Source organism: Henckelia pumila, chromosome 1 (genome assembly GCF_033568475.1).
Source record: "Henckelia pumila isolate YLH828 chromosome 1, ASM3356847v2, whole genome shotgun sequence".
Classification (NCBI taxonomy): domain Eukaryota; kingdom Viridiplantae; phylum Streptophyta; class Magnoliopsida; order Lamiales; family Gesneriaceae; genus Henckelia; species Henckelia pumila.
The window spans coordinates 103,370,039-103,442,127 of NC_133120.1; the positions used below are offsets into that span (position 1 = coordinate 103,370,039).

A 72,089-nucleotide genomic window follows, 5' to 3' on the forward strand; every position below is an offset into this window, starting at 1 on the left:
CAGGTACTAAAAGTCCAAACGGGCGAGAAAACCACTTCTATCAAGGACACTACCTGGTATTTAGATAGCGGTTGCTCACGACACATGACAGGGAATCCAGAACTTCTAACAGAAGTGGTGTTGTGCAAAGGACCAAAGATCAGCTTTGGAGACAACTCCAAAGGTAAAACCGTGGGTAAGGGTAAGATTATCCATGGTAACATCATTATTAAAGATGTGTTACTTGTTGACAAACTATGCTATAATTTGATAAGTATTAGTCAATTATGTGACAATGATCATTCGGTCGAGTTTCACAAACACACTTGCCTCATAAAAAATGACAAAGGTGAGACTCTTATGACCGGTGTACGAGACCTAAACACCTACAAGGTAAACTGGTCTTGCTCACATATTTCTTCACCTACTTGTCTTACTGCTCATCATGATAAACATTGGTTGTGGCATAAGCGGTTAAATCATCTAAATTTTAAGTCCATTTTTAACTTGAGGAAGCATGATTTGGTTTCTGGTCTGCCCGAAGGAGATTTTATAAAAGACAAAGTTTGTCCTGCTTGTCAACTAGGAAAGCAGGTGAGAGCAACCTTTAAAAATAAAGGGTGTATGTCTTCTTCCAAATGTTTAGACTTACTTCACATGGACCTATTTGGTCCTATACCAGTAAGAAGCATAGGGGGAATGAGATATGCTCTTGTTGTTATTGATGACTTTTCTCGATTTACTTGGGTCATCTTTCTCTCTTCAAAAGATCAAACTGCACCTCACCTGATTAAGCTTTTTAAACGCTTGCAAAATGAACAATCTACTGTGATAGATAGAATCAGGAGTGATAGAGGGACTGAATTTTTAAACACCACTCTTATGACTTATCTAGATGATCAGGGAATCAAGCATGAGTTGTCAGCTGCTAGATCCCCACAGCAAAATGGGGTGGCTGAAAGAAGGAACCGTACTTTAAAAGAAGCAGCCAGAACTATGATTGCTGATTCAAATGTTTCTCAAAGGCTTTGGGCAGAAGCAGTTAACACAGCTTGCTATACTCAAAACAGATCTATGATTAATAAACGATTTAACAAAACTCCATATGAGATCTGGAATGGCACAAAACCTGATATTTCATACTTCAAAATTTTTGGGTGCAAATGCTTTATCCACAACAATGGCAAAAACCATTTGACAGCCTTCGATGCCAAAGCAGACGAAGGAACTTTTATTGGTTACTCAGCCGTTAGCAGAGCTTATCGAGTGTTCAATCAAAGATCACTAACGGTCGAGGAAACCATTCATGTTGTTTTTGATGAATCTACTCTTTGTACAGAACAAACTCAAGGGAGCATAAATGATCTGAGTCATAGACTGGAAAACACAAATCTACAGGAAGAGAGTGACAGTGATCTATATCCTCCAAAGAAGGATGATCCAGTTCCCTCTACCGGGTGTGATCAAACAAGGCCAGAAGTGGATCCACCGGTTGATAACAATCCTCCAGCCAATGATGATCCAGTAAACGAGGACGTTCATCAACCAATTGATGACAACCCTTTAGGGAATTATTTTAGGTGGAACAAAGATCATCCACCTGGGTTGGTCATAGGTGACCCTTCTGCTCCTCGAAAAACACGTGGTCAAATGATTAATGAATTCTTGCATGCAGCTTTCATATCTCAGGTAGAGCCCAAGAAAATAGATGAAGCTCTATCAGATGCCAGCTGGATTGAAGCTATGCAAGAAGAGTTGAATCAATTCACCCGCAACAATGTTTGGCATCTAGTTCCTCGACCGAAAAATCAAAATGTGATTGGAACTAGATGGGTGTTTCGTAACAAGCTCGATGAACATGGCACTGTTGTGCGTAACAAAGCTCGACTTGTTGCTCAAGGATTCAGACAAGAAGAAGGCATAGACTTTGAGGAATCCTTCGCGCCAGTTGCAAGACTAGAAGCAATCCGCATCTTTCTTGCTTATGCAGCCTTCAAGAATTTTAAAGTTTATCAAATGGATGTGAAGTCTGCATTCCTCAATGGTCTACTTCAAGAAGAGGTGTACGTTGAACAACCACCAGGTTTTGTCAATCCTACTCATCCTCAATATATCTATAAACTTGACAAAGCTCTCTATGGATTAAAACAAGCACCGCGTGCTTGGTATGACACATTACTAAAATTTTTACTGGAACATGATTTCCAAATTGGAACGGTCGATAAGACCCTGTTTAAATTTGTAAAAGGTGATCATGTGTTACTAGTACAAATTTATGTTGATGACATTATATTTGGGTCAACTAACCCCAAGTTGTGCTCAAAGTTCTCTAAACTGATGAAGGAGAAGTTTGAAATGAGCATGATGGGCGAGCTAAACTTCTTTCTTGGACTTCAAGTGAAGCAACTTGAAACTGGAATATTCATCAATCAGTCCAAGTATGCCAAGGAATTGGTAAAGAAGTTTGGAATGGAACAATGCTCAACTGTATCTACCCCCATGAGTACATCAATTAAGCTTGATAAAGATGAAGGGGGAATTCCGGTCGAGGTAACCATGTATCGAGGCCTTATTGGTTCACTGCTCTATTTGACTGCCAGTCGACCGGATATCATGTATTCAGTTTGTTTATGTGCTAGATTTCAAGCTGCACCTAAGCAATCTCATTTCATTGCTACCAAACGAATACTTAAATATATTAAAGGAACTACTAATGTGGGTCTTTGGTATCCCAAAGATTCAAATCTCAATCTTATTGGCTATTCAGATGCAGATTATGCAGGTTGTAGAATTGATCGCAAAAGTACAAGTGGCACATGTCAATTCCTTGGAGATAGACTAATTTCGTGGTCAAGTAAGAAGCAGACATCAATTGCTACCTCGACCGCCGAAGCAGAATACCTTGCTGCTGGCAGCTGTTGTGCTCAAATACTCTGGATTCAACAGCAGCTTAAAGATTATGGGATTCGGTCGAGTGAAGCTCCAATCTACTGTGACAATACAAGTGCCATAGCCATCACTCACAACCCAGTGATGCACTCTAGGACAAAGCACATTGATGTCAGGCATCACTTTATCCGAGATCATGTCTTAAAGAAGGAAATCAGGCTGGAATACATCTCTACCGATCAGCAAGCAGCAGACATATTCACCAAGCCTCTACCGGACGCTAAGTTTTCATATTTTCGAAATATTCTTGGCTTAGTAGATTTAAGTTAGTATGCATGTGTTTAGGGGGAATGATTGTCAATATGACATTAATAGATTAGCTGTTACGTTGCCATAAATATTGGCATATCATCCGCCTTTAACTAGTCTCTGACAGGCTTCGTACTAGCAGCTTGGTGCTTTGAACCAAATGACATTAATTGGGCGCCGTGATTATGCTCTTCAAAACTTTTTGAATTTCAAAAATACTTTTCATGACGTCACCCTATGGCCCATAGGTTCCTATATATACTTCTTTACACTCGTATATCAATCTTTCACCTTTGCTAAAAGCTTTCATATTGTATTAAACGCATCATCGAATTACTCTCTAGATTTTGCTTACTCTCTGCTCGAGTTCTTATCTACAGCTATCATGTCGATCCAGAAGACTTGCCTCGCAATCAACTTTGATTCCGTTGTTAAGGCAAACAACGCAGGAATATCTGAGGTCTTCACCATGCTTGAAGCCTCTGGACTGAAGAAATTTCTGGAATGCAGCGCCATATGCGATTTGCCTGTTTTGAAGGAGTTCTTCGCAACCGCTCAAATCGAGCATGGGACTATCAAATGCTTGATCAAGACAGAGGTCTACTCCTTCAATCAGAAGTTCTTCGCCAGCACATTTGATCTGCCCTCCAGGGGTTTGACAAAATGCACGGATCTTCCAGATGGTAACTGCTCTTATTGGTTGAAGGAGTTCTCAACTACTGATGCTCCGATCAAACTGCCGGCCCAGAAGACATCTCTCAAAGCTCCATTCAGGCTACTGACTAAATCGTGGCCAAGAATCTTCTGGCCAAGGCTGGATCTTACGACAAGGTGACGCTGGAGAAATTTCAATACATGGCTTGTATTGCCTCCAAGATCAACATAAACTGGTCAGACATTCTGTTCAATATTCTATGTGAAATGATCAAGGGCAAAGGGCAATCCGAGGGATTTGCTTTGCAAATCTGCCACATCTTGGGCGTCCTTGGAGTGGACTTTTCCAAGACTGAGCCTCTGCATCCCACCAAATGGCTCAACAAGTCTACGATTCTCAAATTCCTGAACAAGAAAGAGACTGCGGTCGACACCTTGCCCTCAACCGCAAAGGTTATTGCTATCCCTCAACCGCTTTCAACGGTTCCGGTCGTGGCCAAACCAGTCCATACCAAAAAGTCTGCCAAGCGTCAACTGATCATCGAATCTGACTCTGAAGATGAATCACGTGAGAATGTTCCACTGATTCAAGCTTTCAGCAAGTCATCCCCTTCGGTCTCCAAAGCAGCTGTGTCATCCACGTCTGCAGGCGAGAAGAAGAGGCAGCACAAGAAGCTAAAGTCTCTTTCTGGACTTGCTCCTACCCTGCCAACGGTCGAGACTACTACCGTTGTTGCTTCTACTGCTCCTCGTCCTTCAAAGGGTGTGATAATCCGGGAAGGTGCCTCATCAGCTCCTGAGGTCACTCTAGCTGATCCCAAAGACAAAGGGAAAGGTGTGATGATCTACACACCCAAGGCTCAACCAGCAGCTACGATAGAACTCAATGTGATCATCTCTCACGTGCTCCGTACTGTCAAGCGTCATCTACAACGTTTTGACAGATGGCATCACTCCCGCACTCACTTGACACTCGCTCAAATATTTCCTAAATGGAAATCTCTAAACGTCATTGAGCAGAAGATGCTTCTATTTGCTGATACTGAAGACATCGTGGAGGCTCTGGGAAGAAGACATCTCATAGACTTGAAGCTTCGAGGAAGCCTGCTATCTCTGCTAATTAATGAGCGTGTCAAGAATTTCAAATCCAAGAGTCCTACCGCTGCCGATGACTTTGTGATTTTGACTGGACTACAGGATAGTCTACGTCAAATCACTCAACTACTTCAGCACTTCCAAGCTCTCAACAATGTCAAAACACCAGCTTCAGCAGCCTGTTTACAAGCTTATGTGCTGGAAGCACAAGTGATGATGAAAACCTTTCTCACTCAAGATCAGGGTGAAGAAGACGTCTATGCTCTCCCTTCTTCAGATGGGATTCTGACCGATCTCATCACTGCTGACCTCTTTCAATCATCTGCTCTAAGATCAAGTGTGGCAGCATCTTCATCGGTCGACCCCTCCTCAACCGCAGTCCAAGCAGTTACTCAACCGGAAGCAGTTGTGATTGCTCACTCCTCTTCAGTGACGACCGCTCACACTTCTCCCGGTCATTCACAAGATGTTTTAGAAGTGGTTGCACAAGAGATACCTGTCACCTCTGTGACAGAGGCTCCTTGCAGTAGTGAAGCAACAGTGCCCCCAACGGAGATATCAAGCACTATTGTATCACCTGCATCTCCAGAACAGCAAGTGACTGATGCTGATACAGCACTTCAACCGTCTCCATCTACTGAAAAGTTTATGGAAGTTCTCATTATGGATGAACCAAGTGCTGATCCTGGTACTCCACCAACCATATTGGCTGCAGTCGAAACTATTATATCTCCAACTGTACCATTATTGGAAGGTCCATCGGGTAGCTCTCCAGCCAGTTCACCCGCACCACATCATCGTGAGTCTAGCCCGGTTTCACCAAGAAATGACCCAGAAGGGCAAATGCTTCAGACTGATGATTCCTTAATTGAAGCCATGGCCGCAGCTCTAGATCATACCTTGATAAATCGGCTTCATGAGCTCATGCAAACGGTTAGGTCCTTCTCTCAAGATATAACAAACTCATCCTTATCGGTCGATAATTCACGCCAGACGATGATTCGGCATTTCGAGATCGTGTCTCGAGACCTTGCTCGTCTGTCCACAGAGATCACTAATCATCATCGCACTCAAATCAACACGCTCTCTACCGTCTCCGAACAAGTTATCCGATCCGAAAACCGCCTTCATAAGCAGTTGAATGATCGGATGGACACTATGCAAGCCACTCTACTTGCTCAAATCGATGCAAAAATAGACACTATGCAAGCCTGCCTTGGCACTCAACTCACTGAGGTCATCCTTCGACTCAACCAAGGTGATGCCAAAAAGGGGGAAGAAGAGCAACGTAGAGCAGCAGAGGCAAGAAGACGTGAAGAAGAGTCCAGAAGAAAAGAAGGCCGACAGAAGAAGAAGAGAAGGCGATAGGTCAGGAGGAGCCAGTTGATTCAAAAGATGAACAACTTATCTCTTCTTTACTTATCGCAGCTGCATCTTATTTTTTTTCTGTAGGTGTAATAAAAATGCTTATTGTACTTAATGAAATTCATTCTCTCAATGAAGTTCATTTTAATGCTTTCATATTGTTCTTGGAGCACTTAAGTTTTGTCATCACCAAAAAGGGGGAAATTGTTGAATCCGATATTTTGGTGATAACAAACAACAACTCATTGTATAGGAATGTGCTGCCAACCATTGTATTTCAGGAATCTACTACAACTTCTACCGGAAGCTTGTCAACCGCCTTTGCTCTCGACCGGCTGAAGTCACAAGCCTATCGACTGGCTATCAAAACCAGCAGAGGATAAATCTATCTACCGGAAGCTTGTCAACCGCCTTTGCTCTCGACCGGCTGAAGTCACAAGCCTATCGACTGGCTATCAAAACCAGCAGAGGATAAATCTATCTACCGGAAGCTTGTCAACCGCCTTTGTCTCTCGACCGGTTGAAGTCACAAGCTTATCGACTGGTTATTCAAACCAGCAGAGGACAAATATCTCTACAGGTAGAATGCCAACTGCTTATCAGGATATCTCAAGACAAGTACCTGTGACAAGATGTTCTTTGCAAGATCTTTTATTAAAAGCAGAACCGGCGTGTCAGAAGATATGTTGACTCCTGCAATCGAGACAACAGGTTGCACCAAAATGGCAAAAACACAGAATGACTACAGATAAAGCATTCGACCGTTTATTCCAGTTTTGGACCCTGGAAGTTGTCTGCAGTGTACGATCTTCATGTAGAATCATCAATGCATTTATGAGCATTAAATGTGCATTCAATGCAGCATCAGAACGTTCAAAATAAAGACGTTGATGATTGACCTATATAAAGGGAAGATTGCTCAAGAAGAAAAAAAAAAAAAGGGGGGTAGACAACAAAGAAAGACAAGCAATTCAGAAAAATCTCAATCAACTCAATCACTTGAATAATATCAGAAGTCCTCATCTGATATACTTGAGCACACTTACAAGATCATTCATTTGCTGCTCAAATAAACCCTCGCCTACAGTTCACATATCTGATCGTCAAGGATCATCCTAGGGTTTTCAAGCCTCTCGACCGCTCTGCAGTTTGAGAAGCTCAACTCAACTATACTCATTGTTGAAGAGAATTGAAGCTACTCTGAAAGCTTCCACCAGTCTGATAAGAACTGAGAATCTTATCTGTGTAAATCTAGGAGTTTCGGATTAGGCATTGGATAAGTCCTAAGTCTGAAGTGGGTGTATTACAAGACGTTGTAATAACCAAAGTCTTCTAGTGAATTCCTTCCTAAGTGGAAGAAGGGGAGACGTAGAAGGATTAAGCCTTCGAACTTCCATAAATCGTGCCTTAGTCTTTACTGCTATTTATCTTACATTCTGCTCATACATTGCATTATAAACTTTGCATCACTAAAACCTCTGAACTATTTCCGCACTATTTAAGTTGTTCAAACCGTTTTAGAAGTTGAGAAAACAGATTAAGTGAACTAAACCTCACTTGATCATTTTGAAGAAGAAGAAGAAAAGTTTCAGAGTGTATTCACCCCCCCTCTACCCTCTGAACCGATCCCAACAGATGGTAAAGCCTGGATCTACAATGTCAGAACGAATAAGAGAAAGCACACGATTTTACCCTTACTTCAAAGTAACAACATTTTTCAATTATTGTTGTTTTAGTATTATTTTTGTTGTTGATGTTACAAATATTAATATATTTGATATTATTATTTTATTACAGGATTGCATTGAAGCTATTGATGGTACTCATATCCCCGCGACAGTGTCTTGGCGTGATGCTAACAGTTACCGCAATCGTCATGGAATAATTTCTCAAAATGTTTTAGCAGCGTGTAACTTCGATTTAGAATTCATATATGTACTCAGTGGGTGGGAGGGATCTGCACATGATTCACACGTGTTGACAGATGCTTTATCAAGAAATAATGGACTTAAAGTGCCACAAGGTATCTTTTTTTTTTGTAATATATATTACTAAATTATTTATGTTTTTGTACTTTTCAAAATTTTATATATGTTATTCATTGATGTACAAATATGATTTGATAGGTAAATTTTTTTTAGTGGATGGCGGATATCCAAATCGACGTCAATTTTTAGCTCCTTTTCGAGGTGTACGTTATCATCTTCAAGAATTCACAGGACAAGGTCGCCACCCTGATGATGCAAAAGAGTTGTTCAATCTTCGCCACGCTTCAAGTGGTAGTCGTGGTGGAAGTTCAGTTGGATCGTCTGGGAGAGTGTACTGTGACAGATGTGGTGGTAATCATTTGAGTGCACATTGTACAGGATTTCCAGGAACTTGTTATACTTGTGGGCAGGCTGGACATTCGTCTCGAGTATGTCCAAATGCTGGAAGACAGCAATTTCAGCCACAACAGTTTGGCCAGTTTCCTGGACGACCATCATTCAGACCATATGCTCCTGTACCACAGTTTGCTCCTACACAGCCTTATATTCCAATACAGTCCACTCAGCAGCCTAGGTATCCATCTCCTCAGAGTCAGCAGCGTTTTCCAGGTCCACAGCAGGCTCAAGTCCATGCTATGACTTAGGATCAGGCACAAGATGCACCTGGGGGAGTTATTGCAGGTATTTGTTATATTTTTGAGTATCCTGCACGTATCTTGATAGACACAGGAGCATCTCATTCATTTTTATCTGTTACATTTGCTGATGAGCATGAGATTGCTTTTACCCCGTTATTGGATACTGTGTCTGTTGCTACTCCTGCTGGTGTTTTCTTGATGTCTAATGAGATAGTTTTGAATTGTGTGATTAGATTTGAGGATAAGATAATGATAATCAATCTAATCAAACTAGCTATGTCTGATTTTGACTGTATCTTGGGTATGGATACACTGATGAATTATAGAGCTACTGTTGATTGTTTTCATGGCATTGTGAGATTTAGACCGTATTATGGCAATAAGTGGAATTTTTATGGTAGTGATTCACAATCTCGCATTCCATTAGTATCGGCAATGGAAATGTTTAGATTATTGTCGATAGGAAATGAAGGATTTATGATTTATGCTCTAGATGCGACGAAGGAAGAGAAATTGAAAGTTTCAGATATTCCTGTCGTTAAGGATTTTCCTGATGTATTTCCTGATGAGATTCCTGGTTTTCCGCCTCAAAGGAAAATAGATCTTAGCATTGAATTAATGCCAGGGACAAGTCCTATTTTTCGAGCCCCATATCGATTAGCTCCAGCAGAATTGAAAGAACTCAAGACGCAATTGCAAGATTTGCTGGAAAAAGGTTATATTAGACCAAGTGTATCACCTTGGGGTGCTCCAGTCTTGTTTGTGAAGAAGAAAGACGGAACGATGAGAATGTGCATCGATTATCGGCAATTGAATCAGGCTACTGTGAAGAATAAGTATTCTTTTCCACGAATTGATGACTTGTTTGATCAGTTGCAGGGTACATCTGTATATTCTAAAATTGATCTTCGTTCCGGATAACATCAACTTCGAGTTCGAGAGGAAGATGTTTCCAAGACAGTATTTCGAACGCGTTACGGACATTATGAATTCTTAGTTGTGCCTTTCGGGTTGACTAATGCTCCAGCGGTTTTTATGGATTTAATGAATCGTGTGTTTCAGGAATTCATAGATCGATTTGTTATCGTTTTCATTGATGACATTTTGATTTATTCTAAGTCAAGAAAGGAGCATAAAAAACATTTGACATTAGTACTTCAGAAACTCAGAACATCACAATTATATGCTAAGTTTTCGAAGTGTGAATTTTGGCTGGACAGAGTATTATTTCTAGGACATGTGATATCAGCACAAGGAGTATCTGTCGATCCTAGTAAAATTGAAGCTGTTCTTAATTGGTCCAGACCAACCAATGTCTCTGAGATTCGTAGTTTTTTGGGTTTGGCTGGATATTATAGGCGTTTCATCAAGGGATTTTCTGAAATAGCTAGGCCTATGACTATATTAACGCAAAAAGATCGACGTTTTGTGTGGACTGAGGAATGTGAAGCTAGTTTTCAGACATTGAAAGAGAAATTGACTACGGCTCCAGTACTAGCATTACCTTCAGGCTCAGGTGGATTTGTTGTCTGTACAGATGCTTCTTTGAATGGACTGGGTTGTGTTTTGATGCAAAATGGACGCGTGATTGCGTATGCATCTCGTTAATTGTAACCACATGAGACTCGTTATCCAGTTCATGATTTAGAATTGGCTGCCATTGTGCATGCATTGAAAATATGGTGTCATTATCTGTACGGTGAGCAGTTTGTGATTTATTCCGATCATAAGAGTCTGAAATATTTATTCACACAGTCTGATTTGAATATGAGACAACGTCGATGGTTGGAACTGCTTAAGGATTTTGACTATGATATTCAATACCAGCCAGGAAACGTGAATCAAGTTGCAGATGCTTTGAGCAGAAAAGTTCATACTAAGATGTTGGCATCTTTAACTATTTCTAAAGTTCATGAGCATTTGAGAACTTCAGGATGGACTTATCGAGCTAAAGGTAATCATTTCATAGTTTCATCTATTCAAGTTGAACCACGAATAATTTCAAAAATCAAAGCAGCACAAAAGACTGATCCATATATTCATCACTTGAAAGAATTAACTCCAGCTGGTCAGTGAGGGAAATTTCTTGTTGCTTCTGATGGATGTTTGCGTTATAATGGTAGACTTGTGGTTCCGAATTTGATAGATTTGAAAGACGATATACTAAGAGAAGCTCATTGTAGTCGACATAGTGTACATCCTGGAATTAGAAAGATGTATCATATCTTGAAAGCCCATTACTGGTGGGAAGGTATGAAGAATGATATTTCTGATTTTGTGGCTAAGTGTTTGACGTGTCAACAAGTTAAGGCTGAAAGAATGAAACCAGGTGGTATGTTACTTAGTCTTGAAGTACCACAGTGGAATTGGGAACACATTACTATGGATTTCGTGACACACCTACCTCGATCTAATCGTGGTTGTGATGCCATTTGGGTTATTGTGGATAGATTGTCTAAATCTGCCCATTTTATTCCATATGATCGTACGTGGACATATACGAAAATGGAAAAAATGTACATTGATCAAATAGTACGATTACATGGTGTGCCAGTTACTATAGTATCAGACCGTGATCCCAGATTTACTTCTAAGTTTTGATCTAGTTTGCAATTAGCTTTGGGTTCTAAATTGGCCATGAGTACTGCCTATCATCCACAGACAGATGGTCAATCTGAAAGGACTATTCAGACACTTGAAGATTTATTACGAGTTGTTGTGATGGATTTTAGTGGTGGTTGGCAAGAATCTTTAGCTTTGGTGGAATTCTCTTACAATAATAGTTATCAAGTATCTATCGGGATGACACCATTTGAAGCCTTGTATGACAGAAAATGTAGATCTCCGATATGTTGGGAAGAAGTAGGAGAACGACAATTGTCGGGACCAAAGTTTATTCAAGAGATGAAAGAAAAAGTTGAACTGATCAGGAAAAGAATGAAAGCAGCCCAGGATCGTCAAGGCAGCTATGCTAATAACAGGCGTAGACCTTTAGAATTTCAAGTTGGCGATTTTGTTTTCTTGAAAGTATCACCATTTCGTGGTACTATGAGATTTGGGCGTAAAGGGAAATTAGCTCCTCGTTATATCGGTCCATACGAGATTGTTGAGAAGATTGGTGTTTTAGCGTATCGTTTGAACTTGCCGCAGAGTTTGTCTGCGATACATGATGTATTTCACGTATCTATGCTGCGGAAGTATGAACCAGATCCTTCTCATATCTTGAGGGCTGTTGATGTGGAGTTGGATAGTTCCCTTAGCTATGTTGAATATCCAGTGCAGATTCTTGATCGTAAAGAAAAGCAACTGAGGAACAAGGCGATTCCTTTGGTTATGGTGGAATGGAGTAGACATGGGAGAGAAGAAGCTACATGGGAATTGGAGTCTCGAATGCGTCAAGAATGGCCTCATTTGTTTGACAATGTCATGAATTATGCCATGTACTCTAATTTTCCTATGTACTATCAGTGGTAGATGTTTAACCACTTTGTATATAAGTTTGATGTGTGTTTAATTTCGAGGACGAAATCTTCTTTTTAAAGGGGGAGAAATGTAAGGACCCGATTTTACTCTATTAATTAATTTGTGTGTTAAAAATATGTATTTATAAATATCAGTTTATAGACGATATTAAATTTCATATTTGATTTATAAATCACACAGGAGTTGAAATAACTCAAACCGGGTCAAGTTTTAACCCCGAATGAATAAATTAAGACACACATTAAACCAATACATATCTAATTACTATATACGGATATATATTCTATTTCTCTCTCCTCGGTATTCATCATCGTCATCTTCTAAGCTTTCCCGATTCCTTGTTCTTTTCTTTTCCAAAATTTTCCTATCGCTTCAAATCGCCGTAACTTTTCCGTCGATTATCGATTTTCGAAAGTAAATATAGTTCCGGAATCCTCGCGACGAGAGCTATCTTTCGGTACCCATATTTCATATTTTTATTGAAATTTCCGAAAACCCGTCGCACCAGCCGCCGTCGTTCGCCGCCGCCGATCGTCGCCGGAGTTTAGGGGTAGGTTGTGTTAGTTGTTTAACCCTTTAATTCCAAGCTTTGAGGTATAATTTTGAATTTAGGGTTTCGAATTTTGGGTATTTCGATTCAATTGACATCCGATAATTGATATTTGATTTATTATTGTTTGTAGGTATTATATCGAAGTCGATTGAAGGTATTCGATATTTTTCAGAATTTATTTGGGATTTATTTCGAATTTCCAGATTTTTTATATTGGGGATTTTCGAATTTAAGTGTTGATTATTCATTAATTGAGTGTTTAGATGCTCTAGAAAATATAAATGCGAATTTTCGAAATTTCGAAATTTGTAGGAATTTTCGAAAAATTCAGATTGTTCTACTTGGGGTATTTTGACTTTTAGAGTCGTATATTTGATATTTGGTTATTGATAGGATGTTTTAATATTAAATATGAATTTTAGGATTTATGAGCAATTTTTCTGGAATTACAGATTCTGAAAATTTGGGATTGGAATATCCGAGAAATACTTGAGATATTTCTGTGGTAATTAAGTGTCGGTTGAGGTACGTATGAGCTGTTTATATTACGATGCCTATAATGGCATGTAATGATATTAAGTATTTTGTAATGAGTGATAATGTGTTTTATGTGCTTACGTGGATTATATGATTTCATTCACTCATTTACAAGTTTACATAGCACGTTGAGCCTTGACTCCTTTGATTGCTATTGATATTGATCTCTTGAGATGTATTGAGTCATCATGGAGCGAGTGACATTGTTTTAGTGCACTCCTGAGATAGCATGAGGCACGGACAGGTAGCTCCTGTTGCCCTCCGATGCTACGTACAACACTCCTGATGATAACATGAGGCTGGACGGGTCGCTCCTGTCACCCTCCGATGCTACGTGTATGGATTAGCAGTGATGATTCGAGGTCTGCTGCGTTCCTGGAACGGGTGGCCACTGAGTTTATTGTGATACGATTATTTGGACTCCTTTTGGTATCCCTTATTTCATTGATACCTGTCACGCATTACATTCCATTTCATTGCATTGTACTTGATTTTATTCATGTCAGTTATATTTGTCGTAATTTTTATAGTTCGTCGTACTGGGGTCCGACCCCTGTTTTCTTTTTATGTTGTGGTTGTTTGTGATTCTATAGCAGGTTATCCAGGGGGATTTGACGCATCTGGTGGAGCGTCATCTAGTGGTACCCAGTGAGGCGAGTGTGGAGTCGAGTTCCCAGATATATGTATATATATCAGTTTAGCGAGTTTTATATTTGCCGGGGTGATGCCCTGTGTATCTGTATAAATAGTTTTGGACCTTGTTTTGAATTGTTATTTGTGTGATCGAGCCTTGCCGGCTCTGCATGTGTTTAGTCCTGGCCAGTGCGGCTATAGGTTTGTAAATTGGAGTTGTGACTCTATTTTCGAGTATATATTGCTGGTTGTGTTGTACAGGTTTTTGGGATGTCCTATTTACGAATAGGTCATGCCGAAATTTCTGTAGGCCCAAACGCAAATTTTTAACTCGTTTTCGTTGTTTACATTAATTAATCCTGGTTGTTTGATCATTAAATATTAAATCAGGACACGGGCCCTTTCATTTGGTATCAGAGCGTATACTGGGATATGCTCGAATTAGAGTCTAGGACACTCGAGTTTAGACACTACCAAAATGGTTGCGTATGTGTGTGACTACTTGTTCTTACGTGACTTACTTGTGGTGTTTATTTTTGAACGTATTTGTTAGAACCAGTAGTTCTTGGATTTAAAATTAGTTTATGAATTCATATTAGAACTCTGAGTTCCTATCATAGTTTTCTGTTTGTTAAGTTATTTTTGCTTGTATTTAAATCCTTGTGTCTTGTAGAATGGCACCAGGAGGAAGAGGTAGAAAAGGGAAGGAAGTTGTAGAAGAGTCTGCAGCGGAAAATGTTAGAAATCTTGATGATATTGTCAGGGAAAGACGTGGTCGACCAGCTGTTCAGCCTCCGAAAGATGTGGAATTAGAGATGGAACAAAAACCACGGGTGAATCCTGACAAAGGAAAAGAGATTCAGGCTGAGGCTGATCCAGTAGCCCAATTGACTGAGAAAATGGGAGGAATACGATTAATAATTTCTCAATTTCAGGAGTTGCGTCCGCAAAAGTTCTTTGGCAATGAAGGAAGTGAGAAAGCTGCTAGTTGGTTGAAAAGTTTCAACAATATGTTTAATGGACTAGAATATCCTGATGACATTCGACTGAAGTTAGTTCCTTTTCAGCTGAAAGACCGAGCGCAACTGTGGTGGGAAACGACAGCAGAAACACTTTCTGATTCTGGTGAAAAGATCACATGGGAAGTATTTTGTAAGCAGTTTGCACAAGAATATGCACCACCATCTTATTATTCTGCTAAAGAAGATGAATTTAATCTGTTGGAGCAAGGCAATAAATCTGTTGCTGAGTATGCTTCTCAATTTTCTGCTCTTTTGCCTTATGTCCCACATGTTGCAAAGAATGATCGATCAAAGCTTTTACATTTTCTGAAGGGGCTTACACGAACGATCCATACGTTGGTAACTACTGGAACTCCATCTACTTATATAAAAGCAGTAGAAAAGGCCAAGAAAATTGAAGCAAGTCTACTCAGGGGTGAACCACAATCAATCCCAGCATCTGTTCCTCAAGGAGCTGGAAGCAGTTCACAGACACCAATGGGTTTACCTTCATATCAGCCTACGCAATTTTCTCAGCAAGCGAAAAGGCCTTGGTTTAAAGCTAGAGGGAAGCCATTTAAAAAGAAACCACAGTCTAGTTCCTCCAGTTCCAGTGGTAGTCGTGGTGGAAGTTCAGTTGGATCGTCTGGGAGAGTGTACTGTGACAGATGTAGTGGTAATCATTTGAGTGCACATTGTACAGGATTTTCAGGAACTTGTTATACTTGTGGGCAGGCTGGACATTCGTCTCGAGTATGTCCAAATGCTGGAAGACAGCAATTTCAGCCACAACAGTTTGGCCAGTTTCCTGGACGACCATCATTCAGACCATATGCTCCTGTACCACAGTTTGCTCCTACACAGCCTTATATTCCAGTACAGTCCACTCAGCAGCCTAGGTATCCATCTCCTCAGAGTCAGCAGCGTTTTCCAGGTCCACAGCAGGCTCAAGTCCATGCTATGACTCAGGATCAGGCACAAGATGCACCTGGGGGAGTTATTGCAGGTATTTGTTATATTTTTGAGTATCCTGCATGTATCTTGATAGACACAGGAGCATCTCATTCATTTTTATCTGTTACATTTGCTGATGAGCATGAGGTTGCTTTTACCCCGTTATTGGATACTGTGTCTGTTGCTACTCCTGCTGGTGTTTTCTTGATGTCTAATGAGATAGTTTTGAATTGTGTGATTAGATTTGAGGATAAGATAATGATAACCAATCTAATCAAACTATCTATGGATGATTTTGACTGTATCTTGGGTATGGATACACTGATGAATTATAGAGCTACTGTTGATTGTTTTCATGGCATTGTGAGATTTAGACCGTATTATGGCAATAAGTGGAATTTTTATGGTAGTGATTCACAATCTCGCATTCCATTAGTATCGGCAATGGAAATGTTTAGATTATTGTCGATAGGAAATGAAGGATTTATGATTTATGCTCTAGATGCGACGAAGGAAGAGAAATTGAAAGTTTCAGATATTCCTGTCGTTAAGGATTTTCCTGATGTATTTCCTGATGAGATTCCGGGTTTTCCGCCTCAAAGGGAAATAGATCTTAGCATTGAATTAATGCCAGGGACAAGTCCTATTTTTCGAGCCCCATATCGATTAGCTCCAGCAGAATTGAAAGAACTCAAGACGCAATTGCAAGATTTGCTGGAAAAAGGTTATATTAGACCAAGTGTATCACCTTGGGGTGCTCCAGTCTTGTTTGTGAAGAAGAAAGACGGAACGATGAGAATGTGCATCGATTATCGGCAATTGAATCAGGCTACTGTGAAGAATAAGTATCCTTTGCCACGAATTGATGACTTGTTTGATCAGTTGCAGGGTACATCTGTATATTCTAAAATTGATCTTCGTTCCGGATATCATCAACTTCGAGTTCGAGAGGAAGATGTTTCCAAGACAGCATTTCGAACGCGTTACGGACATTATGAATTCTTAGTTGTGCCTTTCGGGTTGACTAATGCTCCAGCGGTTTTTATGGATTTAATGAATCGTGTGTTTCGGGAATTCATAGATCGATTTGTTATCGTTTTCATTGATGACATTTTGATTTATTCTAAGTCAAGAAAGGAGCATAAAGAACATTTGACATTAGTACTTCAGAAACTCAGAACATCACAATTATATGCTAAGTTTTCGAAGTGTGAATTTTGGCTGGACAGAGTATTATTTCTAGGACATGTGATATCAGCACAAGGATTATCTGTCGATCCTAGTAAAATTGAAGTTGTTCTTAATTGGTCCAGACCAACCAATGTCTCTGAGATTCGTAGTTTTTTGGGTTTGGCTGGATATTATAGGCATTTCATCAAGGGATTTTCTGAAATAGCTAGGCCTATGACTATATTAACGCAAAAAGATCGACGTTTTGTGTGGACTGAGGAATGTGAAGCTAGTTTTCAGACTTTGAAAGAGAAATTGACTACGGCTCCAGTACTAGCATTACCTTCAGGCTCAGGTGGATTTGTTGTCTGTACAGATGCTTCTTTGAATGGACTGGGTTGTGTTTTGATGCAAAATGGACGCGTGATTGCGTATGCATCTCGTCAATTGAAACCACATGAGACTCGTTATCCAGTTCATGATTTAGAATTGGCTGCCATTGTGCATGCATTGAAAATATGGCGTCATTATCTGTACGGTGAGCAGTTTGTGATTTATTCCAATCATAAGAGTCTGAAATATTTATTCACACAGTCTGATTTGAATATGAGACAACGTCGATGGTTGGAACTGCTTAAGGATTTTGACTGTGATATTCAATACCATCCAGGAAACGTGAATCAAGTTGCAGATGCTTTGAGCAAAAAAGTTCATACTAAGATGTTGGCATCTTTAACTATTTCTAAAGTTCATGAGAATTTGAGAACTTCAGGATGGACTTATCGAGCTAAAGGTAATCATTTCATAGTTTCATCTATTCAAGTTGAACCACGAATAATTTCAAAAATCAAAGCAGCACAAAAGACTGATCCATATATTCATCACTTGAAAGAATTAACTCCAGCTGGTCAGTGAGGGAAATTTCTTGTTGCTTCTGATGGATGTTTGCGTTATAATGGTAGACTTGTGGTTCCGAATTTGATAGATTTGAAAGACGATATACTACGAGAAGCTCATTGTAGTCGACATAGTGTACATCCTGGAATTAGAAAGATGTATCATATCTTGAAAGCCCATTACTGGTAGGAAGGTATGAAGAATGATATTTCTGATTTTGTGGCTAAGTGTTTGGCGTGTCAACAAGTTAAGGCTGAAAGAATGAGACCAGGTGGTATGTTACTTAGTCTTGAAGTACCACAGTGGAATTGGGAACACATTACTATGGATTTCGTGACACACCTACCTCGATCTAATCGTGGTTGTGATGCCATTTGGGTTATTGTGGATAGATTGTCTAAATCTGCCCATTTTATTCCATATGATCGTACGTGGACATATACGAAAATGTCAAAAATGTACATTGATCAAATAGTACGATTACATGGTGTGCCAGTTACTATAGTATCAGACCGTGATCCCAGATTTACTTCTAAGTTTTGGTCTAGTTTGCAATCAGCTTTGGGTTCTAAATTGGCCATGAGTACTGCCTATCATCCACAGACAGATGGTCAATCTGAAAGGACTATTCAGACACTTGAAGATTTATTACGAGCTGTTGTAATGGATTTTAGTGGTGGTTGGCAAGAATCTTTAGCTTTGGTGGAATTCTCTTACAATAACAGTTACCAAGTATCTATCGGGATGGCACCATTTGAAGCCTTGTATGGCAGAAAATGTAGATCTCCGATATGTTGGGAAGAAGTAGGAGAACGACAATTGTCAGGACCAGAGTTTATTCAAGAGATGAAAGAAAAAGTTGACCTGATCAGGAAAAGAATGAAAGTAGCCCAGGATCGTCAAGCCAGCTATGCTAATAATAGACGTAGACCTTTAGAATTTCAGGTTGGCGATTTTGTTTTCTTGAAAGTATCACCATTTCGTGGTACTATGAGATTTGGGCGTAAAGGGAAATTAGCTCCTCGTTATATCGGTCCATACGAGATTGTTGAGAAGATTGGTATTTTAGCGTATCGTTTGAACTTGCCGCAGAGTTTGTCTGCGATACATGATGTATTTCACGTATCTATGCTGCGGAAGTATGAACCAGATCCTTCTCATATCTTGAGGGCTGTTGATGTGGAGTTGGATAGTTCCCTTAGCTATGTTGAATATCCAGTGCAGATTCTTGATCGTAAAGAAAAGCAACTGAGGAACAAGACGATTCCTTTGGTTATGGTGGAATGGAGTAGACATGGGAGAGAAGAAGCTACATGGGAATTGGAGTCTCGAATGCGTCAAGAATGGCCTCATTTGTTTGACAATGTCATGAATTATGCCATGTACTCTAATTTTCCTATGTACTATCAGTGGTAGATGTTTAACTACTTTGTATATAAGTTTGATGTGTGTTTAATTTCGAGGACGAAATCTTCTTTTTAGAGGGGGAGAAATGTAAGGACCCGATTTTACTCTATTAATTAATTTGTGTGTTAAAAATATGTATTTATAAATATCGGTTTATAGACGATATTAAATTTCATATTTGATTTATAAATCACACAGGAGTTGAAATAACTCAAATCGGGTCAAGTTTTAACCCCGAATGAATAAAATAAGACACACATTAAACCAATACATATCTAATTACTATATACGGATATATATTCTATTTCTCTCTCCTCGGTATTCATCATCGTCATCTTCTCAGCTTTCCCGATTCCTTGTTCTTTTCTTTTCCAAAATTTTCCTATCGCTTCAAATCGCCGTAACTTTTCCGTCGGTTATCGATTTTCGAAAGTAAATATAGTTCCGGAATCCTCGCGACGAGAGCTATCTTTCGGTACCCATATTTCATATTTTTATTGAAATTTCCGAAAACCCGTCGCACCAGCCGCCGTCGTTCGCCGCCGTTCGCCGCCGCCGATCGTCTCCGGAGTTTAGGGGTAGGTTGTGTTAGTTGTTTAACCCTTTAATTCCAAGCTTTGAGGTATAATTTTGAATTTAGGGTTTCGAATTTTGGGTATTTCGATTCAATTGACATCCGATAATTGATATTTGATTTATTATTGTTTGTAGGTATTATATCGAAGTCGATTGAAGGTATTCGATATTTTTCAGAATTTATTTGGGATTTATTTCGAATTTCCAGATTTTTTATATTGGGGATTTTCGAATTTAAGTGTTGATTATTCATTAATTGAGTGTTTAGATGCTCTAGAAAATATAAATGCGAATTTTCAAAATTTGTAGGAATTTTCGAAAAATTCAGATTGTTCTACTTGGGGTATTTTGACTTTTAGAGTCGTATATTTGATATTTGGTCATTGATATGATGTTTTAATATTAAATATGAATTTTAGGATTTATGAGCAATTTTTCTGGAATTACAGATTCTGAAAATTTGGGATTGGAATATCCGAGAAATACTTGAGATATTTCTGTGGTAATTAAGTGTCGGTTGAGGTACGTATGAGCTGTTTATATTACGACGCCTATAATGGCATGTAATGATATTAAGTATTTTGTAATGAGTGATAATGTGTTTTATGTGCTTACGTGGATTATATGATTTCATTCACTCATTTACAAGTTTACATAGCACGTTGAGCCTTGACTCCTTTGATTGCTATTGATATTGATCTCTTGAGATGTATTGAGTCATCATGGAGCGAGTGACATTGTTTTAGTGCACTCCTGAGATAGCATGAGGCACGGACAGGTAGCTCCTGTTGCCCTCCGATGCTACGTACGACACTCCTGATGATAACATGAGGCTGGACGGGTCGCTCCTGTCACCCTCCGATGCTACGTGTATGGATTAGCAGTGATGATTCGAGGTCTGCTGCGTTCCTGGCATGGGTGGCCACTGAGTTTATTGTGATACGATTATTTGGACTCCTTTTGGTATCCCTTATTTCATTGATACCTGTCACGCATTACATTGCATTTCATTGCATTGTACTTGATTTTATTCATGTCAGTTATATTTGTCGTAATTTTTATAGTTCGTCGTACTGGGGTCCGACCCCTGTTTTCTTTTTATGTTGTGGTTGTTTGTGATTCTATAGCAGGTTATCCAGGGGGATTTGACGCATCTGGTGGAGCGTCATCTAGTGGTACCCAGTGAGGCGAGCGTGGAGTCGAGTTCCCAGATATATGTATATATATCAGTTTAGCGAGTTTTATATTTGTCGGGGTGATGCCCTGTGTATCTGTATAAATAGTTTTGGACCTTGTTTTGAATTGTTATTTGTGTGATCGAGCCTTGCCGGCTCTGCATGTGTTTAGTCCTGGCCAGTGCGGCTATAGGTTTGTAAATTGGAGTTGTGACTCTATTTTCGAGTATATATTGCTGGTTGTGTTGTACAGGTTTTTGGGATGTCCTATTTACGAATAGGTCATGCCGAAATTTCTGTAGGCCCAAACGCAAATTTTTAACTCGTTTTCGCTGTTTACATTAATTAATCCTGGTTTTTTGATCATTAAATATTAAATCAGGACACGGGCCCTTTCAATTTGTTTACACTTGATTTCAGTATCGATTGTGTTTCACCGGTGGATTTTAGTTGTATCATTTTAGTTTTCACTTTTTATTGATTATTATGTTTAAGATATTATTTCATGCTAAAATTTTGATTAGTTGTTGATTTCGGAACAGGTCACTGCAGTACACAAACTAATTATAAATCGATACAAAATGTAGGATCTCACGTAATAGTTATTTGATGGGAACCCTCGGGATCTTTTCCCGTAATTTGCGGATCTCTGTAAAAACTATAACTCATAAAATTACTCATTTTCTCCTTGTCATTTTTTTGTCAAGCTGAATTGTGATTTGTGAGTTTCCGTCCTTAAAATGGTGAAGTTTCCGTTTTAAAATGGTGATGAGCTTTTCAAAAAGTAAAATGCGAAATAGTCTATTGGGCCGACAAGTACCAAAATGATTTGTTTCATTAATAGATATAAAGTCCACCTTAAATAATCCTCTCTTTTTAGCCCATTCTTCAATGGCCTCAACTCATAATAGGTTTATCTAGGGTCACAAGTCACAACCCACGTACGGTGCATTATTTTATTTTCTATTTTTCATTTAAAAAAAATACTATTTCCCCTCGACAATGGCCTTGAGTTGCAAGAAAATGAACCGCAGAGTTTGTAAGGGGTGTCCAAGTTTGTGGAGTAAGTGAACTTTTGGTCAGAGGTTAGGAGCTCGATTCCCCTTACCAACACCTTCTTGAACTAGCCTGTCACATGACAGGGCTTGCCTAGTGTGGTTTACCTAACTAACGTAGTTTGCAGGCTATTGCGTTAATTTGGGGGTTTATCAAATGCGCACCAAAAATAGCGGCTGCGAGTTCCCACGTCAAAAAAAAAAAAAAAAAAAAAAAAGAGCCGCAGAATTAAACATCCTCGGAAGCAACTTAACCTAATTCACCTGCCCATTTTGTGTGCACAGTCGGAGAATTGGATCGAGTACAAAATCAAAAATAGATTGATAGAGTAAGAAAAACAAAATTGTATGTGACATCAATTATATTCACAATATTTGTTTCCAAAATCCACCTTTGTCAATTAAGACCATCTTCAGCAGCACACTATTTATATTTGTTTCCAAAATCCACCTTTGAACAACTAACTGCAAAATGGTGTTTTTGGAGTTGCACTGTTCACAACGGTAAAATTAATTTTTTTAAATATTTTATTTTATTTCTTTTTTGTTTTGTTATTTTATGGTTTATTTGTTTTGTTATTTTTTAAATCTTTATATTATTTGTTTTTTTAATAACATTGATAATATTTTACATATTATTTTTAAAATAATTCGTGATAAAAAAAATTAACATGTAATTGTGTGTTTATTGAATAATTATTTTATGCAATATTATATTTTAATTTTGTTGTTATTTCATTCAACTTCAAAAATGTTATTTAATAAATTATATACGAATTCGTATAATTTTTAATTAAATTTACCACATTAATTTATATAATAAAAATAATTTATAAAATATATGTAAAAATAAATAATATTATGATGATGATCAAATTAACAAGTTTTAAGGCTTTTACAATTTAGAGGCGTATCCATGAAAGAAAAATAAAATGGACCAAATCTAATCACTCGCTTTTAAACGAATAACAGATATATATACTATCAACATATTTTCTTATATTCATAATAACTTATAATTAATGTTAGGAATTAGCTTGAAACATGCAAAAAAAAAAAAAAAAAAAAAAAGAAATATCACCGGCCAATATGATCTATACTAGATTATCAAGTATTAACTATTAAGTCTCTGAAATGCACCATTTTCCAATATGAATCAAGAAAAAACAATCGACATAAACCAGAATATCGATCTGCGCGCAGATTTATTTGGATTGTTGGACTGACATCTTCGATCGAAGCTTATGAAACGGTAAAATAACAAACAAACAAACAAGCATTGATTTACACATACACATTCAAATCATGCAACCTTGGAGAAGGAATAGCAATCAACGGCATCCTTTTGCTTGTAACAATCCCAAATTTTTCAGACAAATCAATCTTTTCTCCCTCGGGTAACTTCCAGTCAAACAAATGGAAAAGGGTGGCCAAAAAATACATTGCCATCCTCTCAGCCAAGAGAATACCAGGGCAAACCCTTCTTCCTGATCCAAAAGGGAGATACTGAAAATTGTTCCCATTGTAATCGAACTTTCCGGGGTCGTTCAAGAACCTATCTGGCTTAAATTCAGAAGGGCTTTCCCAAACCAGAGGATCCCTGTGAATGGACCACATATTCAAGAAAACTCTAGAGCCCTTTGGGATTGTGTATCCTCCAATTATGCAGCACTGGCTTGGAAGCTTGGGGATCAGTAGAGGGAGAGGTGGATGAAGCCGAAAAGTTTCTTTCACCACTGCATCCAGATAATGTAGTTTTGGTATGTGGGATTCCTCCACTATATTTTCAAGACCTACTACTTCTGTAAGCTCTTCTTGCACTCGTTTCTTTACATGTGGATTGTTCAGAACCTCAGCCATTACCCACTCAATGATCGTCGCCGTTGTATCGGTGCCTCCAACAATAACATCCTTGAAGAAAATATATATAAAGTTAAATTTTTTTTTATTTTTTAAAAAAGTTGAAGAAATTATTACCTTCAAAATAGCCTTAATTTGAGACAGATTGATTGATCTGTCTGGATCATCTTGCTTCTTGAGCTCCAAAAGAATTTGCAAAAAATCCTTTCTTCCTTGATCGTCCCTCCTTTCTCCATTCACCGTACGTTCATTTATTACAGAATCAAGAATTTCATCGAAACACGATGCCACAATCTTGGCTTCTTTTTCGACTCCTTGAAGATCAAACTTGGCCAAAACAGGGAAAAAGTCAGAAACATTCGGCCGAATCAACAAATCAATAAGTTTGGGCGTAACTTGTCGACACGCACTTCCAATTCCATCCATCAGTTTCTTATCCACCGTACCACCCCAAAGCAAATTGAACACCACATTGAGTTCAGTCACGAATATCAATTCGCTAACGTCAACGCTAGTACCAATCTTCTTGTACAAACTTTTGGCAACCTTTGTAACCTCGACTTTGCGATGAATATAGGAAGCTTCGAGATTGGTGTTGCTGAGCATCTCTCGCACGAATAGTTTACGCATGTCCCTCCAATACTTCCCGTACGAACACCAGGCTATGTCTGCTCCGCCGGAGGTTATAACCATGGCTGCGACAGTGGAATCCCGGTTGGCGAAAATCGTGTCATGATCTCTCACAACTTGTTTTATCAGGGAAGGCGAGCTTATAACTACGCATAGTTTAGTTCCAAGCCAGAACTTGTAAAGTGGGCCGTATTTTTTAGCCAATTCACTGAATTGTATGTGCAGGTTGAGCTGGAGAAACGGTAGGTATCCAAGAATCGGCAGGCCCCGAGGACCTGGTGGAATCGGATCATGCTTTTCTTTGTTAGATGTTTTGGAAATCCAAAAACACCAGAAGATGTATACTAATACTATGACGAGAATTGGCAGCGAGAGATCATCCATTTTTTGTAGCTGATAATTTTAATTAGTTACCGCGACAATGGAAGAAATGATACTTCATGGTGGATTTGCTGGTGGGAAGGAAGCTATAATACGTCCTTTCATTAGTAATAAATTATTTTGATTATAAAAATTGAAGTAATTAATGAAATTGAGGATGAGGATCATGTGGAGCAAAAATCAAACTTCACTTCCAATTAAAATAAAGCACATGTTAATTAAATATCAAATATTCAAATATCGATCAATTACATTTCCTATTGAGTGGGTAACGTAGTGATAGCTAGGGTTCACAAAATGCGAACCAATTGATTGGATCAGTGCCAAAATATCATTCATCATCAAAGAAGGCATTATTATTATTATTATTATTTTTATTTTTTTTTGTACAAGTAAAATATCCTAAATTATTAGATTTATCAACTAAATTTTTTTTTTTTTTATCGTCCACACAAATTAAGGAGGACTAGGAAAGAAATAGGCACCTCCATGCTCACTGTTTCTCATGCAATGATTCAAATATAAGTTGTTGTCTTGGGCCAAAACTCTTCTAATATCTACGGCAAGATTTTCAACATAGCTAAGATCTCCGTTTAGGGTTCAGCTTCGACCCTACCCATAGGGTATTATCCCATGGGTAGGTTCGAAATTTCCCTTCGTTTAGTTGCATGACTGTTTGCACCGTTCAAATAAAGTTCGATGTAGTCTGGTTGATTTGTAGATCTTGCTCCTGCGCAATCTGAATGCAAAAGCCAATAGCCAATAGTTCGGCATATGTAACCGCGCGAGTATGTTATACATAAAGGTTACACATATAATTACTTGTTATTAAATTCACTAATTGAAATATCTTTTCATTGGGTAATTTTGTAATTTCGATAATGTGTAATCTCGTATGTAAATTTTATATTGTATGACATGTTATTTTCTGAATTTTAATTGTTAATCAAATTGGAATGCATGTAGTTTTTTCCCCCTATTTTCGCTTCAGAAAGAAACATTAAATGGATCGTTTATAGTTTGATTTTGATTCCTAAAATTAACTGGAACTGGAACTAAAGCCATACTTAAGGGCTGAAGCCACGAGAACAGATGAATCACTTGTTGGTATATATATATATATATGTAATTAAAGTAATTAAAAAACAAAGGTAAAACAAGGAAGAATCACATAATTATTCATTTATTTGGATTGGATTGTTCCACATCTTCGAAACTTACGAAACAGTAAAGTAACAAACAAACATGCATAAATTTACTCATACATGTACGAATGATTCGACCTTGGAGATGGAATGGCAATCATTGGCGTGCTCTTCCTCATAACAATCCCAAATCTTTCAGACAAATCAAGCTTCTCTCCCTCAGGTAGCCTCCAATTAAACAAATGGAAAAAGGTTGCCAAAAAGAGCATCGCCATCCTCTCAGCCAGGAGAATTCCAGGACAAACCCTTCTGCCAGATCCAAACGGGATAAATTGGAATCTGTTCCCATTGAAATCGAATTTCTGAGGGTCGTTCAAAAATCTCTCAGGCTTAAATTCAGATGGATTGTCCCAAACAAGAGGATCCCTTTGAACAGACCATATATTCAAGAAAACTCTAGACCCCTTTGGGATTGTGCATCCTCCAATTATGCTGGATTGGGTTGCAAGCCTGGGGACTAACAGAGGAAGTGGTGGATGGAGCCGAAAAGTTTCTTTTACAACTGCATCCAAATAGTGTAGTTGTGGTATGTGGGATTCTTCCACTCTGTTTTTTGGGCCTACTACTTCACTTAGCTCTTCTTGCACTCTTTCCTTTACTTGTGGGTTGTTCAAAATCTCAGCCATTACCCACTCAATGATTGTCGCCGTTGTATCCGTGCCTCCAACGAGGATATCCTGTTGCAGAAAATTTCAAGTTTAGATAGATTTTCTCTACATTCTTGAAAGTTTTCGTTGTGAACATGTATGCTTTCTTGTTTGCATTACATATTATACATGTCACAGACTCAATCGATCGTTTTCCTCTTATTAATTAGTATGTGGTATACTACTTTCTACAATTCTTTTACGCAGTATGCTAAGATTCATACCAACAATGAAGCAGATAATAGATTATTACCATTAGTATAGCCTTTATCTGAGGCAGATTGATCGATCTTTGGGGATCATCTTGCTCCCTTAGCTCCAAAAGGATTTGCAGGAAGTCCTTTCTACTTTCGTCCCTCCTTTTTTCTCCCTCCATCTTCTTCATACGTTCATTTATCACAGAATCTATAATTTCATCGACACGTAGGACCACACTCTTCATTTCTTTCTCTATTCCTTGTATATCAAATCTAGCCAAAACTGGGAAAAAATCAGAAACATTCGGTTTCCCCAGCAAATCTACAAGTTTCGACACAGCCCCCCGAAACTCACTTCCAATTCTATCGACTATTTTCTTATCCACCGTACCACCCCACAGCAAACTCAACGCCACATTCAATTCAGTAGCGAATACCAATTCGCTAATTTCAACACAAGTACCAATCTTCATATACAAGCTTCTAACAGCCTTCCTAATCTCGTGTTTTCGATGAACATAGGAAGCATCGAGGTTGCTGTTACTTAGCATCTCTCGAACGAATAGTTTACGCATGTCCCGCCAGTACTGCCCGTATGGAGACCAGAATATGTCTTTTCCACCTGTGGCGACTATGGCTGCTACTGAGGGGTCCCGGTTGGCGAAAATGGAATCTTGATCTCGCACGACTTCTTTTATCAGGGTCGGTGAGTTGATTACCACGTACAGTTTGCTTCCGAGCCAGAGTTTGTAGATTGGGCCGTATTTTTGAGCCAATTCTGTGAATTGTTTGTGCAGGTTGAGCTGCAGAAATGGTAGGAAACCAAGAATCGGCAGGCCCCGAGGACCTGCTGGAACCGGATGTGTCGGTGTCTCGGCAATCCATAAGTAGCAGAAGATGGATCCTCCGATGATGATCAAGGCCGCGAGAATCGGTAGTGATAGTGAGAAGAAGTCCATTTTTTTTTAAACTGAGAATTTTAAAGATTCAAAGTTAATTGCATGTTCCCAAGTTTCACAACGATTTAAATAATTAAACAGTAGACACCTGCCCACCCCTAAACAGTATACCTGCCCACCCCTAACCGGCCCGTCCGGACGATCTGGGTTCAGTCAACCGTCGATTCTGAATTCGAATCAACCCTTTTAATTTTAATAAATATTTAAAGAATTAAAAAATATATATATATTTCAAATTTCAACGTCTAATATAAAAATTTTATTATACTAGTACGTTTAACGTGCATTGCACCTGATATACGATATATTAAGATAGAGTTTATAAGAAGTTAAAAAATATAAAATATATTTAGTTTTCAAATATATATATATATAAATATATGTATATGGGAACCAAAATATATTTTATCTTTGAAAAATCTGAATATTAAAATCTAAATACCAGGATCCCTGATTTATAGACCATTTTGATGTAATTTCTTTGAAAAACTGAAAAAAAAAAAAAAAAAAAAAGATACAAGTATAAAAACACATATTATAAATGAGAATATCAACCATAAACACGAAAAATAAAAACTTAATTTAACACAAATTAAAAATTATTATATAACACATAATAATGAAAATAAAAGATTAGTCATAACAAATACGTCGATGTTTTACTGTCCAACAAATTCTCCATTTTTGAACCTCGAAATATGTTGATATCATCAATTTTCGTTATTTGGAGAAATAAATTAAACACTAAACAAAAATTTAACATACACAATAAATCAAATGCAAAATAAAAACTAATTTAAAAAAATAAATTACACTCAATGACAATATAAACAATACACAATTAAACTTTTTCTTTTTAAAATATATTCTAAAATTATTATATATAACACATAATATTGAGAATAAAATATTAGTAATAACAAATACGTCGACGTTTCGTTGTACAACAAAATCTCCATTCTTGAAACTCGAAATATGTTGATTTCATCTATTTTCGCCATTTGAAAAAAACAAATTAAACACTTAAATAAAAATTTAACACACACAATAAATCAAATGCAAATTGAAGACTAATTTAAAGCAATAAAATAAATTCAAGGACAATATAGACAATATATAATTAAACTCTTTTTTAAAAAAATATTAGATATTAGATTAGATTAGATAGATTGGAGAAAACAAATTAAACATTTGAACAAAAATTTAACACACATATACAATAAATTAATCAAATGCAAATTGAAGACTAATTTAAGAAAATCAATTAAACTCAAGGACAATATCGACAATACACAATTAAACTATTTCTTTTTAAGATATATATTAAAAAATTACTAAATATAACACATTTATTGAGAATAAAAGATTATTCATAACAAATACGTCGACATTTTATTGTCAAAAATTCTCCATTCTTGAACCTCAAAATATGTTGATGTCGTTCATTTTCACCATTTGGATAAAATAAATTAAACACTTAAATAAAAATTTAACACACACAATAAATCAAATGCAAATCGAAGACTAATTTAAAAAATAAAATAAACCCAAGGAGAATATATACAATAGTAACAATACAAAATTAAACTCTCTAATTTTAAGATATATTAAAAGATTAATTTAAAGAAATAAATTAAATTCAATGACAATATAGAAATACACAATTAAACTCTTTTTTATAAGATATATTAAAAAATTATTATATATAACGCATAATCTTGAGAATAAAAGATTAGTCATAACAAATACATCCACGTTTTACTATCCAACAAATTCTTCATTCTTGAACCTCGAAATATGTTGATGTCATCCATTTTCACCATTTGAAGAAAACAAATTAAACACGTCAATAAAAATATAACACGCCCAATAAATCAAATACAAATTGAAAACTAATTTAAAGCAATATAATAAACCCAAGAACAATATAGACAATACACAATTAAACTCTTTATTTTTAAGACATATTAGATAAATAAAAATTTAACACACACAATAAATCAAAGGTATGTGTTATTATACTCCAAAAAATGTCAATAACACTCCACATTTCTTACTTAACTTAATATTAAACAAAATTTATTTTATAATATCATTTCTTAAATAATAAAATATTGCCTTTAAAAAATTTCACTTACAAAAATTTTGTTTTATATTTCAATTTTCAACAACTAAACTTTTTCAAAAATTTTAATAATTTAAAATATCGTCACAATATTTTACTATATAATATATATAATATTGGAATTTTAAAATATTTTATTAACAAAATTTTATTAAACTTTGGAATAAAAGAAAAAAATTCTTAAAATTTAGTATTAAAATAGATTTTTATAATTTTATATTTAATAATATATCCTCCTTTAATTAATAAAATAATTTTTTTAATATAATAAATATTAAAATTAATTTTATCTAATTTGTTTTTTATATTTTGAGAAATATTAATACACGGAAAACTAACTTCGATAACAATATTTGAAAATTAATTTTTTTGTAGCAGTTACCTTTGTTATAAGATATATTATAATTCTCTCAAAAAAGATATATTATAATTAATTTATAATTTTTTGAAGTAATTGGAAGAGAAAATTAAAATAATAGATACAAAACAAAACATAACTATTTGAAAAAATTGAAACATAAAAACTAAATTGAAAATAAAAGTAACGATTTCTTGTGTGTGCCTTTTAAATTTTATGAATAAATTTAACAATATTTTTGGACAATTAATATTTAAGATAATTTTTAAAATTAAAACAATGAGTTTGCCAAAGGTAAAAACAATCAATTAAAGGACATCATTGTCAATATAATACACAAAAATGAAAACTAATTTAAATCAATAAATAAACCTAAGGACAAATAGACAATACACAATTAAACTCTCCATTTTTAAGATATATTAGATAAGATAATTTTTAAAATTGAACCAATGAGTTTGCCAAAAGTAAAAACAATCAATTAAAGGACATCATTGTCAATATAACACACAATAAATGAAAACTAATTTAAAGCAATAAATAAACCTAAGGACAAATAGACAATACACAATTAAACTCTTCATTTTTAAGATATATTAGATAAGATAATTTTTAAAATTGAAACAATGAGTTTGCCAAAAGTAAAAACAATCAATTAAAGGACATCATTGTCAATATAACACACAATAAATGAAAACTAATTTAAAGTAATAAATAAACCTAAGGACAATATAGATGTCATACACAATTAAAATCTCCTTTTTTAAGAGAGATTAGATTAGATTAGATTAGATTAGATATCAAATTTTTTTTTTTGAAAAAAAAAAAAACAACATGTCGGGTCGAACGCATCGAACCCAGCAGGTCGACGGGTTTCACACCAGTAAACCATAACCGAACCACCTAATGGCCGGTCAGGTCACGGTTCCAAGTCAAACCTATAGACTCGGTTAACCGATCCGTTGATCACATGCCAGGTTTAATTAAGGATTTGCTTATCTATACGATATTATAAAACATTAAACTATTTTAGAGTAATGACGTCTGGTGTATTTGCATAACATTATTCACTTTTAAAAAAAATTTAAATTATTTAAATATTTTTTTAAAATTCATGTTTATACTTCTAAATTTTTAATTAGTTATTAGTTATTAGTTACATCACTTTCATATTTAAAAATTTTTTGTTAAAATTCATTAAATTTGAAAATATCTGAATGCAAAATATCAACCATTATTAGTTTATCGACCCTCGTGAAAATTGACAGCTAAGGAATCCAAAAAAAATTGAAGCTAACATTTTTTTTCCGACAAAAAAATAAAGTCAAGTTTTTTTAGAGTGTCTCCATAAAAGATAGAGACCCGTATGTAAATGTTCCTTCCGATCGAGAATTACAATGCATAAAACAAATGACAAATGTTAAAGTAAGTAATACAATATGAAGTTATGTGACGAGAAATATGAAAAATAATGTCTTAATTATAAGTTACTAATAATTAATTTACGATTATCAATTGCCACAAGTATATTATTTCATAAATTCCTTGTTTGATTGTCAACTGTCTCAACTCGTGCCCTTTTCTAATAATGGCCCAGTTGTTGTTTGTATTTACTCAAGTTTAAATATCGGATGGTATGTGTTTGGATTTTTTATTTTATTTTTTTAGAAAACGTGGTGGATTATTATTATTATTTTTTTACACGAAAAAAATTCATTGAATATTTGTTTAGAGAAAAGTATGTGTCCATAGGGACGGAGTCACGACCAAGGTCCAAGTATATTAGAGAGGATTGAAAACGAAGGTAGGAAATATCAAATATTTATTATATAACAATAAATTTTAAATAGAATATATTTTCATATAATATACAATAATATCAAGTATCAAATATTGTTCCAAAGACTCATAATATTTATATTTTTAGTATTATATTTCTCGGGTTTTTATCTTTTGCATATGTTAATTGATGTGTTTTTGTCGTGTTTTGTAGTTGGAGGAAGTTTGATGACATTGGACAGAAATTTGGGCTAAAAAGTTTAATTTTATCACATTTGGAGTTGCCAAAGAAAATTTTGAGAAATTGAGCAAACTAGAAGAGGTGCTGAAGCAAGGCGCACGCTGTGTGACTATTCTGTTACTGTCTTGTGGTGAATAGAAGATTTCAAAATTTGAGAAGAAAATACCATATTTTAGTAATTCTAAATATGATATTTAATTTATGGAAGAATTTTGAAGAGAAGATTTTTTTTAGATAAATATTGTTGGAGATTTGTTTTTATTTAACAATTATCAAGATTATCTTATCTTATCTTCGGATGCGTCGATGCTGGCCTCAGGGCAGTGCCCTGAGCCAGTCATCGCTTAACACGTGGCGGTACTTTATAATTTTTTTTTTATTTTTGTCCCTCTTTTGACCCACCACCCAAACCATGGTTAACTTACACGGGTTTTTTATTATTTTGAAAAGCACCAAAAAGTCCCAAAAATCTCATCTTGGAAAATCTTTCCCCTTCTCGCTCAAACCTCTTATCTCCGAAACTTGAGAACCCTAAAATTATTTTCAATCCTTAGTTTCGAGCTCTCCATATTAAGTCTTTCCAAGCAACAGCGACGTTCCTTCCGGTAAGTGCTTATGCAGCATTTGGTCCTTTTCGATTGAAGGTAAAAAAATTTCGATTTCAATTTTTTTTGAAGGAAGATGTGCTCGTACCTCTTGATTTGACTGGGGTGGGCTTTATAACATTTTTTTTTAAAGGAGGAAGATGTACGCTTACCTCTTTCTTTGAGACTAGGGTGGGCTTTATATCATTTTTTTTTTTGGAAGGAGGAAGATGTACGCTTACCTCTTTTTTTTTTTGGAAGGAAGAAGATGTACGCTTTACCTCTTTCTTCGACTGGGGTGGGCTTTATATCATTTTTTTTTAAGGAGGAAGATGTATCGACTGGGGTGGGCTTTATATCATTATCGTGTCATCTTAACTTTCTTCTCCTTTCAAAATTTTGATGCGCAGGGACAGGACTTGGTTTGTTCTTCAATCGAAAACAGATATAGTTGAAATAACCCGGAGCCGAAAACAGGTAGAAGTTATGTACATGGAAAATTAAACTCAGGCGAAGTATGATATTTGGGATCAATTGTTTTTTAATTTAGATTGAATTTGTGTTAACTGTCCCTTACAGTTATTCTGAAATTTAAAATAATATATGCAATATTTTCAATTCTTGAATTTGGTAGCTTGATTTTTTATTTTATTAAATGCCCTTTCACTAATGTCCTTTATTTAAGAAAATCTACACATAATACTTGAGTTTGCATGTCATTATTGTGAAACAAATTGCTGCTTGTGGAATGTCAATGGAAAGGAGAAGTGTATTTCTAAGAAGAAAAAAATATGTGTAGCTGGCATTGCTTTCGGATTTCATTGTATTTGACCACTGGATTGATGTGAATATTGAAAAATCTTAGATTATATATGTGTGTAATATCTCAAGAGGAATCGTTGTATCAGTATTATATGGTCACATCTATCTACAATAGTAAAGATATTAGCTGAGATTTCACTTAGAGGAAGTTTAGAGTTCTTGTATTTTGTAGTAGTTGTATTATGTGTGGTGATTATGAGATTGAAATTTCCTTTTTACAGGAGCACTCATCTATCTCACCAGGTTTTGATATTATTTAGATGGTGAGTCACAGACAGTTAATTGATTTATTTTATTATAATATAATTTTTTGAATATGGAATCTTGAATTTTGTTTAGGAGAAAGCCTACGTTGTCTTTGAAGAAAAGAATCCTGGTGTTTATGGATCTTAGGTAGAAACACATGCTGAAGTCAAAGATTACGAAAATCCTTTATACGAGAAGTTTTCGAGTAGGGCAGAGGCGATAAAAGCGTTTGAGAACTATGTGAAAAAATGTCCAACTAATTCATTCAAGACAAATAGCGAGGAAAGTTCATGTGGTACTTCTAGTTCACAACGAAATTCTCGTCAAGCAGAAAAAATTGTTGAATTGGAAGATGACCTGTCGAATTTGCAAAATGATGTTTTGCAGATCATGAAGAAAATGGACGACATGAAACAAAAGTTAGAAGATATGAGATTGAATGGTAGTGGTTAGTTTGTGCTAGAAACTGTGATGTAATGTAATGCTAGACCAATTAGTGTAATTGTATTTAAAAAATGTTTAGTGATTGTAAACGTTATCATTATTCTGTTATATGGATGAAGAATGTCTCCTTAAAATAGAATGTCCCTTTATGTCAATTTTAAGTCGGAATATGTTTAATATATAGAAGATGCTTTTTTTTTTTTACCTGAAAGTGAAAATCGATGCTTGAAGTTTAAACTTGTTGTATATAAAATTTAGCCACACTTAGAAGGCCAAATAAACGTTTTCATTGTTCCGTTTTATGGTTTAATAATTTCGCTTTAAAATAGCATGAACTTTTACATTAATTTTAAGTCAGAAGATGTTTAATATATAGAAGATGTTTTTTATCCGAACCTTAAAGTCGATGCTTGAAGTTTGAACTTGTTAATAAAATTTTAACCATAATTAAAAGACCCAATTAAATCATAAAAATCATTTAAACCCTTAAAATAACCTTTAAATAAATAAACAAAATGAAAAAAAATTAAAATTCGATGCTGGTTGTTCTGCTCATATGCAGCGCAGAAGCGCATGCCCTTTGCGCGTCTGCGTGCCCAGGGCTCGCAGACGCGCAAGAATGCAGTGCACTCGTAAGAGTGCACTGAAATTTTGCGCAGCTGCGCGTCTTGGACCCGCAGCTGCGCCCCAGAATCCCATTCCATATTTTTGTTGCGCCTTGAATCTGTTTTTACATCAATTCTATACTTTTAAATTGATCAAAACACTTCAAGGGGTAACTCGTTTCATTCCAATAATTGAAGCAATACAAGATAGTCAAGAATACAAGCTATGTAACTCGCCAGAAACAATTTATATGTCACCATTCAAACTCTCTAAGTGTGACGGAGCATTTTGATTGATATGCCACTGACATAACCGATGGTGTGAATATGGAATACCGTTTCAATTGCATTCATCATGGCTTGACATTGGTCAGTGAAAATTGTTTCAGGTTGTTTTCCATTCATAGACTCAAGAAAAGTTCTAAACAACCATTCAAATGAACTCTCAGTTTCATCCGACATGAATACCAAAACAAACATTACATTTTGCTTATGATGATTAATTCCAACGAAAGGAGCACATATCAAATTGTAACGATTGGTTCGATAAGTCGTGTCAACTGACATAACATCACCAAAATACTGTAACACCCGGAAATTTTAATACGTGAATTCGCATGCATAAATAGGGAAATTAATTATTTAAAAATTTATATTTGGGTTAAATGACATTTATGTGAATTATATGCATGATTAAAATTTATTTTTAGCATTTAACCCATAATTATTGTATTTTTAGATTTTTAAGAATTTTATTGAGTGGATTGCGTAGACGGGACCGTGGACGGACGAGATGCCAAAATATTTAGCCAAAAATATTTTATGAGTTTTTGAGCCTTAAAATATTATTTTAAGGTATTGTGTCAAGAAAATTTTAGTATTTAAGTATATATTAATTTAAGAATTGATTTTTGGCCAAAATAAGTCATTTTAAGGACTTTTATTAATATTTAAAAATTCCCTAATTTGATATTTCGGGATTTAATATTTTTCCATCAGATTATTATTATTTATTTAGGGTTTTAAATATTTAATTAGACATGATTTTATTCCTAAATTAATATCCTATTTTTTTTATTCTATTTAATTTATTTAAAACCTAAAACCTACCCTACCAATTTAAACCCATCAGCCGACTTCACCCATCCCCTTCACTCCCATTCTCTCGTTCCAGTAGGTTTCAAGCCCCCATAGCCGATCCAACCAAGCTCCACCTTTGAAGGTTTTTGGTCCGTTCGTCGTCCCGGAGTCCCGTAAACGCATCAATCGTTGTCAAATAATTATCAAAGGCATGTTTAACTCCTTTCTTTAACACCATATAAGCTACATACACGTTTTTATGGCAGATCTTTTATGTTTTATTCTGATTTTTCATTGAGTGCATGCAAGATCTTGAATTAAATAATGAACAGCTCACGTTTTTCATGTTTGGATGGCATATGCTCACGTTTTCTTGGCATGGGACAAGCATGGTCTGCTGGGTCAGGTTCAAGGGGTGTCCTAGGGTGCCTAGGGTCGAGCTGGGTCCAGGGGTTCAGGCTGGTTCACGGCTGGGTTCAAGCTGGTGCAAGGTTGGTCATGGGAGGCGGCAGTTTAGGGTTTAGTGGAAGGGGGGCTCGGCTGGTCATGCTAGGCCATGACCCAGCCGAGCCAAGGCTGGGTTCGAACCGGCAGGACCCTGGGAAGGTCCTGCCGGCGGCGCTCCGGCCAGGGGCGGCCGGAGCGAGGCGGCAGCAGCCCCTAAAGGGCTGCTGCTCGCGCAGCCAAGGGCAAGGAGAGGGGGGCGTCGGGTAGGGGGGATTTCTGGGTGGTTCCGGGTCGGGTCAGGGTAGTGGGTCGGGTCAGTAGGGTCTAGGGTCGGGTCAGGCAGGTTCGGGTCCGGGCTAGGTGGGCCGGGCTCGAGTATTTTAATTTTAAAATATTTAATGATTTAATTGGTTGTTTGGGCCATTTAATTAGTTAGAAAATTATTTGGGCCTCCAAATAATTTTATTTGGGCTTTTTAAATTATTTTTAAGTTAACCCAATAATTTTATGGGCCCGTGGGCCCATCGGAATTTTTGGGCTAGTCAGTGATTTTATTGGGCCAGTCTAGGAATTTTTATGAATTAATTAGTTATTGGGCCTAAATATTTTTATTTAAGCCCAATAACATTTAAGTATTTTATTTTAGTAAAAATTATAATTTTTAAAATTAGTTATTTAATTATGGGCTTTAAGTTAGTTAACAGGCTTTAAGTCAGTTAAGGGGTTTAGTAGAGAGACCAGCAGTCTGGACCAACCCATGAAAATAAACTAAGTCCGGAATATATATTTAATTATTTTTATGCATGAAGTCTATTTTAAGTAAAAGTATATTTATTATTAAAATTAATTAAATATATATTACGGACATATTTTAAGTGCATGCATACATGAAATATTTTATGATGTGTTTATGATTAAGAATTGAGCATGAAAAATATTTTTATGGAAATTGAAGTGATGTGACAACATAGAAGTGGGTTTTACCACTGACACAGAGGTAGTTCTACTACCGGCAGAGAAGTGGGTTTTACCACTGGCACAGAGGTAGTTTACTACCAGCATAGAGGTGGATTTATCCACCGCCACGTACGATGGTTCTTTAGACTGATCAGTCGGCACAGTTATTAGTCACATTCATGGATATGACCATACTCAGTTTTTATGTTTATGACATGCTCAATTATGTTATGTATGTTGAAGATTGTTATGTTATGTTTATGATTTATGATTCAGCATTTATGTTATGAAAAATGTTTACATGCATGCTCATGTACATGTATATGTATTAGTATCTACGTGATGCATTATTTTAACCCTTGTTATAAAGGATTAGACATGTTGAGCCTCTAGGCTCACTACGCTTATATGGTGCAGGTGAGTATGATGTAGCTCCTACCGGTGGCGAGGACGCATGAGCGAGCATGGCAGTGGCCCCGTGACCGTCTCGCTAGGATTTTATTTACGCATGAGTTATATATTCAGGATATTTTTATGTTTTCAGTGGTTATGATTAATTATTTATTTTTCATGATTTTAGTAGACATAAGTTATAAATTTTCACTATAGACATTATTTTATCTATTGCATGACTCAAGATTTTATCAAATAACTGTTTATTATTTTTATTTTTGTTAATTAAGCGAGTTATTATTTGTAATATTATTTTTAATGTTTATACATATATGTATGGGCGTATATGTATATAGTATTTAAAAAAAAAAAAAGTTTTTCCGCATTTTATTAGTAGTAGGCGTTTCAATTGGTATCAGAGCACGGTCCTTGGAGGGTGTCCATCTGCCACGTGAAGCTCAGAAATCCTGCTACAGGTCTGTAAGTTTTAAATGCTTTATTAAGATTTAGAAGGAGCTTATGTATTAATTTTAAGTATTTCATGTTCAGTAAGACTTTTGAAACCCTTCGTTATGCATTGCGATTTACGTAAAGAAATATGTGGTGGTACAGAATGCCTCCCAGACAGATGAATAGACGCGGAGGACCTCCACCTCCACCTCCACCTCCGCAGAATCCTCTTTCAGCATTGGAGCAGGCCAATGCGAATATGATGGCTGGGATTACTGCTCTGTTGGAGCAGGAGGCGGCACGTCCGAGGCTTTCACATGATGAGGATGTGGCTGAGCGGTTCCAGAAGAAGGGACCAAAGGAGTTTACAGGCACCACTGATCCGCTCATTGCTGAGGGGTGGATTCGATCATTGGAGTCTATCTTTGACTACATGGGGATTACAGACGCTGATAGGGTCAAGTGTGCGGTGTATATGATGAGAGGGGATGCAGCCTCTTGGTGGGAAGGCGCTGTTAGGGGCGTGAACCTACCTACTTTGACGTGGATAGAGTTCAGACGTATGTTCTATGCCAAGTATTTTACTGAGGATGTGCGCAGCCGCATGATCCGGGAGTTCATGAGTCTCCGCCAGGGGGACAAGTCTGTGGTGGAGTACATCACACAATTCGAGAGAGGGTGTCGCTTTGTGCCCCTTATTGCTGACAGTGCACCGGATAAATTGAGACAGTTTGTTGATGGGCTACGGGCTGACATTAAGCATGACGTCCGCATGTTGGATGTCGCTACTTATGAGGCTGCAGTTAGTAGAGCATTGCGCTCTGAGGAGGGGAGAAGAGATATACAGAAGGAACAGCAGCGTAAGAGACAGTTCCAGCTGGAATCTTATCAACCATCTTCGCTACCACCCATAAAGAAACAGTTCACAGGGCCATCTAAGGACCTTAACCAGCAGAGTCAGCAGGGTCAGCAGCAGCAGCAACAGAGGGGCGGGGCCCCTAAGCCAGGAGGAGTACCACTTTGCCCGAAGTGTCAGAAAGCAGATTCGGGTCTGTGTCTGAGTGGGTCGAATGTGTGTTTCCATTGCAAGGAGCCGGGGCACATGTCCATAAATTGTCCAAGGAAGAAGAACACCACAGGGAGGGTGTTTGTCATGCAAGCAGCTGGGGCAGACCCAAACACCTCTTTGATCTCCGGTATGCCCTAACCTATTCTTTTAAGGGAACTTTGGTGAAGTTAAAAATATTTTGTTTATCAGAGTGCGCAGCAGAAGCATTACTTTTGGGATACCGAAACTTGGGAACTAGATATGTGATAATGAGTTTAGTGAATTGGATTTTGAAGAACTCCGTTATTAGAATTTGATCAGTCGAATTTCGAGGACGAAATTCAATTTAAGGGGGGAGAATTGTAACACCCGGAAATTTTAATACGTGAATTTGCATGCATAAATAGGGAAATTAATTATTTAAAAATTTATATTTGGGTTAAATGACATTTATGTGAATTATATGCATGATTAAAATTTATTTTTAGCATTTAACCCATAATTATTGTATTTTTAGATTTTTAAGAATTTTATTGAGTGGATTGCGTAGACGGGACCGTGGACGGACGAGATGCCAAAATATTTAGCCAAAAATATTTTATGAGTTTTTGAGCCTTAAAATATTATTTTAAGGTATTGTGTCAAGAAAATTTTAGTATTTAAGTATATATTAATTTAAGAATTGATTTTTGGCCAAAATAAGTCATTTTAAGGACTTTTATTAATATTTAAAAATTCCCTAATTTGATATTTCGGGATTTAATATTTTTCCATCAGATTATTATTATTTATTTAGGGTTTTAAATATTTAATTAGACATGATTTTATTCCTAAATTAATATCCTATTTTTTTTATTCTATTTAATTTATTTAAAACCTAAAACCTACCCTACCAATTTAAACCCATCAGCCGACTTCACCCATCCCCTTCACTCCCATTCTCTCGTTCCAGTAGGTTTCAAGCCCCCATAGCCGATCCAACCAAGCTCCACCTTTGAAGGTTTTTGGTCCGTTCGTCGTCCCGGAGTCCCGTAAACGCATCAATCGTTGTCAAATAATTATCAAAGGCATGTTTAACTCCTTTCTTTAACACCATATAAGCTACATACACGTTTTTATGGCAGATCTTTTATGTTTTATTCTGATTTTTCATTGAGTGCATGCAAGATCTTGAATTAAATAATGAACAGCTCACGTTTTTCATGTTTGGATGGCATATGCTCACGTTTTCTTGGCATGGGACAAGCATGGTCTGCTGGGTCAGGTTCAAGGGGTGTCCTAGGGTGCCTAGGGTCGAGCTGGGTCCAGGGGTTCAGGCTGGTTCACGGCTGGGTTCAAGCTGGTGCAAGGTTGGTCATGGGAGGCGGCAGTTTAGGGTTTAGTGGAAGGGGGGCTCGGCTGGTCATGCTAGGCCATGACCCAGCCGAGCCAAGGCTGGGTTCGAACCGGCAGGACCCTGGGAAGGTCCTGCCGGCGGCGCTCCGGCCAGGGGCGGCCGGAGCGAGGCGGCAGCAGCCCCTAAAGGGCTGCTGCTCGCGCAGCCAAGGGCAAGGAGAGGGGGGCGTCGGGTAGGGGGGATTTCTGGGTGGTTCCGGGTCGGGTCAGGGTAGTGGGTCGGGTCAGTAGGGTCTAGGGTCGGGTCAGGCAGGTTCGGGTCCGGGCTAGGTGGGCCGGGCTCGAGTATTTTAATTTTAAAATATTTAATGATTTAATTGGTTGTTTGGGCCATTTAATTAGTTAGAAAATTATTTGGGCCTCCAAATAATTTTATTTGGGCTTTTTAAATTATTTTTAAGTTAACCCAATAATTTTATGGGCCCGTGGGCCCATCGGAATTTTTGGGCTAGTCAGTGATTTTATTGGGCCAGTCTAGGAATTTTTATGAATTAATTAGTATTGGGCCTAAATATTTTTATTTAAGCCCAATAACATTTAAGTATTTTATTTTAGTAAAAATTATAATTTTTAAAATTAGTTATTTAATTATGGGCTTTAAGTTAGTTAACAGGCTTTAAGTCAGTTAAGGGGTTTAGTAGAGAGACCAGCAGTCTGGACCAACCCATGAAAATAAACTAAGTCCGGAATATATATTTAATTATTTTTATGCATGAAGTCTATTTTAAGTAAAAGTATATTTATTATTAAAATTAATTAAATATATATTACGGACATATTTTAAGTGTATGCATACATGAAATATTTTATGATGTGTTTATGATTAAGAATTGAGCATGAAAAATATTTTTATGGAAATTGAAGTGATGTGACAACATAGAAGTGGGTTTTACCACTGACACAGAGGTAGTTCTACTACCGGCATAGAAGTGGGTTTTACCACTGGCACAGAGGTAGTTTACTACCAGCATAGAGGTGGATTTATCCACCGCCACGTACGATGGTTCTTTAGACTGATCAGTCGGCACAGTTATTAGTCACATTCATGGATATGACCATACTCAGTTTTTATGTTTATGACATGCTCAATTATGTTATGTATGTTGAAGATTATTATGTTATGTTTATGATTTATGATTCAGCATTTATGTTATGAAAAATGTTTACATGCATGCTCATGTACATGTATATGTATTAGTATCTACGTGATGCATTATTTTAACCCTTGTTATAAAGGATTAGACATGTTGAGCCTCTAGGCTCACTACGCTTATATGGTGCAGGTGAGTATGATGTAGCTCCTACCGGTGGCGAGGACGTTATGCGAGCATGGCAGTGGCCCCGTGACCGTCTCGCTAGGATTTTATTTACGCATGAGTTATATATTCAGGATATTTTTATGTTTTCAGTGGTTATGATTAATTATTTATTTTTCATGATTTTAGTAGACATAAGTTATAAATTTTCACTATAGACATTATTTTATCTATTGCATGACTCAAGATTTTATCAAATAACTGTTTATTATTTTTATTTTTGTTAATTAAGCGAGTTATTATTTGTAATATTATTTTTAATGTTTATACATATATGTATGGGCGTATATGTATATAGTATTTAAAAAAAAAAAAAGTTTTTCCGCATTTTATTAGTAGTAGGCGTTTCAAATACTCATAATCAACTTGACATCTCGAATCCCTAAAGAAAAAATTCATGACCCTATTGTCATCATCTAGTTGAACGTTCCAATAAAAATGTGATTCCAGCTTATTTGCCTTGTTTATAAAATGATGAAGTAAGGCAGAAGCATCCCCATTCTCAACTTTTGTATGCTTTTTTATACGACCAAGGTGATCGTATATATCTTTTCTAATAAAGCTCAAATTATGTGACCCTTGTGCATCATTTTCCATATAAGCTACAGCATTAGCCATAGAAATCCCAGCATTTACCATTGCTTCTAAAGTGGAATTTTGAGCATGAGAAATATTTCGTGATGATCTCAACAAATGTCTTTGATCAACCGCAACCATGTCATGATTATGCTCAATGACAAACCTACCAACCTTCCACTCCCCACCCATTTGCCTACTAATTTTCAGCTTGGCTTTACATTTTGTTCTACTAGTCGGCTTCAAGTAAATAGGAATTTTTTCAACAGAGCGTTTTTCATCTTTACTACCTTCACATGAACATTCAAACTCTTTAGATTGTAAATCAGTAGTGCCAGGAAAGTAGCGTTGATCACCTTTTTTGACGCTGAACCCTTTAGCATGCGCATAATTGCAATAAAGTAAATACGCATCTTCAACGCTTTTGACTACATGACCAACAAGTAGTTTACTCTCCAATTGACCAAAAAACCTACTGTATTTGAAATTAAAAGTGTCATAAATCACATTTTCTCCAAACTTAATAAATCAAGTGTATGTATCAATATTAATGAGTTTTTCATTTATTTTTTTTAAAAAGAATGTGATAACTTTTAATCTATCCAAAACATAAAATGAGTGTCTTTTAAAAAAAAAAAACATAAAATGATTGTGAATTTTGAATCAAGATATGCTTTTGGTTTTTTGTATGTGAGTTTTTTAGGGGAAATTGGCTGATGGGAGAGTCTAATAATTGTAAAGAAACTGTTAAAGAGATCAAGTCAGGGGAGGAAAGAGTTTTAAAATGAGGCAAACTTGTTGGGCTACTGTTCGATGGGAGCAGAAAAGCTTCTTGTTTATGAATATGTTGCTAATGAGAGCCTTGACAAGGTTTTGCTCACTAAGTACTTATTGTTAATTATGCATTGTGTATCATCAGTTGGATATATGATTATCAATGTATGTTCAGAGAATGAAATTTAACAAATTATACGAACATGTTGTGGAACCAAGCTTATATATGAACCATAATTAATCGTAGGTTTTTTATATATTCCACAAAGATAATCATAAGATCAATTTATATGGACTCAGTAGACTAACATCTCGTGCAACCAAATCAAATCAAATAAAATCATAACAAGATGAAACGATTAATCATATCTTTGAACCAAATCAGAGAACAAAATCACCATTCTTCAAGATCAATAGTTGAAAAGAGGCTCTGGAAGGAATGAGGGCAATCAATTCAATACAAATTTATTCACATTAACGTCACTTTCAAATTCAAAATATACATCCATATCAAACGATTATTACTGAAAGAGCGCAAAAAAGTTTATATACTATATACATAAATTAGTTCATACCGTGACGAAGGGGGATCACTATGCAACAGCGTGGGCGAATCAATTAATATTGTTCCCTTCTTGTTTCTCCAAATCTGGAATCCCTCAAGCGGGCAGTGATTTTTGAAAATCTAGGAACACGACAAACAAGCTTTCAAATTTTGGGATCTGACCATTACTCTTAGGAGAATCTAACAACATTGAATGAGGAATCTCCCATTAGAAATCAAGAAAACAAGATTTTTTTTAACTACTGCACTCCAATCCAAAGTCCCCAATTGAAATATTTTCTACACCAACTCACCCATCCCTCATGGCCATTCCCGAACAAAATCAACTTCAGAAATTTTACTGTGATAATCCATAGAAAATACAATATTATCACATACATACCTTGAGGATTGCAGGCCCGAGGATCTTCAAACAAAAAACCCCGTCCAAATGCACTTTCGATGGGTATGGGCTCGAACTCGACGATGCACAGGATATCAAAATAAATTTGCAGAATCTCGTTCCCTCATCTTCACCAAGGTCGTAAGATTACGAGGAGAAAGCCGCCGAAATTACAAGAGGAAAAGTCCCGCGGATTTCTGATTCTAATTTCAAAAGTAACCATGGTTGGAGATCTCGCTCCAATTAATCCTAATTCCGATTTTTTTATTTAAAAAAATTATTTTAAATTAAATGCCACGTGTCAAGCGATGATAGGCTGAGGGCACTACCCTGCATCGACGCATCCCTTATCTTCTTACTAGATTATTATTTTCCTTTTCTCCTATGTCGTGATTTTGAGTTTTTTTGGGATTTAGAGATTTTTGCATTCTTCTGCACTCATTCTGAACGTTTGGATTCTTGGACGGCAGAGTCAGAGACGTTTTCTTTCTTTTTTTTCTTCATAATTTTTTTCTAGTTAATCTGTTATAATTTTTTGTTTAGAGATTATGAAGCCAATTATGTTTGGCTAAGTTTTTATTTCTGATTCAAGGATATTTTCCTATATTTCAATTTATCACTATGAGGTTATGCGTTAAATTGATATTCTTGTTTGTTTCTATTATTTGTTGATTTATGATTTATTTTCATGAAATTTGTAGGTCGATTAATCTGACAAATTAATTTGATTTTGTAACGCCCAGAAATTCGTCACATAAATACGCATGCATAACTAAGAGATTTAATAATTTTAAAATAATGTGAAAATGTATTAAATTGTTTTTATGAGTTAGTATGTGAATTACATGATTTATTTGCATGTTTTAAATATTGTTTCGGTATTTAAATCTGTATGATGTGATTTATGAATTTATTTGATAAAATCATTTGATAATCGCGTAGGCGGGACCGTGGACAAACGAGATGTTAGTTTTTCACCCAAAATATTTTATGAGATATTTAGGAGGCTTAAAATATTATTTTAAGGTATAATTTGAAGAAAATTATGGTATTTATATATATGTATATTTATATGTCCGTTTCTACCCAAAATAAGTCATTATAATGACTTTTATTAATCTTAAAAAATTTTCTATTTTATTATTTCGAGATTTATTAAGTTTTTAGCAAATTAGAATGTATCTTTAAAGTTTAAATTATATTATTTAATTATCCTAATCTTTTTTATTAATTATCTAACCTAGATTATCCTAAAATCTACCCTAAACCTTCCCAACTTCAACTAAACCCTTAGCCGCCTCCATCACCCTCTTCCCCACCATCTTCACCGTTCCATCAGAGATTTCTTAGCCCCATAGCCGAGCGTTAGTTTTTGGATTATTTATAAGATTCGTTCGTCCCGGCGAGCCCGATACGCGTCGTTTACGTCTAATAATTATCAAGGCACGTCTCGAATCCATTCTTGGCCACCATTTAAATTATATATATGTTTTTGTTGGGTTTGAATAGTCAAATGGTAGGTGGCAATTGGTGGCAGCAAGTATTGGAAAATGAGACAACACTCATTACACTTGTGCGTACAAAAATGAAGGAAAATTCAATTGAGAATTTTCCTTCACATTTATAACCGAGAGATTGCACCTATAAATAGGTGCATTCTCTTGGAATGAAAAGCATCCCATTCTCAAGTTCTCTTATCTGATTCTTGAGTGTTCTTCATCTCCCTTGTTTATTTCTATATATATTTGTGAGATAGGTTTTTCTCCTATATAAAAGAGTGTGTCTCTTTTTGAAAACACAGAGAGAGGTTGTAATTCTCCAAATATTATAGTGGAATCTTTTGGTCTTGCCCATGGTTTTTACCCTAATAATTTTTAGGGGTTTTCCACGTAAATCTTGGTGTCTATTTAGTCTTCAATTTCCATAGTTTCTATCTCGTAATGCCGCACCTGGAACCAACAAGTGGTATCAGAGCCTTGGCATAAAATTTCTTAAAATTCTGAGTATGCTCTGTGGTTGCAGCTTTGACTGATCTTCCACATCAGAAAAGATTTTTTGAAGATTTTATAAGGCAGGATTCTTGTAGTCAAGATGACGGCAAAATACGAGATAGAAAAGTTCAACGGGAGCAATTTTTTGTTGTGGAAATTGAAGGTGCAAGCAATTCTAACAAAGGAGCGTTGCTTGACAGCTATTGGAGATAGACCGGCGGATGTCACGGACGATCAAAAGTGGAACGAGATGAATCACAATGCTGTTGCCAATTTGCACTTGGCTATAGCGGATGAAGTTTTGTCAAGTATCTCTGAAATAAAAAGCGCAAAATTTATTTGGGATAGTCTGACAAAATTGTACGAGGTCAAGTCACTACACAACAAAATTTTCCTAAAGAGAAAGCTTTATACTCTTCGGATGGCAGAATCCTCATCGATGACCAACCATATCAATACACTGAATACTCTATTTTCCCGGCTCACGTCTATTGGGCATAAAATAGAGGAAAAAGAACGTGCGGAGCTTCTACTTCAAAGTCTACCAGATTCATACGATCAGCTCATCATCAATGTTACCAACAATGTTCTTTTGGATAATTTAAATTTTGACGACGTCTTAACTGCGGTTCTTGGAGAAGAGAGTCGTCGAAGGAACAAGGAAGATAGGTTGGCAACGTCGAAGCAAGCAGAGGCTTTACCGATGACGAGAGGAAGATTGACGGAGCGTGACTCCAGTGGGAGCCACAGATATGGTAGATCCAAGTCAAGAAGTAAGAAGAAGAATATTTACTGCTTTAAATGTTGCGGTAAAGGGCACTTCAAGAGAGAGTGTACGAAGAGCATCGATAAGGGATCTCAAGGAAATGTGGCCAGTACTTCCGGCGGTGGTGAAATATTATTCAGCGAAGCAGCAACAGTTGCAGAAGGCAGACACAAATTTTGTGATGCATGGATTATGGATTCAGGAGCGACGTGGCATATGACGTCAAGGAGAGAATGGTTCGACCAGTATGAACCAGTCTCAGGAGGATCTGTATTCATGGGAAATGATCATGCCTTGGAAATTGCTGGGGTCGGTACCATCAAAATTAAAATGTTTGATGGCACTATTCGCACCATACAGGAGGTACGACATGTGAAGGGTCTGACAAAAAATCTTTTGTCTTTGGGGCAATTGGATGATATTGGGTGCAAAACCCGTATCGAAAAAGGGATCATGAAGATTGTGAAAGGCGCGCTTGTGGTTATGAAGGCGGAAAAGGTTGCTGCAAATCTGTATGTATTGTTGGGGGAAACACACAAAGAGGCGGAATTAGTTGTTGCATCAATTGGTTAGGGGGAAGAATCAACAGTGTTGTGGCATAGAAAGCTTGGGCATATGTCAGAACGAGGAATGAAGATTCTCTCAGAACGGAAGCTGTTGCCGGGGATTACAAAAGTGAATCTACCCTTTTGTGAGCATTGTATTACCAGTAAACAACACAGATTGAAGTTTGGCACGTCTACTGCCAAAAGCAATGGCATATTGGAGCTAATTCATTCTGATGTTTGGCAAGCACCGGTGGTATCCCTAGGAGGAGCGAGATACTTTGTTTCTTTTATTGATGATTTCTCTAGGAGATGTTGGGTGTATCCAATCAAGAAAAAATCAGATGTTTTCGAAATCTTCAAAGCTTTCAAAGCGCGGGTTGAACTTGATTCTGATAAGAAAATCAAGTGTTTAAGGACGGACAATGGAGGAGAATATTCCAGTGATGAATTTTGATGCATTCTGTCAGCATGAGGGCATCAAAAGACAGTTCACGACGGCTTACACGCCTCAGCAGAATGGAGTGGCGGAGCGGATGAACAGAACTTTGTTGGACAGAACAAGAGCCATGTTGAGTACTACGGGTCTACCAAAGTCATTTTGGGCAGAAGCAGTCAAAACTGCTTCTTACATCATCAATCGTTCTCCTTCAGTGGCGATTGATTTGAAGACTCCAATGGAGGTGTGGACTGGCAAGCCAGCTGATTATTCTCGGTTACATACATTTGGAAGTCCGATGTACGTGTTGTACAATGAACAAGAAAGATCAAAGTTGGATTCCAAATCCAGAAAGTGCATCTTCTTGGGCTATGCTGATGGAGTAAAGGGGTTTCGCTTGTGGGATCCTACTGTCCACAAGCTTATCATCAGCAGAGATGTTATCTTTGAAGAAGATAAAGTGAAGGGAGACAAAGGCACACTGAATTCAGAAACTACTATCATTCAGGTGGAAAATAAGACAGACAAAGATCAACTTTCTTGTGAAGCAGTACCAGAGCACGAGGAACAAGAACCAGTTGAGTCAGAGGTTTCCAAAGTAAGGCAGTCAACTCGAGAGAGAAGACCACCAGGTTGGCTTTCAGATTATGTCACTGAAAGCAACATTGCATATTGTCTATTAACAGAGGATGGTGAGCCGTCGAGTTTCCATAAGGCTACTCAAAGCTCAGATGTATCCCTGTGGATGACAGTGATGCAGGAAGAATTGAAAGCATTGGACAGAAACAAAACTTGGGATCTTGTTACACTACCACGAGGGAGGAAAGCTATAGGTAACAGATGGGTCTATAAGATCAAGCGTGATGTCAATAACCAAGTGGAGCGGTATCGTGCGAGATTGGTTGTCAAAGGGTATGCTCAGAAAGAAGGTATTGACTTCAATGAGATATTTTCTCCTGTGGTTCGACTTTCAACAGTCAGAGTAGTATTGGCATTGTGTGCGGTGTTTGACCTACATCTGGAACAGCTAGATGTGAAAACAGCATTTCTTCATGGTGATCTTGAAGAAAAAATCTATATGCTCCAGCCAGAAGGTTTTGCAGAAAAAGGCAAAGAGAACTTGGTTTGCAGGTTGAATAAATCTCTGTACGGTCTCAAACAGGCGCCGAGGTGTTGGTACAAGAGATTTGATTCCTATATCATGAGCCTTGGGTACAACAGAATCAGTGCAGACCCTTGTACGTATTTCAAGAGGTTTGGTGATGATAATTATATCATTTTGCTGTTGTACGTGGACGACATGTTGGTAGCAGGCCCAAACAAAGATCGGGTCCAAGAATTGAAGGCACAGTTGGCTAGGGAATTTGATATGAAGGACTTGGAACCAGCAAACAAGATTCTAGGGATTCAAGTTCACCGAGACAGAAGCAATAAGAAGATTTGGCTTTCCCAGAAAAATTATTTGAAGAAAGTCTTGCAGCGCTTCAACATGAAAGATAGTAAGCCAATTTCAACCCCTCTTCCTATTAACTTCAAGTTATCTTCTGAGATGTGTCCTAGCAGTAAAGCAGAGAAGATGGAGATGTCTCGAGTACCGTATGCATCAGCAGTGGGAAGTTTAATGTTCGCTATGATCTGTACTAGACCAGACATTGCACAAGCAGTGGGAGCAGTCAGTCGGTATATGGCGAATCCTGGACAAGAGCATTGGAGCACGGTTAAGAGGATCCTTAGATATATTAAGGGTACCTCGGATGCTGCATTATGTTTTGGAGGATCAGATTTTACACTAAGGGGCTATGTGGATTCAGATTACGCAGGTGATCCAGATAAGAGAAAATCTACTACTGGTTATGTGTTTACAGTTGCAGGAGGTGCAGTCAGCTGGGTTTCAAAACTGCAAACAGTTGTGGCATTATCTACAATGGAAGCAGAATACATGGCAGCTACTCAAGCTTGCAAGGAGGCAATATGGATTAAAAGGTTATTGGAGGAGCTTGGGCACAAACAAGAAAAGATTCTTCTGTTTTGTGATAGTCAGAGTGCCTTGCACATTGCAAGGAATCCAGCCTTTCATTCCAGGACTAAACACATTGGAGTTCAATTTCACTTTGTTCGGGAAGTAGTAGAGGAAGGAAGTGTGGACATGCAGAAGATCCATACGAAGGATAACATTGCTGATATTCTGACCAAACCAGTGAGTGCAGAGAAGTTTGAATGGTGTAGATCCTCAAGTGGCCTAGCAGAAACGTAAGCAGCAAAAAATGGCAAGATTGAAAGGACGTGTGGAGACGTGTTTGATTCTCAATCAAATCTCCAAGTGGGAGAAATGTTGGGTTTGAATAGTCAAATGGTAGGTGGCAATTGGTGGCAGCAAGTATTGGAAAATGAGACAACACTTATTACACTTGTGCGTACAAAAATGAAGGAAACATTTATAACCGAGAGATTGCACCTATAAATAGGTGCATTCTCTTGGAATGAAAAGCATCCCATTCTCAAGTTCTCTTATCTGATTCTTGAGTGTTCTTCATCTCCCTTGTTTATTTCTATATATATATGTGAGATAGGTTTTTCTCCTGTATAAAAGAGTGTGTCTCTTTTTGGAAACACAGAGAGAGGTTGTAATTCTCCAAATATTATAGTGAAATCTTTTGGTCTTGCCCGTGGTTTTTACCCTAATAATTTTTAGGGGTTTTCCACGTAAATCTTGGTGTCTATTTAGTCTTCAATTTTCATAGTTTCTATCTCGTAATGCCGCACCTGGAACCAACAGTTTTTTATGGTAAAAAGATGGTTTGATTAATTGTATATGGTTTAGAACAAGAAAACACATGAGATCATTTATATCATTCATGTTTTTGTTCATGATGGCCAACTTTCTCACGTTTTTGCCATGGCTGATGGATGGGGCTGTTCCAGAGGGTTTATGGGTCAAGGTAGGGTCCCTAGGGGTCTAGTGGATATGGTTGTTTGGTCGCTAGGGGCTAGAGAAGGGCTGGCCGATCAGTTGTTGGGATGAAACAGCAGGTTAGCGTGCAGATCCTAGGCTCTCAGAAAAGTGGTTCGTTCTCCTTCTATAGGCCATGGTTTTGGGTCAGGTTTGTTGGGTTAGAACCGCCTGGATGTTGGCTAAGTTTGGGAGGTGGTTTTAAGGCCAAATATGGTTGGATCAGGGATAACGAAACTATTTTCTGGAACTGCTCTGTCTGCCCACGAAAAAGAGATAGGGTCTGGTATTTGGGTTCGTTCTCTTCCTATAGGGTTGTGTTTGGGCTGGGGCTTGGTTGGTTGGATGCATCTGGGTCTGTTGAATGTGTGGACGTCGGAGCTCAGGCCAAAGGTGGCCGGAGAAGGGAGAACGATCAGAAATGCCACAGCTGCTCAAAGCTGCGCGTGAAGGGGGCAGGGCTGGAATTGGTTGGTTCGGGCAGCGGTCAGAGGCTCGGGCAGGGGTATTCCCGGGTTGGGTTTGATGTTATTTTGGTCAAGGCATGTTGGTTTGGTTCTGGGTTATTTTAGTTCGGGCTCGGGTAATTTAAATATGGGCCTAAGTATTTTATTAAGTTATGTTAATGGGTTTAAGAGTTTGAGTTGTTTATTTGGGTTTAAATGATTAAATTAAGTCGATCCATTAAGTTTATTGGGCCTAGTGATCCATGAAAGCAATTGGCTTAGTTATAATGGGCTAAGTTTTAAATGGACCGGGTTATGTGTTAATAGGTCAGTCTAATTCAACGAGTTTAAGTAAATGAGCAGTCACATCGATTGAGCCCATGACAAGTAAAAGTCCATAAATATATATATTTAATATATATATATATAATTTTTTTCCTCTGCACACCAGTGTGAAGGGATTTTGTGTGCACCCTGTGATGTTCGCGTGAACATCTGAGATGTTCTCGCGAACATCTGATTTTTTTTTAGATGTTCGCGCGAACATCCCGCGGTGCACACAAAATCCCTGCACACTGGTGTGCAGTGGATCATGACTGTATATATATGAAACGACCCTAACTCTATAATTAATAAATAAATATGCGGAATTTTTTTTTTTATTACTTACTAAATAAAATATGTACATATATGCCCATACATATATGCACAGAATAAAAAGATTTAAAAATAAATAAATAAATAATTAAATACTTAAATAAAAATGCATTCTTTAAATAAAATAAATATCTGAGTCAAACATTTAATTAAAAATACTGCATAAATAAAATGATTAAAATTTGCATGCACTGACAATATTCAATAAAATATTCAAAACTCACAACCACTGAAAAATAATATAAAATGTGTAACGTGCTGACATAATCAAAAACATGCATGTGACTCAGACATCTATCACGGTCATGGGATCACTGCATGCCTGCTCATACATCCTCGCCTCCGGTGGGTACAACCTCATCCTCAACGTACTCACCTGCACCATACCAGTGTAGTGAGTCTAGAGGCCCAACATGCTAACATAACAAGGGTTTAAAATAATTTAAATCAATTTAATACTAATACATACATATACATGAATGAGCATGCTTAAAAATATCATGACATAAACATAACTTAAATTAACTCAAATATCCTAAAAATACATAATACATAAACATTGTTGAGCAATTAATTTTCTAACATCGCATGGTTGTATCCGTAGTGTAACCTTAAATCATACATTAAATACTGATCAGCGTGGAAACCAACGTACGTGGCGGTGACGAATCACCTCTTAAATTGGCAGTAAACTGCCCTTCAATAGTTCACATATGGGGACGAATCCCCCTTAAATTGTCACACTACTTCAACTTCCAACATAAAATATTTTATTATTGCTCAACCTTAAACATTTAATTATGCATAAAATTATTTCATGAATGCATGTACTTAAATAAAAGGTGTGTCCTTCATATATATTTAATTTAATTTCTTACTAACATATAAATATTAAAATAACTTCAATGCATAAAATAATTAAATATATAATAAGAACACATGCAAATTTCTCACGGATAGTCCTGGACTGCTGGCCCTAACACTCAAGCCCATTTACTTAAATCTGGCCCATTAACACTGAGACTGGCCCAATAACATACTTAAGCCCAATAAAAATTATTCTAAGCCCAACTAAATAATTAAAGCCCATTAAAGCATTCTAGGCCCAATAACAACTTAAACTGGCCCAATGGGCCCAAAAGCCCAAAGACTGGCCCAATAACTTTTATGGGCTCAAAAGCCCATAAAATTAATAGACTAACTTAATTAAAATTTTAAAAGCCCAAATAAAATTATTTGGGAGTCCAAATAATTTTATTTCAAATTAATTGGTCCAAAAACCCATTAATTCATAAAATATTTTAAAAATAAAAAGACTCGAGCCCGGCCCACCAAACCCAGACCCGGACTCACTTAACCCGACCCACGACCCACTGACTTGACCCGGACCCAAGAACCCGACCCGGACCAAGCCCTAACCCTAAACCCGAACTCACCTCTCCTCTACTCCTCGGCCGCCGCGTGCAGCAGCCCTTCTAGGGCTGCTGCCGCCCTGCTCCGGCCACCCCTGGCCGGAGCCCCGCCGCCCAAACGTAGCCCACGTCTGGGCGGTCCTAACCTAGACAAGACCCCAGCCCCATGCAGCCTGAACCGCCAAGGCCGAGCCCTCTTCCTCGAAACCCTAGCTGCGCACCCATCAGCCCTTCCAGCCCTCACCTGTTCGGCCGAGCCCAATCCAGCCCCTAGCCCAGCCATGGCTCGACCCTAAGGACCCTACCAGACCTAAGAACCATCAGCCAACAGCCCTTGACCGATCCATGCCCAAAAGAACGTGAACATGAAATAAGGATGGGAAAATTCGAACCCTTCAAACCATTTTTTGAAAAAAAAAATTGAAAGTTTTGATGCATACACAATCCACACAATATATATCTGATAGGTACGAAAAAAATTGGAAGAAAATCATGTCTTTCACCGAAAATGAAGAGAAAAACGGGCGTGAGACGATTCCGGGACGACGGGACGACGACGACTTGCTTTGGACCTTCAAAAACGTGGCTATGGTGTTCTTCCTTGGGGTTGCTCGGTTGAGGAAGATGATGGAGAAGCGAGGGAGGCGGCTACTAAGGTAATCGGTTAAGGGTTTGGGGTAGATTAGGTTTAGAGTTTTATTTTTAATTAAAATAGGTTTTAGGATAATTAAAAGTTTTAAATATAAAACCTAAAATGTTAAAACTCTAAATAAAAACTAAAATCTGATAATTTAAGTTAATCATAAACAAAATCCCGAAATTATAAATTTATGGAATTTTAAAAATACTAAAAAGTCAATATTTTGGCTTATTTTGAATAAAAACGGACCCATAAAAATATATAAAATTAAATACTAAAAATTTTGAGATAATAAAACTCAAAATAATATTTTAGGGCTCTAAAAAGGCTCATGAAATTAATTGGCTAGAAAGTTGTCATCTCGTCCGTCCACGGTCCCGTCTACGCGATAAAATAATTAAAATACTAAAAATCATAAAAATCACTAATTATGGGTTAAATGCTTAAAAATAAATTAAATCATGCACAAATAATTCACATAATTATTTAACCCATAAATCTAAAATTTAAATAATTAAATATCCTAATTATGCATGCGGATTTACGTATTTAAAATACCGGGTGTTACAATTCTCCCCCCCTTAAATTGAATTTCGTCCTCGAAATTAAAGTACTTACCCGAACAACTCCGGGTAGCGAGTCCTCATATCTGCCTCGGTCTCCCAAGTAGCTTCCTCCTCCGAGTGATTCAGCCACTGGACTCTGACCATCGGTATGACCCGCGTCCTAAGCCTCCGCTCCTCCCTTGCCAAGATCCGTACTGGCCTCTCCTCATACACTAGATCCGGTGGCAACTGTAAGGGCTCGAAATCCAACACATGCGACGGGTTGGAGACATATCTCCGAAGCATAGATACATGGAAGACGTTGTGCACTGCCGCTAGCCCTGGAGGTAGAGCTAAACGGTAGGCCAACGTGCCAACTCTGTCCAAGATCTCGAATGGCCCTATATACCTCGGATTAAGCTTGCCTCTCCGGCCAAAACGCACTACTCCCTTCATAGGTGACACCTTCAGGAATACGTGATCACCTACAGCAAACTCCAAATCTCGTCGTCTGGCATCTGCATAACTCTTCTGCCGACTCTGAGCAGTCCTCATCCGATCTCGAATCTGAGTCACAATGTCGGCTGTCTGCTGCACAATCTCAGGACCCAGCTAAAATCCGCTCACCAACCTCATCCCAATGCACAGGAGATCTGCATCTCCTCCCATACAATGCTGCATAAGGAGTCATACCTATAGACGACTGAAAACTGTTGTTATAGGTAAACTCCACTAATGGCAGTCTAGTCTCCCAAGAGCCCCGAAAATCAATGACACAAGCTCTCAGAAGATCCTCGAGAACCTGGATCACTCTCTCAGACTGACCATCTGTCTGGGGATAAAATGCTGTACTGAACAAAAGCCTCGTCCCCAAAGCTGTGTGCAGACTCTTCCAAAACGCAGATGTGAATCTCGGATCTCTGTCTGACACAATAGACACTGGTATGCCATGCAGTCTAACAATCTCTCTGATGTAAAGCTCTGCATACTGTGTCAAAGTATAAGTAGTCCTCACCGGCAAGAAATGAGCTGACTTGGTGAGTCTATCCACAATCACCCAAATCGCTGTGCAACCTCTGGCACTCCTCGGTAAGCCAACCACAAAGTCCATCGTAATATTCTCCCATTTCCATTCCGGAATAGGAAGAGGTCTAAGAAGTCCTGCTGGACGCTGATGCTCTGCCTTGACTTGCTGACAAGTCAAGCACTCTGACACCACTCTCCCGATGTCACTCTTCATCCCGGGCCACCAATACAATAGCTGCAAATCTTTGTACATTTTCGTACTTCCGGGGTGAATGGAGTACGGAGATGTGTGAGCCTCTGCTAAAATCTCAGCTCTCAACTGATCGACGTTCGGTACCCACATCCTACCACGGTACTGAACGATACCATCCTCCACTGTATACAAGAGGTTACCTCTAGCCTCATCTCTCTGTCTCCATCGCTGCAACTCCTCATCAGTAGACTGTCCCTCTCTAATCCGATCTCGTAGAACTGGCTGCACCGTCAACACTGACAAGCTCGGTGCATGGCCACTCGGATAACACTCCAAGCCAAATCTCTGAATCTCGCTCTGTAGTGGTAACTGTAAGGTCAAACATGATACCACTGACGACTTCCAACTCAAAGCATCGGCCACTACATTAGCTTTACCCGGATGGTAGCTAATGTCACAATCATAGTCCTTCACCAACTCCAACCATCTGCGCTGTCTCATGTTCAACTCCTTCTGTGTGAAGAAGTACTTGAGACTCTTGTGGTCTGTGAAAATCTTGCACTTCTCGCCATACAGATAGTGCCTCCAGATTTTCAAAGCGAAGACCACTGCTGCCAACTCCAAGTCATGCGTCGGGTAGTTCTGCTCATGAATCTTCAGCTGCCTCGACGCATACGCAATAACCTTACCACACTGCATAAGCACTGCGCCTAAACCCAGTTTAGACGCATCGGTGTACACCACTAACTCCTCGTGTGGTACTGTCATCGCTAACACTGGTGCAGTAGTGAGTGCTTCCTTTAGCTGATCGAAGCTCCTATGATAGTCTGAACTCCAGATAAACTTCGCATTCTTCTTGGTCAAGGAAGTCAAGAGTACTGCAATAGAGGAAAAATCCTTGATGAACTTCCTATAATATCCTGCCAAACCCAAGAAACTGCGAATCTCTGAAGCATTCTTCGGAATACCCCAATTCTGCACTGCCTCAACCTTGGACTGATCAAGTGCAATCCCATCTCTCGAAATAATGTGGCCAAGAAATGTCACCTGCTCAAGCCAAAACTCGCACTTGCTGAACTTGGCATACAACCGATGCTCCCTCAAAGTCTGCAAGGCTGTCTGAAGATGTTGTCTATGCTCCTCGATGCTCCTAGAATAGATCAAAATATCATCAATAAAGACTATGATGAACTGATCTAGATACGGCTGAAAGACTCGGTTCATGAGATCCATGAAAACCGCTGGAGCATTGGTCATCCCAAATGGCATCACTAAGAACTCGTAATGCCCATATCGTGTCCTGAAAGCAGTCTTGGACACATCTGTATCTCTAACACGCAACTGATGATAACCAGATCGCAGATCGATCTTGGAGAACACTGAAGCTCCCTGCAACTGGTCAAATAAATCCTCTATCCTCGGCAGTGGATACTTGTTCTTCACTGTGACCCTGTTGAGCTCTCGGTAATCGATACACAGTCTCATATTGCCATCCTTCTTCTTCACAAATAACACTGGAGCCCCCCACGGAGAAAAGCTAGGACGAACAAAGCCTTTCTCTAACAACTCCTGAATCTGCTCCTTCAACTCTTTCATCTCGGTAGGAGCAAGTCTGTACGGTGCCTTAGAGATAGGCACGGTGTCTGGAACTAAGTCGATGCTGAACTCCACATCTCTCACTGGTGGAATTTCGGCAACATCCTCCGGAAAGACATCCGGAAAGTCACGAACCACCTCTATCTCTGACAATGATCTGCTAGATGGCTCTGAAGTCTTGACGATACTCGCTAGAAACCCCTGGCAACCCCGTCTCAACAACTTCCTCGCCTGAATATGAGATATCACCTGAGGCATATCACTGCTCTGAGATGCATGGAAAGTGAACGGGTCGCCTACTGTAGGTCTCACTGACACTGATCTTCGACGAAAATCAATCGAAGCTCCATTGACTGTCAACCAGTCCATGCCCAAAATCAAATCGAATCCGCTCAAGGGTAAAACCACCACATCTGCTCAAATGGAGTGTCCCTGCAGCTCTAACTCCAGTCCTCGAATAACCTTCGAGGTAGAAATAATCTGCCCTGACGGCATAGTAACATCATACCCACTGTCACTACTCTCAGGTGTGATGCCTACCCGCCTGATAAACTCCAGGGAGATAAACGAATGCGTAGCCCCTGAATCTAGCAACGCAAACGTGGAGTTGCCTCCAACTAAAATTCTCCCTGCACGCAGAAAATTCCCAACAGTTTCATACCACTACTAAATTTTCCCCAACGAGTCACTACAAATTCTTAATTCTAATCACAAGTAAAACATGCTTCCTATTCTAACATGCAGTTAAATAACCCAAATAACAACAAATTCCAAATTAAAGACGAAATTTTAACCAAAGGAAAATTATTAAAAGTTAGGGGTAAGATATACCGATGATCAAGGAGGTGTCTGGATCTACCTCCTCGGCCTGCATCACAAACACCCTACCAGCGGTGTTCTTCTTCCTCGGGCAGTTAGCTATCTGATGCCCTGGCTCCCTACAGTGGTAGAAAACTCCTGCTCCCAATAGACAAGATCCCGAATGCATCTTCTGGCACTTCGGGCAAGTAGGATAAGCTATGGCATTAGGGGCCCCGCCCCTCTGCTGCTGCGGCCTCTTCTGCTGTGGCCTCTGCTGCTGATTCGGGCCCTTAGCCGGCCCTGTAAACTGCTTCTTCGCAGGAGGCTACGAAGATGGTCGCTGATACCCAGCCTGAAACTGCCTCTTCCCTTGCTGCTCTCTCTGAATCTCTCTCCGACCCTCCTCGGAACGCAAGGCTCTACTGACTGCAGACTCATAAGTAAGGAAGTCTGTCATGCGAACATCATGCTTGATATCCGCCTTCAAACCCTCCACAAACTGCCTCAACTTCTCTGGTGGACTATCTGAAATCAGAGGCACAAAGTGACAGCCCCTCTCGAACTGTCTCACATACTCAACCACTGTCTTGTCCCCCTGACGGAGACTCATAAACTCTCGGATCATGCGACTGCGCACATCCTCAGTGAAGTACTTGGCGTAGAAGATACGCCTAAACTCTGCCCATGTCAGTGTAGGAAGGTGAACTCCCCTGGCTGCACCCTCCCACCAGAGCGCTGCATCACCCCTCATCATGAACGTCGCACAGTTCACCCTGTCGGTGTCTGTGATCCCCATTTAAGCAAAGATGGACTCCAGAGAGCGAATCCATCCCTCCGCCACCAAAGGATCGATGGTACCCACAAACTCCTTGGGTCCCTTCTTCTGGAACCTCTCAGCAACGTCCTCCTCATGGGACAACCTGGGACGAGTAGCCTGCTGCTCTAACAGAGCAGTAATCCTTGCCATCATATTTGCATTGGCCTGCTCCAATGCTGCAATAGGGTTCTGCGGAGGTGGAGGTGGAGGTGGAGGTGGAGGTGGAGGTGGAGGTGGAGGTGGAGGTGGGGGTCCCCCACGTCTGTTAACTGGTCTTGGAGGCATTCTGCACCACCACATATTTCTTTACGTAAATCGCCATGCATAACTAAGTTGTTTCAATTTAATGCTAACTTAAATTCAAAGAATTAAATCATACTATAAACACTTAAAACTTACAGACCGGTAGCGTGGACTTCTGAGCTCGCATAGCAGTAATGACCCCTCCGAGGACCGTGCTTTGATACCAACTGAAACGACCCTAACTCTATAATTAATAAATAAATATGCGGAAATTTTTTTTTTTTATTACTTACTAAATAAAATATGTACATATATGCCCATACATATATGCACAGAATAAAAAGATTTTAAAATAAATAAATAAATAATTAAATACTTAAATAAAAATGCATTCTTTAAATAAAATAAATATCTGAGTCAAACATTTAATTAAAAATACTGCATAAATAAAATGATTAAAATTTGCATGCACTGACAATATTCAATAAAATATTCAAAACTCACAACCACTGAAAAATAATATAAAATGTGTAACGTGCTGACATAATCAAAAACATGCATGTGACTCAGACATCTATCACGGTCACGGGGTCACTGCATGCCTGCTCATACATCCTCGCCTTCGGTGGGTACAACCTCATCCTCAACGTACTCACCTGCACCATACCAGTGTAGTGAGTCTAGAGGCCCAACATGCTAACATAACAAGGGTTTAAAATAATTTAAATCAATTTAATACTAATACATACATATACATGAATGAGCATGCTTAAAAATATCATGACATAAACATAACTTAAATTAACTCAAATATCCTAAAAATACATAATACATAAACATTGTTGAGCAATTAATTTTCTAACATCGCATGGTTGTATCCGTAGTGTAACCTTAAATCATACATTAAATACTGATCAGCGTGGAAACCAACGTACGTGGCGGTGACGAATCACCTCTTAAATTGGCAGTAAACTGCCCTTCAATAGTTCATATATGGGGACGAATCCCCCTTAAATTGTCACACTACTTCAACTTCCAACATAAAATATTTTATTATTGCTCAACCTTAAACATTTAATTATGCATAAAATTATTTCATGAATGCATGTACTTAAATAAAAGGTGTGTCCTTCATATATATTTAATTTAATTTCTTACTAACATATAAATATTAAAATAACTTCAATGCATAAAATAATTAAATATATAATCAGAACACATGTAAATTTCTCAAGGATGGTCCTGGACTGCTGGCCCTAACACTCAAGCCCATTTACTTAAATCTGGCCCATTAACACTGATACTGGCCCAATAACATACTTAAGCCCAATAAAAATTATTCTAAGCCCAACTAAATAATTAAAGCCCATTAAAGCATTCTAGGCCCAATAAGAACTTAAACTGGCCCAATGGGCCCAAAAGCCCAAAGACTGGCCCAATAACTTTTATGGGCTCAAAAGCCCATAAAATTAATGGACTAACTTAATTAAAATTTTAAAAGCCCAAATAAAATTATTTGGGAGTCCAAATAATTTTATTTCAAATTAATTGGTCCAAAAACCCATTAATTCATAAAATATTTTAAAAATAAAAAGACTCGAGCCCGGCCCACCAAACCCGAACCCGGACTCACTTAACCCGACCCACGACCCACTGACTTGACCCGGACCCAAGAACCCAACCCGGACCCAGCCCTAACCCTAAACCCGAACTCACCTCTCCTCTACTCCTCGGCCGCCGCGTGCAGCAGCCCTTCTAGGGCTGCTGCCGCCCTGCTCCGGCCACCCCTGGCCGGAGCCCTGCCGCCCAGACGTAGCCCACGTCTGGGCGGTCCTAACCTAGACAAGAACCCAGCCCCATGCAGCCTGAACCGCCAAGGCCGAGCCCTCTTCCTCGAAACCCTAGCTGCGCACCCATCAGCCCTTCCAGCCCTCACCTGTTCGGCCGAGCCCAATCCAGCCCCTAGCCCAGCCATGGCTCGACCCTAAGGACCCTACCAGACCTAAGAACCATCAGCCAACAGCCCTTGACCGATCCATGCCCAAAAGAACGTGAACATGAAATAAGGATGGGAAAATTCGAACCCTTCAAACCATTTTCTGAAAAAAAAAAAAATTGAAAGTTTTGATGCATACACAATCCACACAATATATATCTGATAGGTACGAAACAAATTGGAAGAAAATCATGCCTTTCACCGAAAATGAAGAGAAAAACGGGCGTGAGACGATTCCGGGACGACGGGACGACGACGACTTGCTTTGGACCTTCAAAAACGTGGCTATGGTGTTCTTCCTTAGGGTTGCTCGGTTGAGGAAGATGATGGAGAAGCGAGGGAGGCGGCTACTAAGGTAATCGGTTAAGGGTTTGGGGTAGATTAGGTTTAGAGTTTTATTTTTAATTAAAATAGGTTTTAGGATAATTAAAAGTTTTAAATATAAAACCTAAAATGTTAAAACTCTAAATAAAAACTAAAATCTGATAATTTAAGTTAATCATAAACAAAATCCCGAAATTATAAATTTAGGGAATTTTAAAAATACTAAAAAGTCAATATTTTGGCTTATTTTGAATAAAAACGGACCCCTAAAAATATATAAAATTAAATACTAAAAATTTTGAGATAATAAAACTCAAAATAATATTTTAGGGCTCTAAAAAGGCTCATGAAATTAATTGGCTAGAAAGTTGTCATCTCGTCCGTCCACGGTCCCGTCTACGCGATAAAATAATTAAAATACTAAAAATCATAAAAATCACTAATTATGGGTTAAATGCTTAAAAATAAATTAAATCATGCACAAATAATTCACATAATTATTTAACCCATAAATCTAAAATTTAAATAATTAAATATCCTAATTATGCATGCGGATTTACGTATTTAAAATACCGGGTGTTACAATATATATATGTATTATTTTTATATATGCATGATTTTTAAGAAAATAAATTAAATATATATTTATGGGCAAATTTTCATGAATAAAGAAATAATGAGAATTTTTAAGTTCATGCATCATGTAAGAATTTTTATAATAAGTTTAAATGCATGTTAAGAAAAATATATTTTTATGGAAGTTAGAATTGAAGGTGGAAAGTGATGTGGTTGGAGGCCGGGATACCTGGGTCCGGTGACCTTCCTAATGATGTTTATGTTATGATGAGCTTATGGATCCAGCTGAGAGGGCTGGTGAAGTAGCAGCACAGAGGTGGAAATTCCACCACCGCGTACGTTGGTTTAAGATTGATCAATCGCTTAGTATGAGGCCACCGACATGGATACGACCTGTTGAGAAACTAAGAAATCATGATAAGTCATTTTATGAGATTTATTAAATATGATGATATATGTTATAGCATGATGATTAAGCAGTATAATTTTATTTCATGTTTATACGCATATTATTTTAAGATCATGCACGTATTATTATTATGCACGTATTTTATATGATGTGTACTTGTATGTGGTTTCATTTTGTTATATAAGGATAGAACGTGCTGAGCCTCTAGGCTCACTAGATTTAAATAGCAGGTGAGCAAAATGTCAATGAGGATAATGTGTTCCCGACTAGCGGCGAGGGCGTATGAGTTTTCAGGCGGCTAGAACTCGTGACCATTGCTCTATGATAATTTTTATGTTGAGACTTAGAACACTCATTTCCGCACATGCTTTATTATTATAGATTTTTAGTATATGCATGGATGTTAGATTTAATTATTTATTTTAATGTTTGTATGGATTTTGGTGTAGAATTATTGTTTAGAAATTTCATTATGGAATTTTTATAAATGAATATTTAGTAATTAATTTTAAGTATTCAATTGCATGTGTGTACTTTTATTGTATTTATTGTTTATATGCATTTTAAATTAAGTAAAGTTATTTTTAAGTACGATATATATATGTATGGGCATATATATATATTTATATTCAGTATTTTATAGTTAGAGAGTTTATAAATAAAAAAAATTTCAGTAGGAGTTCTAGGATGTTTCAGATTTAATTTACAATTTTTTATTGCTAACCATAAGTTCAGTGATCCGTAATTGTCATGAATGATTGATATTTAGTAGCGATAGTTTAGGCATGTTGTGCTATCACGGCATTTTTGATCTAAATAAATGAACGAAACTAGATTTAACAACTGCAGCTATCTCGATTTTTAGATTTTAGGATTAACGATTTTCACAAATAGAAAAGCTATTTTTAATCAATATGGAACGCTATCGTACCCAATTGGTTATTGATAAGTTTTGACTGGATGCTGGGTTCGGTCAATTAAAATAGGAGAACACAAAAATCTTAGTGGATATCCCTATGATTTTAAGGTTAATTGCTAGAAACTGCATGAATAAATTATTTGTTCGCCAGTGACCAGTGATATAATTGGAATACATAAATTTTTTGAATCAGAGTTTTGTAAATTATTGAATTTCTCATTTAATTATTTTTTCATCTCATTTATTTAATTTTCACATTAGTCTTAATTTTTTATTTTATTACTGCAAACAAAAAATCGCCCTTTTTATTTGTTATTCCTCGAAATAAATAAATATTCATTCCATGTGGATTCGACTCTGCTCACTATTATACTCATTTTGTTAAAGAGTAGGAATTTAAGTTTGGTACTCATCGACAGACCTATCACATATCATGACAAAAGTCATCTATATGGAATTTAAAATGAAATTTTTTGCAATTTGCTTCCTAATATACACCATCAAACAATCATGAAGAAATTCATTTTTCATCTTATTAATAAATGTGCATGGTTTTTACTAGTTTTATAGTAGGAAAAGATGGTTGTGTGGTAGTCCTAGAAACTGGAAGCGTGATAATGATTTATAAATCTTTAATCCCATCAATAATCTATTAAACAATATTGCTTAGGGTTGGCAAAAAATACCGAAATGTCGTCATACCACCTTTACCGTACCGAAAAAAAATCAAAAATATCGAAAATTTCGGTATACCTTAAATTTCATACCGTACCGAAATTTTCGGTATCAGTATCGGTATAAGATTTTCGAATTTTTGGTATTTCGGTATACCGAAAAAAACTCGGTATACACAGTATCGGTATGATACCGTGTATACCGATATTTTTTTAAAAAAAGCAGTATAAAAAATCGGTATACACGGTGTCATACCGATATCGTACCGAATTTTGAAATTTGGTATGGTATCAGTATGGATTTATGTCATACCGATCGGTATACCGAAATTTTCGGTACGATATCGATATCGGGAATTTCGGTATCGAAATTTCCGGTATGGTATGCGGTATTCGGTACGGTATGCGATATACCGTACCGAACCACCCCTAAATTATAGCTGATGGAAAACAATAAAAGTATCTGTAAGACCAGAAAAAAAAAACAAACAAACAAACAAACAAATTTAAAATCACTCGATTTTGAATTTTGATATTTACGCAGCGTAGAGTAACAAAGTTAGAGTTCAAATTAAAATTAAATTACTCAACAATGTAATTGTTATACGAGAAGAAGACCATAAATCCACGATCCTTTCCTCCAATCGTAAAACATCATACATGATAAATGAATTGATGGAAAATGAATGAGCAAAATTATAGAACGAAAAATGTGTGTCAAGAGTTTGCGGAGATGTGGACTATCGGAGTTTCTGCAATGCTGATCGAAGCTTCCGATTAGTTGTGTTTAGAGACGTGAAATACATGCAGGTTCAAATCTTTCAAACCTAGGATCAGAGCTAAGGATGATCAAGGTGCGGTTTGGCGGCTTTTCGTAAGAAATTCAAACCGAATTGTCAATTACGGTTTGGTTATATTTTATTTTTTTTAGTTGCGGTTTTATATGTAAAATCGTTTTTACGGTTTTAACAGGTTGCGGTCTGTTTGAGATTTTTTTAATGATAAGTAAAATGAAAAAAAATAGAATTATTCAAATTATTAGAACAATGAATGAAAACTATAATAAACAAAATAAAACTAAATAAAATAACAATGAAGCGAAAAATAAATTTAATCAACTATAATATGTTTAGACATAACAAAACACCCACAATCAATCGAGCATATGGTTTTTTCATTCTTGCTCATTGTTATAAAACAAGGTTGAAGATTAATATTTGTATAAAGAAGTAGTAAATAGATTAACAAGAGAGAAAAAGGGAAAAATTTTTGAAGAAGAGTTGGGAGAGAAGAGAGTGGAGGCAAGCATATAAATCTATTGTGTATAATGTATATATATATACAATGTGCTATAAATATAATTATAGCTAAATACAACTATACACGGCGGTGTGGTGCGGTTTGAGCCAAAAATTATAACCGAACCATGCTGTTGGGATCGGTTCAGAGGGTAGAGGGGGGGTGAATACACTCTGAAACTTATTTTCTTTCTTTTCAAAATGATCAAGTGAAGTTTAGTTCACTTAATCTGTTTTCTCAACTTCTAAAACGGTTTGAACAACTTAAATAGTGCGGAAATAGTTCAGAGGTTTTAGTGATGCAAAGGCAAGTTATAACACGATGTATGAGCAATATATAAGATAAATATGCAGTAAAGACTAAGGCACGATTTATGGAAGTTCGAAGGCTTAATCCTTCTACGTCTCCCCTTCTTCCACTTAGGAAGGAATTCACTAGAAGACTTTGGTTATTACAACGTCTTGCAATACACCCACTTCAGACTTAGGACTTATCCAATGCCTAATCCGAAACTCCTAGATTTACACAGATAAGATTCTCAGTTCTTATCAGACTGGTGGAAGCTTTCAGAGTAGCTTCAAGTCTCTTCAATAATGAATACAGTCCGGTTGAGCTTCTCAAACTGCAGAGCGGTCGAGAGGCTTGGAAACCCTAGGATGATCCTTGAAGATTAGATATGTAAACTGTAGGCGAGGGTTTATTTGAGCAGCAAGTGAATGATCTTGTAAGTGTGCTCAAGTATTGCTTCAGTATATCAGATGAGGACTTCTGATAGTATTCAAGTGATTGAGTTGATTGAGATTTTTCGTGTTGCTTGTCTTCTGTTCTACTTCTTGAGCAATCTTTCCTTTATATAGGTCAATCATCAACGTCTTTATTTTGAACGTTCTGATGCTGCATTGAATGCACATTTAATGCTTCATAAATGCATTGATGATTCTGCATGAAGATCGTACTCTTCTTTAAATGCAGACAACTTCCAGGGTCCAAAACTGGTATAAACGGTCGAATGCTTTATCTGTAGCCATTCTGCGTTTTTGCCATTTTAGTGCAACCTGTTGTCTCGATGCAAGAGTCAACAGATCTTCTGATACGCCGGTTCTGCTTTTGATAAAAGATCTTGCAAAGAACGTCTTGTCTCAAGTATTTGTCTTGAGATATCTTGATAAACAGTTGACTTTCTTTCGATAGAGAGATTTATCCTCTGCTGGTTTGAATAACCAGTCGATAGGCTTGTGACTGCAACCGGTCGAGAGACAAAGGCGGTTGACAAGCTTCCGGTAGATAACTTGAAGGGTTTAGATGGTTGCGGTAGGAGTTGTAGTAGATTCCTGAAGTACAAAAGATTGGTAGCACATTCCTATACAATGAGTTGTTGTTTGTTATCACCAAAATGTCGGATTCAACAATTTCCCCCTTTTTGGTGATGACAAAACTTAAGTGCTCCAAGAACAATATGAAAGCATTAAAATGAACTTCATTGAGAGAATGAATTTCATTAATTACAATAAGCATTCTTATTACACCTACTGAAGAAAAACAAAAAAGAGATGCAGCTGCGATAAGTAAAGAAGAGACAAGTTGTTCATCTTTTGAACCAACTGGCTCCTCCTGACCTATCGCCTTCTCTTCTTCTTCTGTCGGCTTCTTCCTCACGTCTTCTTGCTTCTGCTGCTCTTCGTTGCTCTTCTTCCCCCTTTTTGGCATCACCTTGGTTGAGTCGAAGGATGATCTCAATGAGTTGAGTGCCAAGGCAGGCTTGCATAGTATCAATTTTTGCATCTAGTTGAGCAAGTAGAGTAGCTTGCATAGTATCCATCCGATCATTCAACTGCCTATGAAGGCGGTTTTCGGATCTGACAAGTTGTTCGGAGACGGTAGAGAGCGTTTTGATTTGAGTGCGATGATGGGCAGTGATCTCTTTGGACAGGTGAGCAAGGTCTCGAGACACGGTCTCAAAATGCCGAATCATCGTCTGGCGTGAATTGTCAACCGATAAGTATGAGTTTGTGATGTCTTGTGAGAAGGATCGAACTGTTTGCATGAGCTCATGAAGCCTATTTATCAAAGTGTGATCCAGAGCTGCGGCCATGGCTTCAATTAATGAGTCATCAGTCGGAAGCATTTGACTCTGTGTGTCATTCCTTGGTGAAACCGGGCCAGACTCAAGATGATGTGGTGCTGGTGATCTGGCTGGTGAGCTAGCTGATGGACCTTCCAATAGTGGTACAGTTGGAGATGTAGGAGTCTCGACTGCAGCCAAGATGGTTGGTGGAGTAGCAGGATCAGCACTCGGTTCATCCATTAGGAGATCTTCCACAAACTTTTCAGTAGATGGAGACGGTTGAAGTGCTGGGTCAGCATCAGTCACTGGCTGTTCTGGAGGTGCAAGTGATACAATAGTGCTTGGTATCTCTGTTGGGGGCACTACTGCTTCACTGCTGCAAGGAGCTTCTGTCACAGAGGTGACAGGAATCTCTTTTTCAATCACTTCGAAAGAATCTTGTGGACGACTGGGAGAGGTGTGAGCGGTCGTCGCTGGAGATGAGTGAGCAGTCACAGCTGCTTCCGGTTGAATTACTGCTTGGACTGCGGTTGAGGCGGGGTCGACCGATGAAGATGCTCCCACAATCGATCCTAGAGCGGATGACTGAAACAGGTCAGCAGTGATGAGACCGGTCAGAATCCCATCTGAAAGAGTAAGAGCAGAGACGTCTTCTTCACCCTGATCTTGGGTAAGAAAAGTCTTCATCATCACCTGTGCTTCCAGTCCATAAGCCTGTAAACAAGCTGCTGAAGCTGTCGTTTTTACGTTGTTAAGAGCTTGGAAGTGCTGAAGTAGTTGAGTGATTTGACGTAGACTATTCTGTAGTTCAGTCAAAATCACAAAGTCATCGGCGGCGGTAGGACTCTTGGATTTGAAGTTCTTGACACGCTCATTAATCAACAGAGATAACAGGCTTCCTCGAAGCTTCAAGTCGATGAGCTGTCTTCTTCCCAGAGCCTCCACGATGTCTTCAGTGTCAGCAAAAAGAATCATCTTTTGCTCAATAACATTCAGAGCTTTCCACTTAGGAAATATTTGAGCAAGCGTCAGGTGAGTACGGGAATGATGCCATCTGTCAAAGCGTTGTAGGTGACGCTTGACAGTACGGAGAACGTGAGAGATGATCAAGTTGAGCTCTACAGTAGCTGCTGGTTGAGCCTTAGGTGAGTAGATCATCACACCTTTCCCTTTGTCCTTGGGATCAGCGAGAGTGACCTTTGGAGTTGATGAGGCACCTTTCCTGATTATCACACCCTTGGTAGGACGTGGAGCAGTAGTAGCAGCAGTGGTAGTAGTCTCAACCGTTGGCAGAATTGGTGTTGGAACGGTAGGAGCAAGTCCAAAAAGAGACTTTAACTTCTTGTGCTGCCTCTTCTTCTCGCCTGCAGGCGTGGATGACACAGCTGCTTTGGAGACAGAAGGAGATGACTTGCTGAAGGCTTGAATCAGTGGAACGTTCTCACGTGATTCGTCTTCAGAGTCAGACTCTATGATAAGTTGACGCTTGGCAGATTTCTTGGTATGGGCTGGTTTGGCCGCTACCGGAACTGTTGAAAGCGGTTGAGTGACAGCAACAACACTTGCGGTTGAAAGCAGAGTGTCGACCGCAACCTCTTTCTTGTTCAGAAATTTGAAGATTGTAGACTTGTTGAGCCATTTGGTGGGATGCAGAGGCTCAGTCTTGGAGAAGTCTACTCCAAGGACGCTCAAGATGTGGCAAATTTGCAGAGCAAATCCCTCGGATTGCCCTTTTCCCCTGATCATTTCACATAAGGTAGTGAACAATATGTCTGACCAGTTGATGTTGATTTTGGAGGCGATACAAGCCATGTATTGGAATTTCTCCATCGTCACCTTGTCGTATGATCCAGCCTTGGCAAGAAGATTCTTGGCCACGATGTTGGTCAATAGCCTGAATGGAGCTTTAAGAGATGTCTTCTGAGCCGGCAGTTTGATCGGAGCATCAGTGGTTGAGAACTCCTTCAACCAGTATGAGCAGTTACCATCGGGAAGATCCGCGCATTTTGTCAAACCCCTGGAGGGCAGATCAAATGTGCTGACGAAGAACTTTTGATTGAAGGAGTAGGACTCTGTCCGGATCAAGCATTTGACAGTCCCATGCTCGATTTGAGCGGTTGCAAAGAACTCCTTCAATACAGGCAGATCGCAGATGGCGCTGCTTCCCAGAAACTTCTTTAGTCCAGAGGCTTCAAGCATGGTGAAGACCTCAGTGATTCCTGCATTGTTTGCCTCAATAACGGAATCAAAGTTGATTGCAAGGCAAGTTTTCTGGATCGACATGATAGCTGTAGATAAGAACTCGAGCAGAGAGTAAGCAAAAGCTTGATAGTAATACGATAGAACTTTTAATGCAATATGAAAGCTTTAGCAACGGTGAAAGGTTGATATACGAGTGTAAAGAAGTATATATAGGAACCTATGGGCCATAGGGTGACGTCATGAAAAGTATTTTTGAAATTCAAAAAGTTTTGAAGAGTATAATCACCGCGCCCAATTAATGTCATTTGGTTCAAAGCACAAAGCTGCTAGTACGGAGCCTGTCAGAGACTAGCTAAAGGCGGATGATATGCCAACATTTATGGCAATGTAACAGCTAAGCTATTAACGTCATACTGGCAATCATTCCCCCTAAAAACATGCATACTAACTTAGATCTACTAAACAAAGAATATTTCGAAAATATGAAAACTTAGCGTCCGGTAAAGGCTTGGTGAATATGTCTGCTGCTTGCTGATCGGTAGAGATGTATTCCAGCCTGATTTCTTTCTTTAAGACATGATCTCGGATAAAGTGATGCCTGACATCAATGTGCTTTGTCCTAGAGTGCATCACTGGATTGTGAGTGATGACTATGGCACTTGTATTGTCACAGTAGATTGGAGCTTCACTCGACCGGATTCCATAATCATTAAGCTGCTGTTGAATCCAGAGTATTTGAGCACAACAGCTGCCAGCAGCGAGGTATTCTGCTTCGGCGATCGAGGTAGCAATTGATGTCTGCTTCTTACTTGACCACGAAATTAGTCTATCTCCAAGGAATTGACATGTGCCACTTGTACTTTTGCGATCAATTCTACAACCTGCATAATCTGCATCTGAATAGCCAATAAGATTAAGATTTGAATCTTTGGGATACCAAAGACCCACATTAGTAGTTCCTTTAATATATTTAATTATTCGTTTGGCGGCAATGAAATGAGATTGCTTAGGTGCTGCTTGAAATCTAGCACATAAACAAACTGAATACATGATATCCGGTCGACTGGCAGTCAAATAAAGCAATGAGCCAATAAGGCCTCGATACATTGTTACCTCGACCGGGATTCCCCCTTCATCTTTATCAAGCTTGATTGATGTACTCATGGGGGTAGATACAGTTGAGCACTGTTCCATTCCAAACTTCTTTACCAATTTCTTGGCATACTTGGATTGATTGATAAATATTCCAGTTTCAAGTTGCTTTACTTGCAATCCAAGAAAGAAATTTAGCTCGCCCATCATGCTCATTTCAAATTTCTCCTGCATCATCTTAGAGAACTTTGAGCACAACTTGGGGTTAGTTGACCCAAATATAATGTCATCAACATAGATTTGTACTAGTAACACATGATCACCTTTTACAAATTTAAACAAGGTCTTATCGACCGTTCCAATTTGGAAATCATATTCTAGTAAAAATTTTAGTAATGTATCGTACCATGCACGCGGTGCTTGTTTTAATCCATAGAGGGCTTTGTCAAGTTTATAGATATATTGAGGATGAGTGGGATTGACAAAACCTGGTGGTTGTTCAACGTACACCTCTTCTTGAAGTAGACCATTGAGGAATGCAGACTTGACATCCATTTGATAAACTTTAAAGTCCTTGAAAGCTGCATAGGCAAGAAAGATGCGGATTGCTTCTAGTCTTGCAACTGGCGCGAAGGATTCCTC

The 72,089-nt window shown here is 37.8% G+C and overlaps 3 protein-coding genes and 2 long non-coding RNA genes across 5 annotated transcripts; 2 read left to right on the forward strand and 3 right to left on the reverse strand.

Annotated features, from left to right (window-relative positions):
- The first annotated feature begins 19,896 nt into the window (after window positions 1-19,896).
- Window positions 19,897-21,522, forward strand: LOC140876267 (uncharacterized). The gene is made up of 3 exons (XR_012148722.1): window positions 19,897-20,130; window positions 20,264-20,287; window positions 20,578-21,522. It is a non-coding gene; the product is annotated as an uncharacterized lncRNA (long non-coding RNA).
- Window positions 21,523-23,484: 1,962 nt separating this feature from the next.
- LOC140874791 (cytochrome P450 71AU50-like) lies at window positions 23,485-25,349 on the reverse strand. The gene is made up of 2 exons (XM_073278191.1): window positions 24,336-25,349; window positions 23,485-24,269 (listed from the first exon to the last, which is right to left on the reverse strand). Exons 1-2 carry the CDS (start codon window positions 25,230-25,232, stop codon window positions 23,643-23,645), a joined length of 1,524 nt encoding a protein of 507 aa, XP_073134292.1. The 5' UTR covers window positions 25,233-25,349; the 3' UTR covers window positions 23,485-23,642.
- Window positions 25,350-26,385: 1,036 nt separating this feature from the next.
- Window positions 26,386-28,253, reverse strand: LOC140875483 (labd-13Z-ene-9,15,16-triol synthase, chloroplastic-like). The gene is made up of 2 exons (XM_073279169.1): window positions 27,335-28,253; window positions 26,386-27,111 (listed from the first exon to the last, which is right to left on the reverse strand). Exons 1-2 carry the CDS (start codon window positions 28,235-28,237, stop codon window positions 26,485-26,487), a joined length of 1,530 nt encoding a protein of 509 aa, XP_073135270.1. The 5' UTR covers window positions 28,238-28,253; the 3' UTR covers window positions 26,386-26,484.
- A 4,982-nt stretch (window positions 28,254-33,235) lies between these two features.
- LOC140881622 (uncharacterized) lies at window positions 33,236-34,864 on the forward strand. The gene is made up of 4 exons (XR_012150027.1): window positions 33,236-33,345; window positions 33,735-33,801; window positions 34,368-34,409; window positions 34,486-34,864. It is a non-coding gene; the product is annotated as an uncharacterized lncRNA (long non-coding RNA).
- An 8,024-nt stretch (window positions 34,865-42,888) lies between these two features.
- Window positions 42,889-46,146, reverse strand: LOC140871196 (protein FAR1-RELATED SEQUENCE 5-like). Its single transcript, XM_073273620.1, has 4 exons — window positions 46,093-46,146; window positions 44,276-44,307; window positions 42,987-43,575; window positions 42,889-42,909 (listed from the first exon to the last, which is right to left on the reverse strand). The coding sequence occupies exons 1-4, from the start codon at window positions 46,144-46,146 to the stop codon at window positions 42,889-42,891; spliced, it is 696 nt and encodes a 231-aa protein (XP_073129721.1).
- Window positions 46,147-72,089: the final 25,943 nt, after the last annotated feature.

Bases quoted from the DNA above. Each gene is read 5' to 3' on its own strand.
- LOC140874791 (XM_073278191.1), bottom strand. From the start codon at position 25,232: ATGGATGATCTCTCGCTGCCAATTCTCGTCATAGTATTAGTATACATC. The intron at 24,270-24,335 runs GTAATAATTTCT...ATTTTCTTCAAG, and splicing joins AAATTAAGGCTATTTTGAAG to GATGTTATTGTTGGAGGCAC.
- LOC140875483 (XM_073279169.1), bottom strand. From the start codon at position 28,237: ATGGACTTCTTCTCACTATCACTACCGATTCTCGCGGCCTTGATCATC. The intron at 27,112-27,334 runs GTAATAATCTAT...TTTCTGCAACAG, and splicing joins AGATAAAGGCTATACTAATG to GATATCCTCGTTGGAGGCAC.
- LOC140871196 (XM_073273620.1), bottom strand. From the start codon at position 46,146: ATGGTGGGGAAGAGGGTGATGGAGGCGGCTAAGGGTTTAGTTGAAGTT. The intron at 43,576-44,275 runs GTGATTTTGTTC...CAAATACAGTAG, and splicing joins ACTATTGATCTTGAAGAATG to GTTTTTTGGTCAATTGGAGA. The intron at 42,910-42,986 runs GCAAATAAGCTG...TTTTTTCTTTAG, and splicing joins TTCATCATTTTATAAACAAG to GGATTCGAGATGTCAAGTTG.